The 60,948-nt window shown below is 38.7% G+C and overlaps 2 long non-coding RNA genes across 2 annotated transcripts; one reads left to right on the plus strand and one right to left on the minus strand.

Moving 5' to 3' along the window:
* Window positions 1-20,696: 20,696 nt before the first annotated feature.
* On the plus strand, window positions 20,697-60,070 carry LOC149192283 (uncharacterized). Its single transcript, XR_016254879.1, has 4 exons — window positions 20,697-20,921; window positions 21,049-21,140; window positions 59,563-59,656; window positions 59,895-60,070. It is a non-coding gene; the product is annotated as an uncharacterized LOC149192283 (long non-coding RNA).
* LOC149192284 (uncharacterized) lies at window positions 55,455-56,243 on the minus strand. Its single transcript, XR_016254878.1, has 2 exons — window positions 55,928-56,243; window positions 55,455-55,686 (listed from the first exon to the last, which is right to left on the minus strand). It is a non-coding gene; the product is annotated as an uncharacterized LOC149192284 (long non-coding RNA).
* Window positions 60,071-60,948: the final 878 nt, after the last annotated feature.

The following is a 60,948-nucleotide window of genomic DNA, read 5'->3' on the forward strand; positions in this document are numbered from 1 at the left end:
AATAGACTTGCATGCAGAGGTTGCTTCTCCCAAGGCAACATGCAAAGGTATCCATTGTTTCATGGATCTATTTTTAGCAATTGGAGGTTACATGTAAGGAAAAATTTAGAAACCTCCCTAAAATTGTTGCTTCCCCTAGATTTGTGGCATGCACATCATAATCTCGATGTTATCAAAACTCATCAACCAGACACTGGAGAGCTCATTCCTCACATAAACCTTGTAGCTCTGACATCCCACATCACATCTAGGAGCATTCGACACATTCAGCTTAGTTGTTTTGGGGTAAGCTCACTTCCCATGCCTTGTGCTGCATTTCTGTCACTCTTTGAGTTTTCGCTTTTATGAGTATTTTTTGCTTGATTTATTTGAACACCTGCTATCATTTACATATATTATAGCATGTCCTAGCTCTGTTTCAATTTTCGTTGCTATCTCACTATTGTTGCATGCATGAAACTATTTTGCACAGATGTTCACCCAACCGGTGAGTGACCTCACCCACATGCATGTTGATCTATTTTCTCAATCTTCCATTCATGTTTTGCATGCACTGCTTATCACTTCTTCTATCACTTAGTGTTTCCATGCATTTCATTGACTTAACTTTCTTTCAGTTGCCTATTGGCAAGTCAGGCAAACCTTGGCCCAGTCTCTACCTTCACCAAGGCTGCATTATGCAATTTGGAGAAGGAAGGCTCACCTTCCTCTCCATATTTGCGCATTCTGGCCCAGCACTAGCCTCCTGGACTGAATTACGTATTTATGGAGGTTAGTGGCTGTTTGGCCCAAAAAATTGAGCAAATATGCCCCTGGGCTAGTAGTCCTTCCCAACTGGGATTTCTCATTGTGCAATCCTAGTATCCAACTGCTCAAATGGATTGTGCATTGCATAGTTCTAACAGTCAGTAAGTCTCCCAGCAACCTAGATTGTGCCTTGTACAGTCTTGGTAGACGGTCTTTTGACCTCCCAGCCGAAATTACGCAACCTTCATGATCATTCACCTAGGTATGTTGCAAGTAAGTTCTCATGTTCATTTTGGTTTTTGACTGACGGGTTGCTTGCTATGAGTGTTTCCCTGTCTCCAGGTATCACAGGTGTTCATCTGCCTCTCAACAGTATAGGTACAATGGTTTTCAAGAGAGCAGAGACGAAGACACAGTTCAAAGCATGCTTGGGGATGCATTCGATCAAGTGTCCATGAGATTACCTACTCACCAAGACATAAAGTTGTTCATGGACAAGGACATCAAGCATAAGCATCACAGCAAGCAATATCATGAACAATAGCTGAAGGAAGCATACTGAATGCAACAAATGAATCGAACTAAGTGCATGCAAGAGGAAGGTTGTTAACAACATAGAGGTAGAGAAAAGTTGCAAGATCAAGCAAATCCACTGATAATGAGAGAAACTTTGGAGACTCAGGCTATGAAGTGAAGGCGCAACATGAAGATCGCTTGAAGGCAGAAGATGGAACAAAGAAGGAGTTGCATCTGCTGAAGCAACAAATCGGGAAGAACATAAAGTTGCACAAACATTCTAATGAGTTGCAGCAAGAACAAGAACATCAGTGGGCTCAACATGCACTCACAGTTGAAACTGTGTTAGTACAAGTTAAGGATCCATCCCAGCACCTGACACACAACAAAGATGGTGAGAAGGGTTGTTGATTGCATGCAAAGGATCCAGCAGCATGAATGTCGTTGAGCGCACGCATGCAATCCAACCCAGTCAATACACTCACCAAGGCAAAGACAAGAAGTAAGTCCAACTAGGGTTGAACATGCACTTCGGCAAGTTGATGCGCATGACCACCAACACACACTTGAAGATCAGCATGGAAATTATGCATCAGTGTGTTGCTGGCTCAACCATACCCACAAAGAACATGCACATGTTAGCAGACGAGTTGGATGAAGGGGTCGAACCAATGCACCAGTTGAAACAGAGGCAAGAGTTCGCTTCAACAATATGTCACCATGAGGTGCATGCACAACATCACAGACGAACAAGCTTGGCATCATCTCACCAACTTCACCATCACAAGCATGTCAAAGAGTTGGTCTCATCACAGCGAATCGAGTCTCAATGATGTCTCGCAAGGCTTGCTCAAGCCATGTTGTCTCACATGAGTACATGTGCATTGTAATGTTGAGTAATGTTAAGTGTAAGTCAAGTGTCAATAGTTGGATGTAATAGTCATAGAGTAGGAAGAGTCATGAGGGTAGTTGAACTATCACAAAGGGGAATGTCAAGGGTCACCCCACCCTTTGCTATAAATAGTCCCTCATAACTCATTGTATAGGATTTTGGTCAACCAAGCTTCTACTAAGACTATCTTGAAGAAGGCTTAAATGATATTGTAATGTGCCTTGGATTCTCCACTGCAAAAAGCTAGTACATCTCTTTGAAGGAGCAGGTAGATGTGGCTGTAACGTTCCACTGATGGGGCTAGCAAGTTTACATGGTGTATTGTATGATTGTGACTTACACTTCTTTAATAATAAGAGCCAACACATTTTCATGCATATGTTTTTATTGTAGTTATACAATTCTCGTTTCCTTAATGATATATGTTGTTTAACATACATACTTGTATATGAACTGATTCACATGCAATTATATGAATATTGTTGTTAATGTGTTCGTATGTTGTTAATGCTATCACAATTTGTGTCGATTGCTCTGTCAGACATCAGGCAGACCTTTCTCTAAACCTTTTTATAACAATCGTCAAACTCATCTCGGACTGATTCGTGAGTGTTGTTTGTGTTATCTTACCTTGTATGTTGTGACTACCACATCCATGTCGATTGCTCTGCTGGAAGTTGTGCATGTCCTTTGTGTTGTGTGTTCCTAGCTGAGTTGGGACTGATCCCTTTCAACCTGGAACTCACCTTCACCTTCCTCTCCTTTTGAAGTGTTGGAACCTCTCATACTCATTCCTTGACTCACTGCATCAGTCATGCCCTTGCTACTGACAGAGTTATCTTACTTGCCTCTGTGCGACGTTGTGGTCAAGGCATGACCTTACGACCCACTATGGAGACTCCTACACCAAATGGTCTGAGGTCTAATTGAGACTTCTTATCGGGGAGATCACCTTGACATGTTGGCAAGTCCAACACCATCAACATTTTTGGTGCTAGAAGGAGGGACTGATGACAAGTAGTGTCCTCTCATCTAGTTTTGAACCTTTTCATATCATCCATGGAGTCTTACATTCTTCTTCCCCTGAGGTGTTTTTAGAATCATGAAGATGTCTCCATCTCGAGGAAGCTTTTCAATATCTTATCCACTCACACGTATGATGGTGAAGGCGAAGTGGCTTGGCATGAGAACTTACATAACTTTCTTTCCATGATTTATGAGGAAGATGAGTTTACTGACGAATAGGCCAGTTTGCTGCTTGCATTCACACTTCGCGAGTCTCCATTTCATTGGGTGCTTAGCCTATCGGCTGACACTGTGAACTCATGTGAACACTTCTGTGATCTTATTGGAGACATGTTCTATCATTTTGATCCAGAATATCTTCACCAAAAACTGTTACAGCAATAGAGGGCTCCGCATGAATCCATTATTGATTTTTGGTAGCGCTTCCGGGACTTATAGTTTCAAGCTCTAAGGAGCCAAATGAAGTTAGCTTATCTTTGGGACCAGTTCGAGTACTATCTTAAGAATTATGCCCATCCCAAGAGGAAGCTTGATGTCAAGCCTTGCTCAACCTTCTTCATTGATGGAACTGCGAAATCCGATGTGGGAGCAGGAACTGTCTCAATGGATTGTTAGCCTCCCTCTCATTCAATAGTTCCACCATCGCTCAATGATGTTGATGATCATGTTCGCACATTTGTTCACTCTTCACACCCTCTCAACATCACTCCACACAATTTTCACACAGATTTGGTTGTGAGTCCTTCGAGTTCTCATATGCATTCTTTTTGCTGACCTTCGTCTTCACACCCAGGTGTTCCTCCGAATGATGTTGTCTTGTGTTCATCCATTCGAGACTCTTCCTTATTTTGAATGAGGAACAACCCACTAACAGAGTTGGTGTTGTACAACCAACATGCGCTGTCATTCATGAAGAGTATGAGTGGGAAATTGAGCATCAACACTTGGTGAAGGATGACTCCCTTCCATCTGAGCCCCCTCCGTTCTTTCCTAACATCATTGGTGAACCTTCCATCCATGATTTTTCATGTGTGTCTTCTTCTACGAATGCACCCATTGTTGATCTTTCGCAGGACACACCGTATGTTAGCCCATCATCCAACAACAGAGAGGACCAATCATTCATTGAAAATACACTTGATTTTTCATCTACTCTTTCTGGAAATGCAAAGGGTGAACATCCTTCCTTCTCATCTACCCCTCTGTGTGATTTGTCAAATTTTGAGGATATCGACCAAAATCCTGAATTTTCTGATCTTGGTTGTCGTGGTCTCTTCACCTCATCATCTGATCACAATGTTGATTCACTCGTTGTTAATCCGTCTAAGCCACTGGTCTATGAAGATCCATCTTTCAACGAAGTCAAAACCCCACAGACTGTCGAGGAACTTCAGCCCGAGCTGATGGTTATGTCAGGCCCTCGATGTCTTCAGGTTGGTTTCGCTTCTGATTAGGAAATTGTTCAAACACTCAAGGCTCCTCATCACTATCTATATGCACTCAAGATCAATCTAACACTAAGATCACACTTCCTCCACTTGAACTACACGATCCCATTGCTCATGCATTGGAGGAGTCTTATATTTCAAGCACTCGTGTGTGACACAAGTTATCTTTGTTTCTTTCATTTTCTTGCTTGTCATAGTCAAGAGTGTGCTTGTGCTTCAAAGTTGCACGTAGTGTCACACAACACCATGATAAGTCCATAGACTTCCCGTCATGCACATGCACTCACTTATGTCGCATGGGAACTTTGAAACATGAAGTGTGGTTGTCTTCATTATTATATCTTTCTAGCTTGTTGGTCCGCATGACTAGGTTACTCACGGACCAATTCTTCACCAACATGGGTCTACTGATGCGCTAGTGGCTGCATTGGAAGTATCACTTCATGTGATCAGGCCCATGCACTATTAGTGTAGGAGTAGGAGTAGTGTTTGATTTCAATTGTTTGCTTGCATGCTTGTTTGCTTACATGCTTTGTTTTCTTATTTTTTTGCTTGTTTGTTTGTTTACTTGTTTCACTTTCATTTTCACTTCTACTCTTGCTTTTCTTTATTGATTGTTAGTTCATTCACTTGTTTTGTTCATAGGTTAGTTTGATTGAAATCATGTGTGACTCATGAAACGAGCTAGGTAAAGTGTAAGAGGGTTTGTACAACTATCACTACTTGGTTATCTCTCATCTTGCCTTTATATGATGAACTTGTTACTCTTAGTCCATTATATGTCGAAGGAAAATACGTACTCTTCAAAGTGAACCTTGGTGTAAACACAACGCTTGCGCGCTAACAAGTGTCACCTTCTGTAGTCGATTGTTTTTGGATTAACCCTTGTCAGCTCAGTCAAGTAGAGTAAGGTGAGGGTGAAAACCTTAATAGGCACGTCAGAGATACATTAAACTACTTCTCTGCTGAAACAACCTCTTCTTCTCTAAATAAGTCGGGATCCCTCTTCCCCTCTGAAATGAATAAGTGCTAGTATGCATAGTGAAAATGAAAAATGAAAAAAAATGGAAAGTAAAAAAATTGAAATAAAAAATGAATAAGACGAAAGAAGAGAAAGGCTTCTTATGTAGGGAGGTGATGCAAGTAACTCTGTCGGGGTACTGACCAGGCTCACTGGCAACAGAGCCATGCTTGTGTTCCTATGTGACTCCATCGGGGTACTGTCCAGGCCTGCTAGTAGTGGAACAACACTAGAGATGAAACTTAGACTTTGACGATTATACTGCTTGTGTACTTATATACCCCTCAACCCCAATCAAAACAACTATTGCCTTGGCTTGGAATGTGTGTCAATCGACCAAGAGTGTGGCAGCTGCTACATCGTACAATCAAGCTAGTGTGAAGCCAAGATGAGCTGAGAGTTGAACAATACTTCCGGAGGTGTTAGACTTGCTTTTCACGAACAAGGTGTGAAGCCAAGATGAGCTAGAGTTCTACCAGTGTGTTGCCAAGTTCTAGGAGACCTCTCTCACAGATTGGTTGTCAATGTACTAAAGAATATTGTGTCAGATTACATGGTGTTCTGAAGAATATTGTGTGAGATAGGGATGCAAAGTTCACTTCCAAGTTTTGGAAGGAGTTATTTGCAGGTTTGAGCACTGAGTTGGCCTTCAGTACAATTTATCATCTGCAGACAAATGGACAAACAGAGAAGGTCAGCAGGATATTGGAGGACATGTTGAGGATGTATGCAATGCATCAACAAGAAAAGTGGGAAGAGTACCTTCCACTGGTAGAGTTTTCTTACAACAATGGTTATCCAGAACCTTTGAAGATGAGTCTGTTTGAGGCATTGTATGGGAGGAGTTGCAATACTCCTATCCGTTGGAGTGATTTAGTTAAGAGGGTGTTGATTGGACCAGACATGTTGGCGGACATAGAATAATAAATTGATCTAGGTGGATATTGGTGACGAACCACCTATTCCACTTGTACCCCCACCATTGTTTCTTTCAGTTTTTCAATTTCCTTAATTGTAGCATAGTTTACTATTTTTGGCAGTTTTCGTGTCCTGAACTTCCAGAGCCGTTTTAAGGCCCTAAACGATGTTTTTTGGGAAAACCACTGCTGGAAAAAAAGAGTTTTCAACTCAATATTCGCTATCAATAGTTGTATTCCTCGGAGAGATATTTCTAACAAGGTATCGTGTGCTTCAAACGGAGATCGTATGCCAAAGTTACAACCCCAGGAAGTTGATGTACCAACTTATCCCAACGAGGCCCATAGTTTGGCATTTCATCTCTTAGGGTGAGGTTTTTGGATGTTTAGCGTTTTCCATTACTTGTCAATAATAAATAGGCCTTCAAGCCTCATTGTAGCATAGTTTAGAGGCATGTAGTTGCCACATGTCTTCTTAGAGATAAGCTACCATCGCTCGAGCTAGTTTATTTCCATACTGTATGTAAGCATATTTCAGTTCTTTGATATTAATGAAATGAAATTTTATTTTTGCTACATTTCTATGTGTATGGTTATATCTGTTATTTATTGTGTCACCTTTGTAGTCATTCTCTTACATTCGTGTTAGGGTAGTTAGAGTAAATTGATCATAAATGCAAAGTTATTAGGTCTACAATTGATTTTTGGTCACATGGAATTGGTGATCCATGATATTTTATGAAATGAAGTAGAAAAATAGGATATGACCTCTTTGTATTGTGTAAAAAGTGAGCAAGTGTTGGGCTCACTTGGTCTTACCAAAGCAAATGGATTTCTTATTATTAAGGGAGCAATGTAACTACTAATCATTCAACATTTTTACCCTTTTAGCTAGAATCCAACAACAATTATTTTTGTGAAATTGTGGATTCTCCCATTTAAAATGTGTTTCTAAATGCATAAATGGATTCAAAACTCTCGAAAACTCTTGGCATACTCAGATTTTGCATATTATAGAGCTAGACTTACCATTGTAAGAAATATCTATGACTAGAAAAAGGTCAAAATTGTCTAATAGTTAAACTACACAATTGCTAAGGACTTAATATTGGAGTAGTCTTTAAGTGAAATCTGTAGTCTCTGCTGGATTTCTGGCTAGAATCTGGAGAAAATATTTTTGGCCAAATCTTGATTTGTGTTGTTTAAACTATTGAAATGACAAGTTTGAGAAATGAATTATTCACAATAGAAGTTCCCTAGGGGTTTTTAAGCATTTTAAATCCATATATGCAGTAAAAAAAATAGTTTAAACAACATAAATCAAGTCGAACTTTTTTTCACCAGATTCATGTTAGAAATTTGCCAGACATTAAGACTATTTGCTTAATATTTGTATGTAACCATGCCATACCATTACATGTGATTCATGGGTCAAGCATACCACATGCCAGAAAACCACCATGTGTTGTAGACTAAACAAGTTTGACTCTTGTCAAATTTACCTAAAGCATGTTAGTGTGAAGATAGGAATGACAAATACTTATTAAATGAATCATGTCTAAACTTGTTCAGAATTTAAATAATTTAATACTATAAATAATGTGATTGATATATATTTTACTGTTATATTTTAATTTTAAGGTCACGTAAAAACTAGAGAGTGAATTGGTCTATGAGACCTGTTGTGAAACAAGGTCCTACCTCCACCCAACTATTTGTTTCTAGTAATGTACACAAGTTCTATGAGACCTCCTTGTTTGTGAGACAAAGTCCTACTTCCATATAACTATTTGGCCACTAAGGTTTATAGAAATGTACTCAGGTTGGTAGCTAGAGTAGGGGACAAACTTGACCCCTTGTAATACTTTGCAAAAATGATCAATTCAATTAAAAGAAAAATCCTATGTATATACTCTACTACCTCTCAAAAATCAAAACTGTCAAATAATTAAACTGCGCAATTATTAAGGAGATAAAATATATCAATCATAATGCCATATCGTTACATGTAATTCAAGGATCAAGCACAAGCCAAAAAACATGTGAATGAAAAATACTTATTAAGTCAATCATCACTCAACTCGTTAAATTTAGAAATTAAATCATTTAATACTAATAAATATTGTTATTAACATATATTTTATTATTGTATTTTATTTTATTATTGTATTTTATTTTATTATTGTATTTTAATTTTAAGGTCACTCTCACAAAATTTGGTCAATGAGTTTTACTTGTTTGCAAGACAAGGACCTACCTCCACCCATTTATTTGGTCGCTAAAATTTAAGAGATGTACCCCATCAACCATTTTCATTGAATTTTTTTTTTTTCAAAGAGATGTATCCAACTTGGTAGCTAGAGTAGTAGCTAGAGTAATTGGGACTAAGTTACCAATTCAACATGGTGAGGAAATTTTTTTTAAAGAGATATGTACATACTCTATTCATTTTTTTTTTTGTCAATTTCAATAATATTAAAAATTATTTTTTATATTATAATCAAAATTAAATTGGATGAATTTTTTATATATATTATGTAAAATCTGTAAGAACTTTTATAAAAAAATCATAATTATTATGTTGATAGATATGTCTATTTTCAGATAGGGTATTTGAATATAAAATATTATTAGTAATAGTCACAAATCAAAGATTGAAACTTATCTCAAAAGTAGTTTTTGTTGTGTGTATTTTTAATTAAATTAATTAATTAAAAATGTGTCCCAAATATATGGTTATTTGAGTATATGGTTGTAGTAAGCCATAACATTGGTTCATGGTATTATAACGATGTTTATTTATAAATTAAAAATCATCGTGACAAAATAAAGTTGAATTTCAAAAAATTGATTTTAAATATATACATATTTAATTTATATATTAATTTTTTATAATTAATAATAATAATTTAAAATAAAATTTTAATTAAATTAAATTTTAAATATTTATATTCACTTTAACCCATTATTTAATTCATATAGTTATCCTTCCTAACTTTTTAAAATTTGTATGTAAACACTAAAATGCAAATTGGTTGACAAAAAGTTCGTCGTTTTATAGTTAAGGTTTTTGAAATTTTTACCGCAAAGTTTTAAAAAATTCCATTTTAACATTTATTTATATAGTTATTTTATTCTGTTAAGAGATTTCTTAATTTAATATCTAATATAATTATGATTATTTTTCAATTATATATATATATATTATCCAAGAAAAAATTTAACTTTCTATTAATAAAAACAAAAAGTTACATTTGTAGATGCATAATTTCATTCAAATATTGTCCCTAAGGACCATTGTATGCGTTTAAAGCACTCATTGTAGCCAAGCTACTCAAAAAAGAACCCTTAACTAGTTAAATTGGGTTTTTCCTTTTTACCTTTTTTCTTTTGAACTTTTTTCCAAACCCAGAGTTTGGAGAGGCCATAATGATGGCTAACTCTTCTCCTTCTGGAAATTTTGGCACTTCTTTATTTGAGTCTGAGCTCTCTGAGACGTGTGTTTTCTTTGTTCCACCTGCTCCTTGGCTTTCACTCTTTTCTCCATGATGATTATCAGGACTTTGGATCATCGTTTGGCTGGAAGAAAACACTGCATGTTCAGATGGTCCCTTTTGCATCTGTTCTCCCTCATTGTGGGAACCTTGTTGATTTTGAGCCTCTGGTTGTTGCTGACTCTCGACCTTTTCTTCCTCTTCATCATCCGAAAGAGGCGGATCTGGAAATTTCCAACCCTTTGGCTTTTGTGGTCTCTTATTTTTCCTTTTTTTTGCATGTGGACATGTATTTTGCAAGTGCCCTGTCTGTTGGCAAATCTGACATTTGAAAGCAGTGTTTTCAAAATCTAAGCTTTGTGTCCACTTGAAATCTTGGTGGATCATATGGATGCGATCTGGTAAACCTTTTCTTAGGTCTATCTCCACACATATATGAGAAAAAGTAAAAAAAAATCTTTCTCCATTCTTTCCTGATCCATCTTTAGAAATCTTCCCAATGAGTTTCCAATGCCTTCTAGGACTTGGTGATGCCAAAACGGGAGAGGGAGATTATGTAACCTTACCCATACCAACATCTTCATAACTACCATTGTTGTGGCATCAAAACCAGGGAACCATGGAGTGATAAAAAGACCTGCTCTTCCCCAAAACCATGGTCCTTCATTTAGGACATAATCCATATCTTTCTGAGTGTCAAATTGAATCACAAAAAATCCTTTTGCACACAGATAAATATCACAATTTTTAGCCCAGTTGAGATAAATCCATTGATGGAGATCCTCTGACTTGGGCCAAAATCCATTAAAATGACATATAATATCTCTAGCTTGAAGAACAGTGAAAAGACCACTTACCTCAGGTAGGTTAATTGGAAGATCTGGAGCTTTCTCCATCTTCTCAACTAGGTAAGGACCTAGAATTGTCGGAATTTGGGGGTTGTTGATCTACTGAGGCAGTTTTCCCTCTCACTACATATTTAAATGAAACTAGACCTTTGGCAGTTGATGATGATGGATTATTCATTCGAGGAGCTCCACCTCGTAACCTAAAATTTGTAATTGTGGAATTACGCTCGATGCCATAATCTCTCAGATTGAGGGCATCTTGAAGTGATTTGCCCTCAAAAAACAGGTTATGGATATTGGCCAAAATATCCAATCTTTTACACACCTTCATTTTCAAGTCTGATACCAAATACCCTGGATGAGCCTCTATAAGGTTTGAATTTCCATTTAAATCCCTTAAAAAAATTTGGAACTCCTTTTCACAGGCCTGATTTGAATCTTGATATTTACAGCTCAGATCTGGATGGGAAGTGGCCCATATCGTAGATTTGGGATGATGCTTGAATCCTCTAGTTGGATCCATGTCTGCGAGGGCATAAGAATGGGGATCTAGACACCTCCTATTCCATGCATCTTCTATGCTCAGGCCTGATCTTGCCTCTCTTGCTAACATACGACCTAGCAAAAGATCCAAAGTCGCAAGACTTGGATTCAAATGATGGCTTGATAACATCACAACCTTCCATGCAACTTCTCCATGGGAAGAATATTTTACGAATCTGTAGTTTGGTGATTGTTCCAATCCCTGATCAGAGGACTCATTGCGAGAAACGAAGTAGTAATTGCGAACGTCCATGGTGCCTCCACAGAGATAGAACCAGGAGGGTTCTGATGACTCTGTCAGACTGGTCATTATGCCTCACATAAGAATCACGTATATTGAAGAGCATCGTGGGTTGCAGCCTCGCCGTCAAGCCTGTTGTGAATGAGGGAATCTGTAACCCAGATTCCCCATTTTCCATTTTGCAATTTCGTTTAATGAAATATCTTATCCCTTACCTATTAAACAAATTGTTTAAAGTTGAAAAATTATTTAAAATTTATAAAAAATAACCCTATCCAAAATTATTCATAAATTTATAAAAAATAACCATATCGGCGTAGTGAAATTGGTTAATTCAAGAAATGTGAAATAGTTGAAACTCAAAAGACCCCTGTTTAAATACCCCTGTTGTGGCTCCAGCTTCAAGGAGGAGGACATATTGTAGCCCCCAAAAGTTTACTAGTCATTACGTGTCAGGGGAGTTGTCAGGTTCTTCCATGTCATGGCCCCACGCCAATGGTGACTTCTAACCACATGTGAGCACAATACGCCACCACCTAGTTTTTTTTTTCACCACTACTCAAGTTTACGAACTACGCCTATCACCAACACTTAGTCAATTTTTCGTGAAGTGTTCACTTCTTTCTTATCAATGCAACAAAATTATCAATCTTTCAAGTTCAATTATCTTCTCTACAATTTACTTCTTGAAATGCGTGATATCATCAAAATAACAATAAAAAGCAATGTACACATATTCATGAAGGGAGGAGAAACTCCCCAAATAAGTTTGCCCCAAATATAAACTCCTACAAATTATTTTACAAGTTTACAAAATTCACAAGTTACAACCGTGCAATAATTTAACCATTGGTTTACCAGTTTGTGTAGCCTGTCGTGTAGGCCTGCCTGACCCTTACCTGTATCGTGCAACCTTCTGAATGTGCGCTACACATTGTACAACATCGACCCTCCAATCTGTCGTGCAACCCGTGCAACACACACCCAACTTGTGCAGCGAACCTAGGTCGTGCAGTTCACCCATGTGCTCGGGTCATGTAGCTCACCCGTGTGCCTGGGTCATGCAATCTATCCGCGTGCTTGGGTTGTGCAACTCAACCCTATGTTGGGTCGTGCAACTGACACTCATTTAGCCTGACCTAGGCGGGTGCATGCCCTGCCGCGCCCTCACACGCCCAAACTTCATTTGCCTTTGTTTGCGTTCGCTCTACACCTTATGTGTTATGTGAACTGTAGTTGGATGCCTTGAAGGATGTCCCTTCATCCAATGCCCTTGTTTTCCCAAACAACACGTCCGCTTGAACCGTTCAGCCGACCCGATCTGTAACGACCTGCGTTCTACTGGTTGAAGTGCGACCGCGGGTGAGGCTTGAACGAGCGCGGTTGAGGCTTGATGAGCTACGGTTGGACGAAGTGCAAGCTCTCTCTTGAGTATGCGATAGTGTTATGCGCTTATATGGAGGGCGAGCGAGTGTTTATATGCGTGGTGGCATGGCGGTAAACATATGGAGGCCGACCTACATTGACAAAGGGGCCGACATGATATTTGATGGCGTGTGTACCATGGTGGACGAGTCGGCCGGGTGAGCCAACTCGCCCTGCCATGGGTATATGTTGGTGATGCATTGAGTCATTTGGACATCACTCATTCGCTCATCATCTTCGCTCTATAGGTGGAGGCGCAGGTTTAGTAATGCGCCCATTCTTGGGGAGGGCTCCACGGTGACAGCGCGGTTGTGGGTGAAGGTGAGGGCAGGAGCCCCCGGTGGTTGGGTGAAGGCATGCACGGGTGTGTGGCACCCGATTTATGCGAAGGTGCCTGACGGTGAAACGGAGGAGTGCCCGGTTTGTGCGACAACTTGGCACGGGTTCTTGGGTGACTCGAGTGAGCGCCCGCCTATCGTGCAAGTGTGCACGGTGACTCGGTGAAGTGTTGAGATTGTGGACAAAGGTGTGTCTCGGGTAGAGGTGCCCGTGTGTGGCAACTTGGAGGCGCGCCCAAGTTGGGAAAAACAACACGATCGTGCGACGAGGTGAACGAAGGGTTGGTGAGTCATGTGGCGACCGTGCGGAGGCGCCGACGAGCTAGGCAACTGAGTTTTTCGGAGATTGTAAATTTGGCTAAGTATGAAACTTGGGGTTTCCAAGTATACTTGTAAAGCTTGTAATTTGTAAAAGATGGTATAATATATTATTCGGGCAGACTCATTGTTCAGGGAGTTGCCCCTCCCTTTATACTATGCAATTGTGTTCTTCATTTATAATTGCTAATGATAATGAATGTGTATGGGTGTTCATTGGTATAAAGGATAACATAATAATACTTGGTTGCGAAACACAAACTAAGTAGGAGTAAGTGGTTAGGCGTAGTCCACAAATATAAGTATTAGTGAAAAGAAACTGTTCGGTGGTGCCGCACCTCGCTAAGAGCGGTTGAAAGACTATCGCCGGCTTGGGGGCATGACAAGTGGTATCAGAGCAGGGTTGCTCGTGACTAAGTGCAGATATTGAAGCTAATTCAGGGTTGAAGAAGCTTGACAGTTGGTGACAGTGAAGCAGGTACTTGCAGGTGAAGGAAGCTGTTTCACATACAAGTGGGACAAGAGCTGGTTCAGGTTGCAGGCATCTTGGTGAAGTTGTTGGATGGTCGAAACTAGATCGCAAAGAAGAAGGAAGCTGTTAGCAATGGCAGTTGAATCTCAGGCTGGGTCTAGTCATGGTATGAAGGATGCCACTATAGCACTTATGGAAAAAGTGTTGGAGAAGATGGAGGACTTGGAAGCTTCCTAGAATAAGAAGATGGATTTGATCGAGAGAGATCAAGAGGCCAACTCGAAGATGAGGGAAGAGCTCGAGGAACTCCGGATTCAACATGAGTACACTGATCTTATGTGTACACAACTTGAAGTAGGGGTCAAGGAGGTTGAAGAGGCAAGAGACCAAGGTCTTGCAGAGATCGTGGGCTTGTGAAAGTCTCTTGACGAAGCTAAAGATGACATCGCGGTGTTGAAGGAGGTCGTGAGGCATAACTCAGGTGGAGGAGTGCCTCATGTGAAAGTCAAGGAACCAGAATTTTACGATGGTACAAGGAGTGCAAATACTCTTGGCAACTTTCTATGGGACATGGAGCAATACTTGGAACGATTGGGTCTATCTGATGATGAGACAAAGGTCAAGGTAGCTGCTCAGTTCTTGACAAAGGATGCTAAGATGTGGTGGCGAAGGAGGATGGATCAGATTGCCAATGGCAGTGCTGGTGACATTACTTCATGGGATGAGATGAAGAAAGCTTTGCAGACCCATTTCAGTCCTCAGGATGAAACGTGGGAAGCAAGGATGAAAATTAAGTTCATAAAGCAGACCGAGAGCCTTCAGACATATCAGCAGGTGTTTGCAAGTGCGGTTCTAGAACTTCCTGACATGGCAGAGAGGGACAAGGTGTTCAATTTCATTATTGGGTTGAAGCCTTGGGCACGCAATGAAGTGAAGAGGCAGACGATTAGAACACTTGAGGAAGCTTCTGCTGTTGTGGACAGGTTGGTGGAGCATTATGATAAGACTTCTGATGATAGGAAGAAGAAGTCTGATAAGCCGAAAGAGAAGAAGAAGGATGATGCTTCAAAATCGGATGATAATTCGAAGACGAAGAAAGCCTTGAAGTGTTGGATATGTGCTGGACCACATACGGTGAAGAATTTTCCTTCTAGACCGAAAGTGGTTGCGATTTCACATTCTAATACGAAGAATGAAGAAGCTTCTGTGGGGATGATGCAGATACTTGGTGCTACTGCTGCTACAAAGGTGGTCTCTCGGAGGGATCCTGAGAGGAACTGGCTGGAGTATGTTCGGATGAAGGTTGGAGGTGCTGATATACTCACTATGGTGGATAGTGGGGCTTCTCACAACTTCATGGGAGAAGATACTGCGAGAAGAATTAGGCTAAAATTTGTACCGGTGAAGGCACAGATAAAGACAGTCAATTCTCCTCTTGATAATGTTCTTGGTGTAGCTGAAAAAGTGGACACAACACTTGGTGAGTGGACAGGGAAGGTCGACTTCACTATAGTGTGGATAGATGACTACGACGCTGTGCTGGGGATGGAATTCATGAAACAGTTTGATGCTATGATTGTTCCACATTTGAGGAAGTTGTACATTTACGATGGAAGGGAAGATGTACCCATTGGTGTACCAACCATTGGAGTGACAAGGCCTGATTGTAAGTTGGCAATGATGCAAATGGAGGATGAGAAGTGGATGGAAGACATGAGTAAGCGGTTGTCTATGGTTGAGACAAAGCTTACCGAGCAGTCATTGGTCATCAGGACACTTTCAGATAGTATCTTGGATTTGTCAAGAAGGCTAGAAGTGGTCGAGGATGATGATGATGATGATGAGGCATATGTGAGGCCGAATGTCCGGGAGGAGGACCGGGTCACTTATCTATAGAGGATGGAGATATAAGATCCTGACAGATGGATTGAGATGATTAGTGAGGTGAGCTTTCAGGCTCTAGTCCCTCCACATCTTCTTAGATGACATAGAAGATGGGGCTCATTGTTAGCTGCTCATGGCAGTGAGTCCTTAAAACAGGTTGAGCAGGTATGGAAGATGGTGCAGGGATGGCTTGGCATCAAGCATCATGACATGTTGCAGATGAGATGGAGTTTCCATGGACCTGAACATGGTGGAGAGATTCTTGGTGAGTCTGGGATGTGGTAGAATCCGAGATAGACTGGTGAAGGCATAAGGATGTTCACTCTCATGGCTTGAGCATGACAGTTGGATTAGCTACCCAACTAGTTCAAACATGGGGTCCAGAAGTGCACGGAGCGATGTTGACATCAGGCAGGCGGGGAGGACAGTTCACAAGATGAGGATGACACATGATGGAGATGGGAGTTATACATATGTTGCGGGGATGTTTGCAGTATGTGGAGGAGTTGACATCATGGACCGAGGATGAGCCAAACATTGATGATGATCTTGGTGGATGGCTACCAGGATGGTATGTTGTTTTCGACGACAACGATTTCAGGTGGAGGAGGATGTAACGACCTGCGTTCTATCGGTTGAAGTGCGATCGCGGGTGAGGCTTGAACGAGCGCAGTTGAGGCTTAACGAGCTGCGGTTGGACGAAGTGTGAGCTCTCTCTTGAGTATGCGATAGTGTTATGCGCATATATGGAGGGCGAGCGAGTGTTTATATGCATGGTGGCATGGCAGTAAACATATGGAGGCCGACCTACATTGACAAAGGGGCCGACATGATATTTGATGGTGTGTGTACCATGGTGGACGAGTTAGCCGGGTGAGCCAACTCGCCCTGCCATGGGTATATGTTGGTGATGCGTTGAGTCATTTGGACATCACTCATTCGCTCAACATCTTTTCTCTATGAGGTAGAGGCGCAGGTCCAGTGCGCAGATCTAAGGAGGAGGCGCAGGTTTAGTAATGCGCCCATTATTGGGCAGGGCTGCACGATGACAACACGGTTGTGGGTGAAGGTGCGGGCAGGAGGGCCCGGTGGTTGGGTGAGGGCATGCACAGGTGTGTGGCACCCGATTTGTGCGAAGGTACCCGATGGTGAAACGGAGGAGCACCGGGTTTGTGAAACGACTTGGCACGGGTTCTTGGGTGACTCAGGTGAGCACCCGCCCATCGTGCAAGTGTGCACGGTGACTTGGTGAAGTGTTGAGATTGTGGACAAATGTGTGTCTCGGGTAGAGGCGCCCGTGTGTGGTGACTTGGAGGCGCACCCAAGTTGGACAATACAACACGATCGTGCGACGAGGTGAACGAAGGGTTGGTGAGTCGTGCGGCGACCGTGCGGAGGTGCCGATAAGCTAGGCAACCGAGTTTGTCAGAGATTGTAAATTTGGCTAAGTATGAAACTTGGGGTTTCCAAGTATACTTGTAAAACTTGTAATTTGTAAAAGATGGTATAATATATTATTCTGGTAGACTCATTGTTAAGGGAGTTGCCCCTCCCTTTATACTGTGAAATTGTGTTCTTCATTTATAATTGATGATGATAATGAATGTGTATGGGTGTTCATTGGTATAAAGGATAACATAATAATACTTGGTTTCGAAACACAAACTAAGTAGGAGTAAGTGGTTAGGCATAGTCCATGAACATAAGTATTGGTGAAAATAAAGTGTTCGGTGGTGCCGCACCTCGCTAAGAGTGATTGAAAGACTACCGCCGGCTTGGGGGCGTGACATGATCCATCCAGCTCGTTCAGCTGACTCGATCCGTTCAACTCGTTCAGTCGACCCAACTCATTCAACTCGTTCAATTCTTTTTGTTCAACTGACCTAACCGTTCGGGTGGATGCCCTTCGACACCTTTGCACACCCTCACCCATCTCTTTGTGTGGATGCCCTCCGACACCTTCGCACGCCCTTGCCCAGTCACACTCATCGTCCACACTTTGGGCAGATGCTCGTCACTATGACCGCTACACCCGTCGGTTAAATGCGATCACTATGAGTGACTCGCCCATTGCACCCCTATTTGGTTAAATATGCCCGTAGGTGATTTCAGTTTTTTGACTTTCTTGAATGCTCACTAACTTGAAACCCTAACACTCTAGTTCACAAATAAAAAAAATCACATCCAAAAATAAGATAAACAATCACAATATATTGTGCTCGCTGAAATATGGTTGTCAAGCCCTAACACTCTAGTTCACAAATAAAAAAAATGACATCCAAAAATAAGATAAACAATCACAATATATTGTGCTCGCTGAAATATGGTTGTCATGGATAAGGCTTGGGTTGACACTCAAAAATGGAGGGGAGGAAAGTAGGAAAATTCCGTATTGAGATCATTGGTCGTGAAAGCCTATCCATCAATCAATCTCCTGCTGTCGATACAGATTGGCCTCCACACATCTCTATTTAAGGCACGCCTTCAAAGAGCGAGTTCCAGTTCAAGGATAATGTTGGCTCGACTTTGTCTAGGTTAAGTTTTGGATATTTTTGGTTGGAATTCAACCAATTTATTTTTGGGTCAAAATTTATTTCTTGTTGTTTAGAATTGATTTTTATGGTATATATAGATTTAATATAGTGAAAAAAAAATTAACTCAAATTATGGACTGCTTTCAAAATTCTTCAATTGGGATTGTGAAACATTTTCAACTCAAATATGTGATTTCAAAAATTTATTACCAAATTTTAAACAAATTAAACCAGAAAACATACCTAAAAACCTTAATAATAATAATAATAATAATGATAATAATAATAATAATTACATAACTCTTCAACCCGAGCAACCATAACATTGATTTAAAATTTTACAAGAAAATTTAAAACGACTACATTTCTTTCTGTATTCCACTGGTTGCCAGCATTCAGTATATATAATTAATAGATAAATATATAATAAATTTTCCATATTAAAAAAAAAATATATGCCAAATTTTACATAGATAAGCCGCCAGAGAATTGTTTTGGACGGATATACTAATTTGGAAATTGCAATATGTCAAGAAGAAGAATATTGTTATGGAAGTCGCATGGCTATGATCTCATAGGAAATCGATTATCAGACGAACAATTGATATGCAACCAACAATGCTTCTTTCTCTTATTAATTATACTCTGTATATGCACTCTGATCTGAATGCCTCCCAAGGCGTTCAATATTTTATCAACTAAAATGCAACTACAAAAACCTTCGGATTTTGCAATATATTAACTTGAAGTATCCACAGCTAATATTCAACCATGACAAGCCTACTTTACATTATATGAACTATCCACAGCTCCTATTCAAACATGTGAGGCCTACTTTACATTATATGAAGTATCCACAGCTACTATTCAACCATGTCAGTCCTACTTTACATTATATTTGATTCTATGAACGTCAAAAAAGTTATTATGGCTGGCTGTATTTGTACTGGTCAAAGATCGTTCATTTTTACCGATCAGCAATTGAAAATTTGAATTCCTATGGACCTGCATCTCTCTCACGGTGCCGTCTCTCACAGTGCCCTCTAGACCTATCACTGTTACCGAAACTGACAAATATTCTCACTTCCAATATTCTATTTCCTTTCTTTTTACCGTGTGTAGATATATATAATAATATTCTATCCGCCCTGGGAATCTACCTTTGCTGATAGAAGGAAAGCAAGTTGGGTGGTTACCGTGGCATAACCCCCTGCCAGACATTGCAGATTTAAATGCTTATCTCAGCATTATGTACACTTTTCTCTGGACGGTTATTTCTGGTGTGCTTTTTTACTTTTCCAAAAATCTAATCATGGGAGTATTTGAATGGTGGTTAGTGTCATAGTTACCACATTCTAAACTCTATAAAATTTTATACTATATATATATATATATATATATTTATATTTACTTATTTCTAAAGTTAATTTTTCTTTTTAAATTGCTATAAACTTTCTTTTCTTTTTTTTCTATTTTTTTTATTACAAAAGCTATGGATTTGCAACTAAGATTTCTAATTTCATAATTTTAATAATTTATTATAACGGTTATCTCTTTAAAACTTAAATTGGTTAGTTTATAATTTTTTCCAATATAGAAGTTATAGTTTGTTGTTTTTTTATATAAGAGTTATGAGTTTGGAACCAATTTACTATTTTATAATTTTTCTTAAGATAGAAGTTGTAATATACTCACCTACAGGATAATAATTTTTTTATTTTTTATTTTTTAATTTATGTTAATCCTTATACTATTACATACGTGCATACATAATCATACTAATTAACTTATTAATTCTCTGGGTACCATTTACTTCAATTTGGAAATATAAAAAGGGTAATGTTTCCTTTTTTGTTATCGGAAAAGTCTCCGGTGGATAGCTGATTTGATGACGGTTTCATTGCTGACGCTGCCAGCTCTTTACACTTGGCTTTGGAATTTATTGCTGCCAGTTTTGTCACGTGAAGTGGTGAGGTCAGGGTACACTCATACTTCGCACCCTCGAACTTCTCCCTTCATTGACGGCGTGGGTGTTTGGTTGCCCATCTGAGGGCTGTGCTGAAACGATATGCTCCTCCCTTGTTTATTCGGAGGCACGGAGTTTCCCAAAACATTTGATTCAGACCATGCATCAGCTCCGTCTTACCTTCGATGAATCCGTCTAGAACTCCTTCGCGCTGCATAGATGTCGTTGGTTCTTACACCCTGCCGAGCTCCGGACTGGAATTTGTCTTGGATATTACAGCTCTGCTTTCTGGTAAGAATGTTATCATGCAATTAATTTTAAGTTTATCGTTTTTCTTTTCCTCCCTTACAGGTTTTTCGTTTGGTTTTTGTTCCAATATTCTAATGGGTTTCCTGCTTGGCTTTGTTCTATGGTCGAGGATTATGGTGCCGACCTCCAGCAATCACCCGTGGATTCTGGTTGATGCTTTTCGGGCTTTCAAGTCCTACTGCTACTACAATTGACTAATGGGTAAGTCCCTAACAGTAACACTCCTGTTGATAGTCGATTTTCTGGTTCTGTTGATAATTTCCTCGTTCTATGGATGGAAGAAAAAGGGGTTTTTCGTTTTAATTTAGGGAATGGACCTACGGCCCAAGTCCTTATGGGTACTACTTTGTTCATTGTCACCGAGATATGGCGAAATCTATACGCCATTCAAGGTTGCCCTGCTCCCTCCAGGATTTAGGAAAATCTTGTCCTCGGAGTAGTTATTCCGAACTGAAGGCCTGGTTAACTTGGTGCCTTATATATGTTTGATATTCCTTCAGGATTACTCTTAAATTTCTACTTATATATATTTATTTAAGGAAACTGTACAGGTTATAAACCCTGGTGGAAACTCCTTTGGTTTGTTACAGTTTATTTGTTACTGAGCACAAATTTTTGTATATCTAATTTCCAGATTTATGTTAAGATCATTGTGGCCTGAATGTGTGTTAAATTTATATATACTCGCCAAACCCCACCGCATGGTGCAACTTCTATTGTAATGTATTTGTGCTTTACTCTTCAGGGTTCCAGGATTATGGTGACAATTCTGTGGTTGATTCAATGTAATTCTCTTTTAATGCACAGTTTTTGTATCACGGAATACTATTGTATTGGTTCTGCACATTTGTTTTCTTTAAGTATTTGTATAGGCAATCTCCCGCATGGGAGCTTGTTGTCTGCTTCGCAAATTTGTATTGCACGATGGCATTTGCCTTCGGGTCTAACCTTAAGATACGGCTAGCTTTCTGTGTGAATCACTTTCGCATTTTTTACTTAAGCTTAATACGCTCTTCAGAGCTTTGCTTATACTGTTATTTAGCTTCAGCATGAATATTCACCTTTGTATAGTTAGGTAGATGCAAGATTCGTTCTTTTGTTAAATATATACATATGGTTACGTGGTTTGCTTTGCTATCATTTATTAGTCTTGGTTGCATGCAAATAGGGAAAGAAAAGGGTTCTATTTATTTTTTTTTCTAGTTTAAACCCCTGCGAAAACTATTTTTACCACTTCAACGTTTTCTTTAGAACCTTTATAAATTCCACTCCGCTAACTGTGCTCTAAGGCTCTGAATTTACTCTTCAAACTTTACTACATTTCTTTGCGTATAACCATATTTAAGGAGAAAGTTCCTAAACAATCAAACTACTAACTATTGTGTGAATTTTGTCTACTACGAGGTCGGTCTTTTGCTTTTCAGAGTCTGTTATAAATCTTTGAATTTTTAGCTTTAATTTTTTTTATGAATAATAGTTCCTATAGACTCCCCTCACGGTTATCTCCTAATTCCAAAATGAGGAAAACTCTTCACAACCACTAACTCTTAATATAGTAAAGATAATTTTTAGGGAAACACCCATTTCACCCCTACTATTTACTGTAAAGGGAACCCTTTGCAACCTTCTTTAACAGAAATATGATACAATACAAAGTTCACTCAGCGATTATTTTCCAAGGAATTTTATACATACCTGGTATTTCTGGCTGATAAAGATTTTCCTGAAGGTCACCCAAACCTGGGTCTGCTGCCAATCAACCGCCTGACCATGAGATTCGTCTTTCGGGACCAGAATCTCCCCCCTTGCTCACTTACTAGACCACAGTCTTCCTCAAGTTGCTAGCATAGTGTGCAGGGCTATCTGATCATCACCAGACTTAGCCTTCTTTCTTTTTCCCTATTTTTGCTTGTCCCAACAATGCAGATTTTTCCTCTCCTTCCCCCCTTTTCTCTGGAAACCCTTCCAGTTAGGGGAGGTAGTTAGGGTTTCTCTCACAACAATTGTTTTTTTTCCAAGAGGACAACTTCCTCCTTGAAAAGTTACCATCCTTTAAAGAAAACACTTTTATCTCTCATAATGAAAACAAATATATTTAAATTTCAAGCAGATAATAATATCAGGTTCAGTTTATATTTACTATAGTAAACCAAATATTTACATTTTCTCCCAGGGCATTACATCATCGCCCCTAAGATTGGACATCGTCCCGATGTCTTTCAGCCATGAACAACCCTAGATAAGCTCTTTTCATAAGTTCTTCATCTTCCCAAGTGGCCTCATCAGGCCCAAAGTGCTGCCACTGCACTTTAACTTGGGTAATAGCCCGTTTCCGCAGCATTACTTCTCTCCAGTTGAGGATGTTCAGCGGTTCGACCAAGATTTCTCCTTCCGGTTCGACCTGAAACAAGCAACATCTTAAATCAATTTTTCCTTTATGGAACTCATTTAAATTGATATAATGGACTATTCCTTACCTGTATATCTTTCCAACTGATTACATGCTTAGGATCATAAACATATTTTTTTAATACAGAAACATGAAAAACGTTGTGGACCCGTATATGACTTGGTAGGGCAAGCTAGTATGCTATTGGCTTGATTCTGGCCAAGACCTGAAAAGGTCCACAGAATCTGGGTGCCAAGTTAGTGTACCCGCTCCATTGTAATGTGCTCTTTTTTGCTCGAATTCTCACTTACACATGATCACTGACTTGATACTCCTTAAACCTCCTTTTCTGATCAGCGAAGATCTTTTGCCTATCTTGAGCTGCCTTTAGATTAGAACGTACCTTTTTAACCAGTTCCTCCATTTCCTTAAGCATTTCAGGACCTAACATCAATCTATCTTCTGGTCCACCCCAGCTTGAGGGGGTGTGGCACTTCCGCCCGTACAATACTTCAAATGAGATCATCTCTAATGATGTATGATAGCCATTACTGTATGCGAACTCAACCAAGTGCGGGTAGTCCTCCCACTTGGTTGGTTGATGCATCACATATCCTCTTAACATTTCTTCCACCACCTAGTTCACCGGTTCAGTTTTCCCATCAGTTGAAGGGTGGTAAGCCGTACTGAAATTCAGTTGAGTCCCCAATTCTTCAAATAATGTTTTCCAAACGACCGATGTAAATTTTACATCACTGTCTGAGATTATTTTCTTTGGTAACCCATGCAGCTTAAATATATTTTGCATGAAAATATGGGCGATCTACACAGCTCTGTAAGTAGATTGTACCGGTATAAAATGTGCTAACTTACTTAGCTTGTCCACCACCACCATGATGGAGTCATTATTTTTCCTTGACTTAGGCAAACCCATTATAAAATCCATAGAGATGGTTTCCCACTTCCATTCCGGGATGGGTAATGGTTGTAGTGACCCCGCAGGTTGTTGGTGTTCTACTTTAATTTGTTGGCATTCCGGACATCGTGTTTCTTCATACCTAGCCAATAATATTCTTTTCGAAGTGCAGTGATCATTTTTGATATCCTGGGTGTCCAGCGTAATGACTCTTATAATACTCATCCATTATTAGATTTTTAATGTTGTTCTGATTAGGCACGTACAACCTTTTCTTCCAATACAACATTCCGGCAGCATCCAAAGCATAATCTGGTTGTTTTTCTTTGTTGGTTGGTTGTTGAACTTGCTATTTTATTTGCTGATAAACAGTATCTTGTTCTGCTGCCCTTTTAATCATTTCTCCGAAGGGGCTTTTCCCTTCACTGCAATCTCATATAAGCATTGCAATTTCCGACTCAAAGCATCTGCCACCCGATTCTCTCTCCCTTTTAAATACTTGATCTCAAAATCAAAACCACTCAAGAAATCCACCCACCATGCTTGCCTTGCATTTAAGGTGGGCTGGCTAAAATAATTGGTCAGACTGTGGTGATCCATCAACAATAGAAATTTTCTTCCCATAAGGTAGTGTTGCCATATTTTTAAGGTGTGAATGACGTCTGCCAACTCTAGATCATAAGCAAAATATTTCTGCTCATGCTCTTTTAATTTTCTTGATTTGTATGCTATCACTTTCCCTTCCTGCATTAACACACCTCCTACCCCTTCCTTACTTGCGTTCGTGCACACCACATAATCTTTGCTAGGATCGACTATGCTTAGAATGGGTTCCATGGTCAACAGATTTTTAAGTTGTTCAAAAATTTATGGACATTCAGGGGTCCACCTGAAAGTTCTTCCCTTTTTCTGTAAGGAAGTGATTGGATAAGCTACTCTTGAAAATCCTTCTACAAACCGTCTATAATAACCTGCTAGCCCCATGAAAGATCGGATGTTTGCCACATCTTTGGGTACCGGCCATTCCATTATGGTCCTTATCTTTTTGAGATCCACTGTGATTCCTTCTTTAGTGATTATATGCCCCAAATATTGTATTTTCTCTTTGAAGAATTCACATTTGCTGAACTTAACATATAATTGGTGTTCTCGGAGGGTTTGCAATACTAATCTGAGGTGCTCCTAATGCTCCTCCATAGTCCGAGAATAAATCAGTATATCATCAATAAAAATCAGCACAAACTTATCCAAATACTGATGAAATACATTGTTCATCAGACACATAAAGGTTGCGGGGGCGTTGGTCAACCCAAAGGGTAACACCACAAACTCATAATGGCCATATCTTGTTCTAAAAGTTGTCTTAGCTATGTCTTCCTCTTTAATCCTGATCTGGTGATACCCTGATCGCAAGTCAATCTTTGAGAAAACTGTTTCTCCTTTTACTTGGTCAAACAGTTCATCAATACGGGGTAGAGGATACTTATTTTTTATCGTCAATTTTTTCAACTGGCGATAATCCATACACATGCGAAGAGTCCCATCTTTCTTCTTAATGAACAACACCAGGGCTCCCCAGGGTGACATGCTAGGGCGAATGTAGCTTTTGTCTAACAATTCCTGCAATTTCATTTTTAACTTTGTCAATTCTGGTGTGCTCATTCTGTAGGGTGCTCGGGACACCAGGGTTGCTCCTGGCGCCAATTCGATGGTAAAATCTATGTCTCTTTTGGGTGGCAGTCCAGGAATCTCTTCCGGAAACACATCAACAAAATCTTGTATCACATGAATGTTTTCTAATGTGGTTGTTTTATCTTTTGAGTTGGCATAACCCACTTGGACGGCATAAATCTGACATCCTTTCCTAATGCATTTTGCTAACTGTGAGGCAGTTATGGGCCGAATCTACACTGGCCACTTAATTCCCTGCATCTCTTGCTTTATTCCAAACTTGTCTTTATAACAGATAGTCTTAGTTTTACAATTAATTATGGACCAGTGTTTTTCTAACCAGTCCATACCAATCAGTACATCATACGAACCAAGGGGAAGCACATTTAAATCTACCGTCACTGGCTGTCCTACTATCTTTAAGGGGTAGTTTTTAACCTTAGCAAGCACCTGTATCTTTGCCCTTGTTGCCAACTATACTAGCAAAGGGTCCTTAAATTTAACAGGTTACAATTTACAATTCTCCACAACCTTAGGACTAATATAACTTAACGTAGCTCCCAAGTCAATTAAAACAATTACAACAAGGTCTAAGAGTTTACCTTCGAATTCCACCGTGGTTTGCTGGTACTCCGCCTCACGATCTTCCAGAGCAGCATTTATCTTTGGTAGACTCCGTCCTACATCGCCAACTGTAGATGCTTCGTAGACTTGGGAAACCTGTTCGGTTCCTTTTCGTTGAGGACAATTTTTCACGTAATGGGGTCCACCACAGCCCCAACATTGCACTGGAGGCCTTGCTGTCCCTTCGTTGTCTATTTTCCCAGGTTGTTCAGTGGTTCTGGACTCAATGGGGGGTTTTAATCGGAGCAGATTCTTCTGCATGTTTCTGTTGTTTTTCCCCTTGGCGTATCCTTTGTTACCCCCACCTCGATTACCTTTAGTATTTCCAGTCAGCTTGCTGCTTTTCTTATCAACCCATTTCTTACCCAAGATTTTTCCCTTCTGCTTGCTTTGCTGGTAGCAAATTCGAGCTTTACGTATAGCATCGTCCATCTTCTTTGGTTTGTCAAATTCGATTATTTCCCTCATGCTCAAAGGTAGACTATTGACGAACCTCTGTACTTTAGCCTTTTCCTCTCGAATATAAGCCACATAATGGAGCAATGAAGTAAAACGAGTGATAAATTCATCCATAGTTTGTTGTCCCAACCACAGGTCATGGAATTCCCTTTCCTTCTCGTCATAGAAGCGCTTAGTCAGGTATCTTTCCTTAAAGTATCTTTGAAAATTTTCCCAAGTGATATTCTGTTCACTTACTCCTCTTACCATATTAACTTCTTCCCACCACAGGGAGGCATTTCCCTGTAATTGAAAGATGGTGAACCATGCCTTGAGGTTGTGATCATATTCATATAGCTGGAAATATTTGTTTATATTAATCAACCACGACTCGGCTGCTTCCTCCTATTCTCCGTCAAAGTGTGGCGATTTGATCTTATGGAATTCCCCTTTCAACTCTATCCATTGCCTTTTTGATGTCTCTTGTTCAGAAGCATTATAAGATCGTTCCTCCTCCCTTCCTTCTAACTCTTCAGGTTCTGTGTGGTGATTTTGATCTTCTGACATTCTTTGCTGCTCAGCACTGGGATTCGATGGCTGCTGATTCTGTTTGTCAGATAAGCTTTTTATAATCCTCTCTTGTTCCATAGTTAACCTTGTGTTATCCTCCCGCAATCGGGCCATTTCATTTTTCAACTCTTGTACTATCTCCAAAATTGCCAGATTTGTATTACGAGCCAACTCTCCAAGCTGTACCCATAATTCGGGGTTATTTTCAGGACAAGTTGTAGGTCCTTGACCCATCACAAACCTGCGTGATGCACTGTCTGCTCTTCTCATATTGTCAGTCTTTTGTTTTTCCTGTGCTTAACATAAGAAAAGTGACAGAAGAAGGGCTAACGCATTAACTGTTTTTCTTTAACTGCTCAATAGAGACGAAAATAAATTGTATGTACTTTATATGTCTATCAGTTTAAATTCCTAGAGGCCACAGTTTTTGTTACCGGGCTCTGATACCACTTGTAATATACCCACCTATAGGATAATATTTTTTTTTTAAATTTTATGTTAATCGTTATACTATTACATACGTGCATACATAATGATACTTGTTAACTTATTAATTCTCCGGGTACCATCTGCTTCAACCTGGAAATATAAAAAGGGTAATGTTTCCTTTTGCGTTATCAGAAAAGTCTCCAGTGGATAGCTGATTTGACGACATTTTCATTACTAGCGCTGCCAGCTCTTTACACTTGGCTTTCGAATTTATTGCCACCGGTTCTGTCACATGAAGGGGTGAGGTCAGGGTACACTCAGACTTTGCGCCCTAGAACTTCTCCCTTCATTGATGGCGTGGGTGTTTGGTTGCCCATCCAAGGGCTGTGCTGAAACGATATGCTCCTCCCTTGTTTATTCGGAGGCGCGGAGTTTCCCAAAACATTTGTTTCAAACCATGCATAAGCTCTGTCTTACCTTCGATGAATCCATCTAGAACTCCTTCGTGCCGCGTAGATGCCGCTAGTTCTTACACCCTGCCGAGCTCCAGACTAGAATTTGTCTTGGATATTACATCTATGCCTTCTGGTAAGAATGTTATCATGCAATTAATTTTAAGTTTATCATTTTTTTTCCTCCCTTACAGGTTTTTCGCTTGGTTTTTGTTCCAATATTCTAATGGGTTTCCTGCTTGGCTTTGTTCTATGGTCGAGGATTATGGTGCCGACCTCCAGCAATCGCCCGTGGATTCTGGTTGATTCTTTTTGGGCTTTCAAGTCTTACCGCTACTACAATTGACTAATGGGTAAGTCCCTAGCAGTAACACTCCTATTGATAGTCGATTTTCTTGTTTTATTGACAATTTTCGCATTCTACGAATGGAAGAAAAAGGGGTTTTTCCTTTTATTTTTGGGAATGGCCCTACGGCCCAAGTCCTTACGGCTACTACTTTTTTCATTGTCACAGAGATATGGCGAAATCTATACGCCATTCAAGGTTGCCCTACTACCTCCAGGATTCAAGAAAATCTTGTCCTCGGAGTAGTTATTCCGAACTGAAGGCCTGGTTAACTTGGCGCCTTATATATGTTTGATATGCCTTCTCTTAAATTTCTATGTATGTATATTTATTTAAGGAAACTGTACAGGTTATAAACTCTGGTGGAAACTCCTTTGGTTTGTTACAGTTTATTTGTTACTGAGCACAAATTTTTGTATATCTAATTTCCAGATTTATGTTAAGGTCTTTGTGGCCTGAATGTGTGTTAAATTTATATATACTCGCCAAACCCCACCACGTGGTGCGACTTCTATTGTAATGTATTTGTGCTTTACCCTTCAGGGTTCCAAGATTATAGTGACAATTCTGCGGTTGATTCAATGTATTTCTCTTTTTAATGCACAGCTTTTTTATCACGGAATACTAATGTATTGGTTCTTCACATTTGTTTTCTTTAAGTATTTGTATAGGAAATCTCCCGCATGGGAGCTTATTGTCTGCTTAGCAAATTTGTATTAAACGACGACATTCACCTTCGAATCTAGCCCTAGGATACGACTAGCTTTCTGTGTGAATCGCTTTTGCATTTTTTGCTTAAGCTCAATATGCTCTTCAAAGCTCTAGTTATATTGTTATTTAGCTTCAGCATGAATATTCACCTTCGTATGGTTAGGTAGATGCAAGATTCGTTCTTCTGTTAAATATATACATATGGTTACGTGGTTTGCTTTGCTATCATTTACTAGTCTTGGTTGCATGCAAATAGGGAAAGAAAAGGGTTCTGTTTATTTGATTTTCGTAGTTGAAAACCTTGCGAAAACTATTTTTACCACTTCAACATTTTCTTCAGAACTTTTATAAAAGTCGCTCCACTAACTGTGCTCTAAGGCTCTAAATTTACTCTTCATACTTTATTACATTTCTTTGCGTACACGCGTATTTAAGGAGAAAGCTCCTAAACAGTCAAACTTCTAAGTATTGTGTGAGTTTTATCTACTACGAGGTTGGTCTTTTTCTTTTCAGAGTCTGTTATAAATCTTTGAATTTTCTGCTTTAATTTTTTTGATGAATAATAGTTCCTATAGACTCCCCTCACGGTTATCTCCTAATTCCAGAATGAGGAAAACTCTTCACAACCACTAACTCTTACTATAGTAAAGATCGTTTTTAGGGAAACACCCATTTCACCCCTATTGTTTACTGTAAAGGGAACCCTCTGCACCCTTCTTTAACAGAAATATGATACAATACAAATTTCACTGAGCTATTATTTTCCAAGGAATTCTTTACATACCTAGTATTTTTGGCTGATAAAGATCTTCCTGAAGGTCACCCAAACCTGGGTCTACTGCCAATCAACCTCCTGACTATGAGATTCATCATTCAGGACCAGAATCTCCCCCCTTGCTCACTTGCTAGACCACAGTATTCTGCAAGTTGCTTGCACAGTGTGCAGGGCTATTTGATCGTCACCAGACTTAGCCTTATTTCCTTTTCCCTCTTTCTTCCTATCCCTACAGTGCAAATTTTTCCTCTCCTTCCCCCTGTTTCTCTGCAAACCCTTCCAGTTAGGGGAGGTAGTTAGGGTTGCTCTCACAACAACTGTTTTTTTTTCCAAGAGGACAACTTCCTTCTTGAAAAGTTACCATCCTTTAAAGAAAACACTTTTATCTCTAATAATGAAAACAAATATATTTAAATTTCAAATAGATAATAATATCAGGTTCAGTTTATATTTACCATAGTAAACCAAATATTTACATTTTTTCCCGAGGCATTACATCTTCCCCCCCTGAGATTAGACATCGTCTCGATGTCTTTCAGCCATGGACAGCCCTAGATAAGCTCTTTTCATAAGTTCTTCATCTTCCCAAGTGGCCTCATCAAGCCCAAAGTGTTGCCACTGCACTTTAACTTGGGCAATAGCAAGTTTCCACAGCATTACTTCTCTCTAGTCGAGAATGTTCAGCGGTTCGACCAAGATTTCTCCTTCCGGTTTGACCTGAAACAAGCAACATCTTAAATCAGTTTTTCCTTTATGGAACTCATTTAAATTGATCTAATGGGCTATTCCTTACCTGTATATCTTTCCAACTGATTACATGCTTAGGATCATAAACATATTTTTTTAATACAGAAACATGAAAAACGTTGTGGACCCGTATATGACTTGGTAGGGCGAGCTGGTATGCTACTAGCTTGATTCTGCCCAAGACCTGAAAAGGTCCACAGAATCAGGGTGCCAACTTAGTGTACCCGCTCCATTGTAATGTGCTCTTTTTTGCTCGAATTCTCGCTTACACATGATCACCGACTTGATACTCCTTAAACCTCATTTTCTTATTAGCGAAGTTCTTTTGCCTATCTTGAGTTGCCTTTAGATTAGAACATACCTTTTTAACCAGTTCCTCCATTTCCTTAAGCATCTCAGGACCTAAAATCAATCTGTCTTCTAGTCCACCCGAGCTTGAGGGGGTGCGGCACTTCCGCCCTTACAATGCTTCAAATGGGCTCATCTGCAATGATGTATGATAGCCATTATTGTATGTGAACTCAACCAAGTGTAGGTAGTCCTCCCACTTGGTTGGTTGCTGCATCACATATGCTCTTAACATGTCTTCCACCACCTAGTTCACCCATTCATTTTGCCCGTCAGCTTGAGGGTGATAAGCCGTACTGAAGTTCAACTAAGTCTCCAATTCTTCAAACAATGTTTTCCAAAAGACCGATGTAAATTTTACATCACAGTCTGAGATTATTGTCTTTGGTAACCCATGCAGCTTAAATATATTTTGGATGAAAATATGGGCGATCTGCACAGCTCTGTAAGTAGATTGTACCGGTATAAAATGTGCTGACTTACTTAGCTTGTCCACCACCACCATGATGGAGTCATTATTTTTCCTTAGGAAAACCCGTTATAAAATCCATAGAGATGGTTTCCCACTTCCATTCCGAGATGGGTAATGGTTATAGTAACCCCGCAGGGTGTTGGTGTTTTGCTTTAATTTGTTGGCATTCCAGACATCATGCCAAATAACCAGCCACATCTTTCTTCATACCTAGCCAATAATATTCTTTTCGAAGTGCAATGATCATTTTTTTATATCTTGGGTGTCCAGCGTAATGACTCTTATGATACACATCCATTATTAGATTTCTAATTTTGTTTTGATTGGGCATGTACAACCTTTTCTTGTAATACAACATTCCAGCAACATCCAAAGCATAATCTAGCTATTTTTCTTTGCTGGTTGTTTGCTGAACTTGCTGCTTTATTTGCTGATAAATAGTATCATGTTCTGCTGCCCTTTTAATAATTTCTCTGAAGGGGTTTTTCCCTTCACTGCAAGAAATCTCGTATAAGCATTGCAATTTCCGACTCAAAGCGTCTGCCACCCGATTCTCTTTCCCTTTTAAATTCTTGATCTCAAAATCAAAACTACTCAAGAAATCCACCCACCATGCGTGTCTTGCATTTAAGGTGGGCTAGCTAAAATAATTGGTCAGATTGTGGTGATCCGTCAACAATAGAAATTTTCTTCCCACAAGGTAGTGTCGCCACATTTTTAAGATGTGAATGACGGCTGCCAACTCTAGATCATAAGCATAATATTTATGCTCATGCTCTTTTAATTTTCTTGATTCATATGCTATCACTTTCCCTTCCTACATTAACACACCTCCTATCCCTTCCTTACTTGCGTCCGTGCACACCACATAATCTTTGCTAGGATTGGCTATGCTTAGAATGGGTGTCGTGATGAGTAGATATTTAAGTTGTTCGAAACCTTTTCGACATTCAGGGGTCCACCTGAAAGTTATTCCCTTTTTTGTAAGGAAGTGATTGGATAAGCTACTCTCGAAAATCCTTCTACAAACCGTCTGTAATACCCTGCTAGCCCCATGAAAGATCAGATGTCTGCCACATCTTTGGGTACCGGCCATTTAATTACGGTCCTTATCTTTTTGGGATCCACTGTGATTCCTTCTTTAGTGATTATATGCCCCAAATATTGTATTTTCTCTTTGAAGAATTCACATTTGCTGAACTTAGCATATAATTGGTGTTCTCAGAGGGTTTGTAATACTAATCTGAGGTGCTCTTGAGGCTCCTCCATAGTCCAAGAATAAATCAGTATATCATCAATAAAAATCAACAACAACTTATCCAAATACTGATAAAATACATTGTTCATCAGACACATAAAGGTTGTGGGGGCATTGGTCAACCCAAAGGGTAACACCACAAACTCATAATGGCCATATCTTGCTCTAAAAGTTGTCTTAGCTATGTCTTCCTTTTTAATCCTAATCGGGTGATACCTTGATCGCAAGTGAATCTTTGAGAAAACTGTTTCTCCTTTTACTTTGTCAAAAAGTTCATCAATATGGGGTAGATGATACTTATTTTTGATTGTCAATTTGTTCAGCTGGTGATAATCCATATACATGCGAAAACTCCTATCTTTCTTCTGAACGAACAACACCGAGGCTCCCCAGGGTGACACACTAGGGCGAATGTAGTTTTTTTCTAACAACTCCTGCAATTTCATTTTTAACTCTTTCAATTCTGGCGTGCTCATTCTGTAGGATGCTCGGGACACCGAGGCTGCTCCTGGCATCAATTCGATGGTAAAATCTATGTCTCTTTTGGGTGGCAGCCTAGGAATCTGTTTTGGAAACACATCAGCAAAATCTTGAATCACAGGAATGTTTTCCAATGTGGATGTTTTATCTTTTGAGTTGGCATAACCCACTTGGATGGTATAAATATGACATCCTTTCCTAATGCATTTTGCTAACTGTGAGGCAGTTATGGGCCAAATCTGCACTGGCCGCTTAATTCCCTGCATCTCTTGTTTTATTCCAAACTTGTCTTTATAACAGATACTCTTAGTTTTATAGTTAATTATGGACCAGTGTTTTTCTAACCAATCCATACTAATCAACACATCATACGAACCAAGGGGAAGCACATTTAAATCTGTCGTCGATGGTTGTCCTACTATCTTTAAGGGGCCGTTTTTGACCTTAGCAAGGACTCGTCTCTTTGCCCCTGTTGCCAAATATAATATCCAGGGTCCTTAAATTTAATAGGTTGAAATTTACAATGCTCCACAACCTTAAGACTAATATAACCTAACGTAGCTCCCAAATCAATTAAAACAGTTACAAAAAGGTCTTAGAATTTACCTTCGAATTCCACCATGGTCGGCTGATACTCCGCCTAACAATCTTCCAGAGCAGCATTTATCTTTGGTAGACTCCATCCTACATCGCCAACAGTAGATGCTTCGTAGGCTTGGGAAACCTATTCGGTTCCTTTTCGTTGAGAATAGTTTTTCACATAATGGGGTCCACCACAGCCCCAACATTGCACTGGAGGCCTTACTGTCCCTTCGTTGTCTATTTTCCCAAGTTGTTCAATGGTTCTAGACTCAATGAGGGGTTTTAATCAGAGCAGATTCTTATGCATGTTTCTGCTATTTTTCCCCTTGGCTTATCCTTTGTTACCCCCCCCTTGATTACCTTTAGTATTTCTAGCCAGCTTGCTGCTTTTCTTATCAACCCATTTCTTACCCAGGATTTCTCCCTTCAGCTTACTTTACTGGTAGAAAATTCGAGCTTTATGTATAGCCTCGTCCATCATCTTTAGGTTGTTAAATTCGATTCTTTCCCTCATGCTCAAAGGTAGACTACTGACGAACCTCTGTACTTTAGCCTTTTCCTTTTGAATATAAGCCACATAATGGAGCAATGAAGTAAAACGAGTGATAAATTCATCCATATTTTGATGTCCCAACCACAGGTCATGGAATTCCCTTACCTTCTCATCATAGAAGCGCTCACTCAGGTATCTTTCCTTAAAGTATCTTTGAAAATTTTCCCAAGTGATATTCTATTCACTTACTCCTCTTAGCATCTTAACTTCTTCACACCACAGGGTGACTTTTCCCTGTAATTGAAAGATGGCGAACTGTGCCTTGAGGTTGTAATCGTATCCATATAGCTGGAAATATTTTTTCATATTAATCAACCACACCTCAGCTGCTTCCTCCTATTCTCTGTCAAAATGTGGCGGTTTTATCTTATGGAATTCCCCTTGCAACTCTCTCCGTTGCCTTTTTGATGTCTATTGTTCGGAAGCATTATCAGATCGTTCCTCCTCCCTTCCTTCTGACTCTTTAGTTTCTGTGTGGTGATTCTGCTCTTCTGACATTCTTTGCTGCTCAGCACTGAGATTCGGTGGCTTCTGATTCTGCTTGTCAGATAGGCTTTTTATAATCCTCTCCTGTTCCATAGTTAACCTTGTGTTATCCTCCCGCAATCGGGCAATTCCATTTTTCAACTCTTGTACTGTCTCCAAAATTTCCAGATTTGTATTGCGAGCCTCCTCTCCAAGTTGTACCCATAATTCGGGGTTATTCTCAGGACCAGTTGCAGGTCCCTGACCCACCACAAACCTGCGTGACGCACTGTCTGCTCTTCTCATATTGTCAGTCTTCTGTTTTTCTTGTACTTAACATAAGAAAAGTGACAGAAGAAGAGTCAACACATTAACTGTTTTTCTTTAACTGCTCAATAGAGACGAAAATAAATTGTATGTACTTTATCTGTCTATCAGTTTCAATTCCTAGAGGCCACAGTTTTTGTTACTTGGCTCTGATACCACTTGTAATATACCCACCTACAGGATAATAATTATTTTTTTTTAATTTTATCTTAATCCTTATACTATTACATATGTGCATACATAATGATACTTGTTAACTTATTAATTTTCCGGGTACCATCTACTTCAACCTGGAAATATAAAAAGGGTAATGTTTCCTTTTGCGTTATCGGAAAAGTCTCCGGTGGATAGCTGATTTGACGATGGTTTCATTGTTGGCGCTGCCAGCTCTTTACACTTGGCTTTGTAATTTATTGCCGCCGGTTCTGTCATGTGAATGGGTGAGGTCAGGGTACACTCAAACTTCGCGCCCTCGAAATTCTCCCTTCATTGACGGCATGGGTGTTTGGTTTCCCATCTGAGGGTTGTGCTGAAACGATATGATCCTCCCTTGTTTATTCGGAGAAGCGGAGTTTCCTAAAACATTTGTTTCAGACCATGCATCAGCTCTGTCTTACCTTCGATGAATCCGTCCAGAACTCCTTCGTGCCGCGTAGATGCCGTTAGTTCTTACACCCTGCCGAGCTCCAGACTGGAATTTGTCTTGGATATTACATCTATGCCTTCTGTAACAATGTTATCATGCAATTAATTTTAAGTTTATCATTTTTTTCCTCCCTTATAGGTTTTTCGTTTGGTTTTTGTTCCAATATTCTAATTGGTTTCCTGCTTGGATTTGTTTTATGGTCGAGGATTATGGTGCCGACCTCCAGCAATCACCAGTGGATTCTGGTTGATGCTTTTTGGGCATTCAAGTCCTACCACTACTACAATTGACTAACAGGTAAGTCCCTAGCAGTAACACTCCTATTGATAGTCAATTTTCTGGTTTTGTTGACAATTTTCTTGTTCTACGGATGGAAAAAAAAGGGGTTTTTCCTCTTATTTTTGGGAATGGCCATACGGCCCAAGTCCTTACGGCTACTACTTTGTTCATTGTCCCAGAGATATGGCGAAATCTATACGCCATTCAAGGTTTCCCTGCTCCCTCCAGGATTCAGGAAAATCTTGTCCTCGGAGTAGTTATTTCGCTAAAGGCCTGGTTAACTTGGCGCCTTATATATGTTTGATATGCCTTCAGGCTTACTCTTAAATTGCTATGTATATATATATATATTTATTTAAGGAAACTGTACATGTTATAAACCCTGGTGGAAACTCCTTTGGTTTGTTATAGTTTATTTGTTACTGAGCACAAATTTTTGTATATCTAATTTCCAGATTTATGTTAAGGTCTTTGTGGTGTGAATGTGGGTTAAATTTATATATACTCGCCAAACCCCACTACATGGTGTGAATTCTATTGGAATGTATTTTTGCTTTACCCTTCAGGGTTCCAGGATTATAGTGACAATTCTGCGGTTGATTCAATATAATTCTCTTTTTAATGCACAGATTTTGTATCACGGAATACTATTGTATTGGTTCTGCACATTTGTTTTCTTTAAGTATTTGTATAGGCAATCTCCCACATGGGAGCTTGTTGTCTTCTTAACAGATTTGTATTGCACGACGGCATTCGCCTTCGAGTCTAGCCCTAGGATACAGCTAGCTTTCTGTGTGAATCGCTTTTTCATTTTTTGCTTAAGCTTAATACGCTCTTCAGAGCTCTGGTTATACTATTATTTAGCTTTGGCATGAATATTCACTTTCGTATAGTTAGGTAGATGCAATATTCGTTCTTCTGTTAAATATATACATATGGTTACGTGGTTTGCTTTGCTATCATTTACTAGTCTTGGTTGCATGCAAATAGGGAAAGAAAATGGCTGTGTTTATTTTATTTTTTGTAGTTGAAACCCTTGGGAAAACTATTTTTACCACTTCAGCATATTCTTCAGAACATTTATAAATGTCACTCCGCTAACTGTGCTCTAAGGCTCTGAATTTACTCTTCATACTTTACTACATTTCTTTGCGCACAGGCGTATTTAAGGAGAAAGATCCTAAACAGTCAAACTGCTAACTATTGTGTGAATTTTGTCTACTACGAGGTCGATCTTTTGCTTTTTAGAGTCTATTATAAATCTTTGAATTTTCTGTTTTAATTTTTTTTATGAATAATAGTTCCTGTAGACTCCCCTCACGGTTATCTCCTAATTCCAGAATGAGGAAAACTCTTCACAACCACTAACTCTTACTACAGTAAAGATAATTTTTAGGGAAACACCCATTTCACCCCTACTGTTTATTGTAAAGGGAACCCTCTGCACCCTTCTTTGACAGAAATATGATACAATAAAAAGTTCACTCAGCTATTATTCTCCAAGGAATTCTTTACATACCTCGTATTTCTGGCTGATAAATATCTTCCTAAAGGTCACCCAAACCTAGGTCTACTGCCAATCAATCGCCTGACCATGAGATTCTTCTTTCGGGACCAAAATCTCCCCCTTGCTCACTTGCTAGACCACAGTCTTCTGCAAGTTGCTTGCACAGTGTGCAGGGCTATCTAATCATCACCAGACTTAGCCTTCTTTCTTTTTCCCTCTTTCTGCCTATCCCTACAGCGCAGATTTTTCCTCTCCTTCCCCCCTTTTCTCTGGAAACCCTTCCAGTTAGGGGAGGTAGTTAGGGTTTCTCTCACAGCAACTGTTTTTTTTTCCAAGAGGACAACTTCCTCCTTGAAAAGTTACCATCCTTTAAAGAAAACACTTTTATCTCTCATAATGAAAACAAATATATTTAAATTTCAAACAGATAATAATATCAGGTTCAGTTTATATTTACCACAGTAAACCAAATATTTACATTTTTTCCCGAGGCATTACATCTTCCCCCCCTGAGATTGGATATCGCCCCGATGTCTTTCAGCCATGAACAGCCCTGGATAATCACTTTTCATAAGTTCTTGATCTTCCCAAGTGGCATCATCAGGCCCAAAGTGTTGCCACTACACTTTAACTAGGGTAATAGCCTATTTCCGTAGCATTACTTCTCTCCAGTGGAGGATGTTCAGCGGTTCGACCAAGATTTCTCCTTCCGATTCGACCTGAAACAAGCAACATCTTAAATCATTTTTTCCTTTACGGAACTCATTTAAATTGATCTACCGGGCTATTCCTTACCTGTATATCCTGCCAGCTGATTACATGCTTAGGATCATAAACATACTTTTTTTAATACGGAAACATGAAAAATGTTGTGGACCCGTATATGACTTGGCAAGGCAAGCTGGTATGCTACCGGCCCGATTCTGGCCAAGACCTGAAAAGGTCCACAGAATCAGGGTGCCAACTTAGTGCACCTGCTCCATTGTAATGTGCTCTTTTTTGCTCAAATTCTCACATACACATGATCACTGACTTGATACTCCTTAAACCTCCTTTTCCGGTCAGCAAAGTTCTTTTGCCTATCCTGAGCTGCCTTTAGATTAGAACGTATCTTTTTAACCAGTTCCTCCATTTCCTTAAGCATTTCAGGACCTAACATCAATCTGTCTTCTGGTCCACCCCAGCTTGAGGGGGTGTGGCACTTCCGCCCATACAATACTTCAAATGGGCTCATCTGCAATGATGTATGATAGCCATTATTGTATGCGAACTCAACCAAGTGCAAGTAGTCCTCCCACTTGGTTGGTTGTTGCATCACATATGCTCTTAACATGTCTTCCACCACCTAGTTCACCCGTTCAGTTTTCCCGTCATTTTAAGGGTGATAAGCCGTACTGAAGTTCAGCTGAGTCCCTAATTCTTCAAACAATGTTTTCCAAAAGACCGATGTAAATTTTACATCACGGCCTGAGATTATTGTCTTTGGTAACCCATGCAACTTAAATATATTTTGCATGAAAATATGGGCGACCTGCACAACTCTGTAAGTAGATTGTACCAGTATAAAATGTGCTAACTTACTTAGCTTTTCCACCACCACCATGATGGAGTCGTTATTTTTCCTTGACTTAGGCAAACCCGTTATAAAATCCATAGAGATGGTTTCCCACTTCCATTCCGTGATGGGTAATGGTTGTAGTAACCCCGCAGGGTGTTGGTGTTCTGCTTTAATTTTTTGGCATTCCAGACATCATACCAAATAACCAGCCACATCTTTCTTCATACCTAGCCAATAATATTCTTTTCAAAGTGCAGTGATCATTTTTTGATATCCTGGGTGCCCAGCGTAATGAATCTTATGATACTCATCCATTATCATATTTTTAATGCTGTTTTGATTGGGCATGTACAACATTTTCTTGTAATGCAGCATTCCCGCAGCATCCAAAGCATAATCTGGCTATTTTGCTTTGTTGTTTGGTTGTTGAACTTGCTGTTTTATTTGCTGATAAATAGTATCATGTTCTGATGCCCTTTTAATCATTTATCTGAAGAGGCTTTTCCCTTCACTGCAAGAAATCTCGTATAAGCATTGCAATTTCCGACTCAAAGCGTCTGCCACCTGATTCTATTTCCCTTTTAAATGCTTGATCTCAAAATCAAAACCACTCAAGAAATCCACCCACCGTGCTTGCCTTGCATTTAAAGTGGGATGGCTAAAATAATTGGTCAGACTGTGGTGATCCATCAACAATAGAAATTTTCTTCCCATAAGGTAGTGTCACTACATTTTTAAGGTGTGAATGACAACTACCAACTCTAGATCATAAGCATAATATTTCTGCTCATGCTCTTTTAATTTTCTTGATTCGTATGCTATCACTTTCCCTTCCAGAATTAACACACCTCCTACCCCTTCCTTACTTGCGTCCATGCACACCGAATAATCTTTGATAGGATCGGCTATGCTTAGAATGGGTGCCGTGGTGAGCAGATATTTAAGTTGTTCAAAACTTTTTTGACATTCAGGGGTCCACCTGAAAGTTCTTCCCTTTTTTTGTAAGAAAGTGATTGGATAAGCTACTCTCGAAAATCCTTCTACAAAATGTCTGTTAGCCTGCTAGCCCCATGAAAGATAAGATGTCTTCCACATCTTTGGGTACCGGCCATTCTGTTATGGTCCTTATCTTTTTGGGATCCATTGTGATTCCTTCTTTAGTGATTATATGCCCTAAATATTGTATTTTCTCTTTGAAGAATTCGCATTTGCTGAACTTAGCATATAATTGGTGTTCTCAGAGCGTTTGTAATACTAATCTGAGGTGCTCCTGATGCCCCTCCATAGTCCGAGAATAAATTAGTATATCATCAATAAAAATCAGCATAAACTTATTCAAATATTTATGAAATACACTGTTCATTAGACACATAAAGGTTGCAGGGGCGTTGGTCAACCCAAAGGGTAACACCACAAACTCATAATCGCCATATCTTGTTCTAAAAGTTGTCTTAGCTATGTCTTCCTCTTTAATCTCGTTCTGGTGATACCGTGATCGCAAGTCAATCTTTGAGAAAACTGTTGCTCCTTTTACTTGGTCAAACAGTTCATCAATACGGGGTAGAGGATACTTATTTTTGATCGTCAATTTGTTCAGCTAGCGATAATCCATACACATGTGAAGGGTCCCGTCTTTCTTCTTAACGAATAACACCGGGGATCCCCAAGGTGACACGCTGGGGCAAATGTAGTTTTTGTCTAACAACTTCTACAATTTCATTTTTAACTCTGTCAATTCTGGTGTGCTCATTCTGTAGGGTGCTCGGGACACCAGGGCTACTCCTGGCACCAATTCGATGGTAAAATCTATGTCTCTTTTGGGTGGCAGTCTACGAATCTCTTCCGGAAACACATCAGCAAAATCTTGTATCACAGGAATGTTTTCCAATGTGGTTGTTTTATCTTTTGAGTTGGCATAACCCACTTGGACGGCATAAATCTGACATCCTTTCCTAATGCATTTTGCTAACTGTGAGGCAGTTATGGGCCAAATCTGCACTGGCCGCTTAATTCCTGCATCTCTTGCTTTATTCCAAACTCATCTTTATAACAGATAGTCTTAGTTTTACAACTAATTATGGACAGGTGTTTTTCTAACCAGTCCATACCAATCAGCACATCATACGAACCAAGGGGAAGCACATTTAAATCTATCATCACTGACTGTCCTACTATCTTTAATGGGCGGTTTTTTACCTTAGCAAGTACTCGTCTCTTTGCCCCTGTTGCCAACTGTACTAGCCAAGGGTCCTTAAATTTAACAAGTTGTATATTACAATGCTCCACAACCTTAGGACTAATATAACTTAACATAGCTCCTGGCTCAATTAAAACAGTTACAGTAAGGTCTAAGAATTTACCTTCGAATTCCACCATGTTCAGTTGGTACTCCGCTTGACGATCTTCCAGAGCAGCATTTGTCTTTCATAGACTCCGTCCTACACCGCCAACTGTAGATGCTTCGTAGACTTGGGAAACCTGTTCAATTCCTTTTCCTTGAGGACAATTTTTCACATAGTGGGGTCCACCACAGCCCCAACATTGCACTGGAGGCCTTGTTGTCCCTTCGTTGTCTATTTTCCCAGGTTGTTCAGTGGTTCTGGACTCAATGGGGGCTTTTAGTCGGAGCGGATTCTTCTACATGTTTCTGCTGTTTTTCCCCTTGGCGTATCCTTTGTTTCCCCCACCTTGATTACCTTTAGTATTTCCAGCCAGCTTGTTGCTTTTCTTATCAACCCATTTCTTACCCAGGATTTCTCCCTTCTACTTGCTTTCCTGGTAGCAAATTCGAGCTTTACGTATAGCCTCGTCCATCCTCATTGCGTTGTCAAATTCGATTCTTTCCCTCATGCTCAAAGGTAGAATAGTGACGAACTTCTTTACTTTAGCCTTTTCCTCTCGAATGTAAGGCACATAACGGAGCAATGAAGTAAAACGAGTGATAAATTCATCCATAGTTCATTGTCCCAACCACAGGTCATGGAATTCCCTTGCCTTCTCGTCATAGAAGCGCTTAATCAGGTATCTTTCTTTAAAGTATCTTTGAATTTTTTCCCAAGTGATATTCTGTTCAATTACTCCTCTTACCATCTTAACTTCTTCCCACCACAGAGTGGCTTTTCCCTGTAATTGGAAGATGGCCAACCGTGCCTTGAGGTTATGATCGTATTCATATAGCTGGAAATATTTTTTCATATTAATCAACTACGCCTCGGTTGCTTCCTCCTATTCTCCGTCAAAGTGTGGCGGTTTGATCTTATGGAATTCCCCTTGCAACTCTATCCGTTGCCTTTTTGATGTCTGTTGTTCGGAAGCATTATCAGATCATTCCTCCTCCCTTCCTTCTGACTCTTCAGGTTCTGTGTGGTGATTCTGCTCTTCTGACATTCTTTGGTGCTCAGCACTGGGATTCGGTGGCTGCTGATTTTGTTTGTTAGATAGGCCTTTTATAATCCTCTCCTGTTCCATAGTTAACCTTGCGTTATCCTCCCGCAATTGGGCCATTTCATTTTTCAACTCTTGTATTGTCTCCAAAATTGCCAGATTTGTATTGCGAGCCTCCTCTCCAAGCTATACCCATAATTCGGGGTTATTCTCAGGACCAGTTGCAGGTCCCTGACCCACCACAAACCTGCATGATGCACTGTCTACTCTTCTCATATTGTCAGTCTTTTGTTTTTCCTTTACTTAACATAATAAAAGTGACAGAAGAAGGGTCAATGCATTAAATGTTTCTCTTTAACTGCTCAATAGAGAAAAAAATAAATTGTATGTACTTTATCTGTCTATCAGTTTCCATTCCTAGAGGCCACACTTTTTGTTACTTGGCTCTAATACCACTTGTAATATACCCACCTACAGAATAATAATTTTTTTTTTAATTTTATCTTAATCCTTATACTATTACACACGTGCATACATAATGATACTTGTTAACTTATTAATTCTCCGTGTACCATCTACTTCAACCTAGAAATATAAAAACGGTAATGTTTCCTTTTGCATTATCAGAAAAGTCTCCAGTGGATAGCTGATTTGACAACGATTTCATTGCTAGCGCTGCCGACTCTTTACACTCGGCTTTGGAATTTATTTCCGTCAGTTCTGTCATGTGAAAGGGTGAGGTTAGGGTACACTCAGACTTTGCGCCCTCGAACTTCTCCCTTCATTGATGGCGTGGGTGTTTGGTTGCCCATCCGAGGGCTGTGCTGAAACGATATGCTCCTCCCTTGTTTATTCGGAGGCACGGAGTTTCCCAAAACATTTGTCTTCAGACCATGCATCAGCTCCATCTTACCTTCGATGAATCTGTCCAGAACTCCTTTGTGCCACGTAGATTCCACTGGTTCTTACACCCTGCTGAGCTCCAAACTGGAATTTATCTTGCATATTACATCTCTGCCTTCTGGTAACAATGTTATCATGCAATTAATTTTAAGTTTATTATTCTTTTTTCCTCCCTTACAGGTTTTTCGTTTGGTTTTTGTTACAATATTCTAATGGGTTTCTTGCTTGGCTTTGTTCTATGGTCGAGGATTATGGTGCCGACCTCCAACAATCACCCATGGATTCTGGTTGATGATTTTCAGGCATTCAAGTCCTACCGCTACTACAATTGACTAACGGGTAAGTCCCTAGCAGTAACACTCTTATTGATAGTCGATTTTCTGGTTCCGTTGACAATTTTCTCGTTCTATGGATGGAAGAAAAAGGGGTTTTTCCTTTTATTTTTGGGAATTGCCATATGGCTCAAGTCCTTAGGGCTACTACTTTGTTCATTGTCACAGAGATATGGCGAAATCTATACGCCATTCAAGGTTGCCCTTCTCCCTCCAGGATTCAGGAAAATCTTGTCCTCGGAGTAGTTACCCTGAACTGAAGGCCTGGTTAACTTGGTGCCTTATATATGTTTGATATGCCTTCGGGCTTACTCTTAAATTGCTATGTATATATATTTATTTAAGGAAAATGTACAGGTTATAAACCCTGGTGGAAACTCCTTTAGTTTGTTACAGTTTATTTGTTACTGAGCACAAATTTTTGTATATCTAATTTCCAAATTTATGTTAAGGTATTTGTGGCCTGAATTTGGGTTAAATCTATATATACTTGCTAAACCCCGTCGCGTGGTGCGATTTCTATTGTAAGGTATTTGTGCTTTACCCTGCAGGGTTCTGGGATTATAGTGACAATTCTGTGGTTGATTCAGTGTAATTCTCTTTTTAATGCACAATTTTTGTATCACGGAATACTATTGTATTGGTCCTGCACATGTGTTTTCTTTAAGTATTTGTATAGGCAATCTCCCGCATGGGAGCTTGTTGTCTGCTTAGCAGATTTGTATTGCACGACGGCATTCGCCTTTGGGTCTATCCCTAGGATACGGCTAGCTTTCTGTGTGAATTGCTTTTGCATTTTTTGCTTAAGCTTAATACACTCTTCAGAGCTCTGGCTATACTGTTATTTAGCTTCAGCATGATTATTCACCTTCGTATAGTTAGGTAAATGCAAGATTCGTTCTTCTGTTAAATATATACATATGTTTACGTGGTTTGCTTTGCTATCATTTACTAGTATTGGTTGCATGTAAATAGGGAAAGAAAAGGGTTCTTTTTATTTTTTTTTGTAGTTGAAACCCTTGCGAAAACTATTTTTACCACTTCAGCATTTTCTTTAGAACCTTTATAAATGCTGCTCCGCTAACTGTGCTCTAAGGCTCTGAATTTACTCTTCAGACTTTACTACATTTCTTTGCGCACAGGCGTATTTCAGGAGAAAGCTCCTAAACAATCAAACTGCTAACTATTGTGTGAATTTTGTCAATTACGAGGTCGGTCTTTTACTTTTTAGAGTCTGTTGTAAATCTTTGAATTTTCTGCTTTAATTCTTTTTATGAGTAATAGTTCCTGTAGACTCCCCTCACGGTTATCTCCTAATTCCAGAATGTGGAAAACTCTTCACGACCACTAACTCTTACTATAGTAAAGGTCATTTTTAGGGAAACACCCATTTCACCCCTACTGTTTACTGTAAAGGGAACCCTCTGCACCCTTCTTTAACAGAAATATGATACAATACAAAGTTCACTCAGCTATTCTTTTCCAAGGAATTCTTTACATACCTGGTATTACTGGCTGTTAAAGATCTTCCTGAAGGTCACCCAAACCTGGGTCTGCTACCAATCAACTACCCGTCCATGAGATTCGTCTTTCGGGACCAGAATCTCCCCCCTTGCTCACTTGCTAGACCACAGTCTTCCGCAAGTTGCTTGCACAGTGTGCAAGGCTATCTGATCATCACCAAACTTAGCCTTCTTTCTTTTTCCCTCTTTCTGTCTATCCCTACAGTGCAGATTTTTCCTCTCCTTCCCCCGTTTTCTCTGGAAACCCTTCCAGTTAGGGGAGGTAATTAGGGTTGCTCTCACAGCGACTATTTTTTTTTCCAAGAGGACAACTTCCTCCTTGAAAAGTTACCATCCTTTAAAGAAAACACTTTTATCTCTCATAATGAAAACAAATATATTTAAATTTCAAACAGATAATAATATCAAGTTCAATTTATATTTACCACAGTAAACCAAATATTTACATTTTTTCGCAGGGCATTACAGAAGTTCTTTTTTTCTTTTTAATAGCAATTTGTCATTTATATAGAAATTACTAATTAGTTAGCCATTTAACTTTGAAATTTATCAATTTATAATTTTTTTCAATATAGAAATTAGTTTTTATTTTATTTTATATAATTTGCAACCAATTTACTATTTTATAATTTTTGTTAAGGTAAAAGTTATATTTTTTTTATTATTATTGCAATTTGCCATGATATAGAAATTTACTAACTCACCACTACGTTTAAAGCATCTCCATTGATTGCTTCAAAGGGTAAACTTAAAAATCAAATATAACACCCCGCATTGCATGAACATTTACTTTGGTTACCAAGTTTTACTTATTACTTTAGATTTTACTTTGTTTGACATAGAATGTTAAATAATTAAGGCTAGAAGCCAGAACATATTTTGTTACTTGATTAATGAATAATTACAAGTTAAAGTATTTTGACAAGAACTGAAAGAAACAATTGTTAACTTCTCGAGATAGTTAAAAATAGTTGCTCATCTCCTTCGTCAAAAGGGGAATGAAAGAAAGCCCTGGGGTTTGGAAGAAATTGGAGCAGAGTGAAAGGGAGAAAAAACCATGTTGCCAAGATTTCCTTGAGCTAGGTGAAATAAACTAGTGGGAAAACTGTTGTGTACACTTTGAAAGGTATGTGACTTGAGGCTGGACTGTGAGTCCTGATGCCCAAGATACCTGACTGCAACATACTTATTTTAGTGTCAAGAGAAGGAAGAGCTCAGAGGGAGAATCTTGATGTAATTGCTAGATCCGTGGCTGGGTGGTGATACCTTCGTAAAAAGGGAAATAAATTATGTATTTACAAGCAAGAGCAAATAAGTAAACAAAATCTGTGTTTGGTAAATGTTAAATAAAAAGGATTCCACAATGATGGATAGCTAGTTGAATATTGTTCGTTTTATGTATCTCAAATTATTAATAGTGAATGTCTATAGATTTATAACTGGTGTGAAAATAGAATAAACTTATACATGATAGCAAAGAATCAGCTAACTTCGGGGACTGTTTGCCAGTAGATTATTGACCATTTTATGTATCTTAAATTATTAATAGTGAACGTCTATAGATTTATCACTGGTGTGGAAATAGAATAAACTTATACATGATAGAAAATATCAGTTGTGTAGAATAATTAGGAAAATACTCCACCGCACATGATAGAAAATAATTAGCTGTGTAGAAGAATTATGAAAATACTCCACCGCACAGAAGAATGAAAGGTAATTTCTGTAAAAACATTTCTAAACCAAAAATTGTACATGATGAATTTGAGATACTCATTATGTTAACCAAGAATAGTATAAACTCTAAAACAAAGAAGCATTACTATACATGCATGAATCCTCTATAGGCCTTACGTCATTTAAATTATGTAGTCACCTATATATCACGATAGTATAATCTCTTTCTGTTAATTGAAAATGGAGAAGCAACGACTTCACATGTAGAAACAACCAATATCTAAATCATTAACTTAAAAAAAGGAAAATAATAAATATCAATTGCAAGGGCTCGTCATAACTCTCAGTCAATTCCCGAAGGAAGACCGTGAGTCACACTGTCCATATGTATTCGTCCTTTAAGCTACAAAATAGTAAAGCCATAAACAAGCTTGAAAGAATCCAGTAAGATAGAGGATAACCAGCTTCGATTTCAGAAGCCAAACCAAGTCAAAAGAGTTCAAATTATAAATGTTATATGTATATACAAACTTCAGATCTTTGGAATGAAAATAAAAAAAGCAAGGATGAAACCCTTGGTGAAGCCTGAATTACGCAGGTTCTTGCCACAGTACATACTTGTTTGGAATCATTCCATGGCTGGAAAACAAAACCCTTGCCCATTTGAAAATAACAAGAGATAGACTAATGTCGGCCTGAGCCTTGGCTTTATGGCATTCCTCTATCCATAGAAACCTAAAATAAATATGCGATAAGGCGAATACAAGCATAACCACTTTAACTCCGAAAATATATGTACTTGACAGTCCACCATGAGATTCGATAGTAAGACCAACCTGGAATAGAAGACGTAACCTGAAGTAAAGGAGACCCAATCAAACCCAGAAAACCATATGGGAAGGACGTTTGCCAACACATTACCTATAGATGCAAAATGCTGAAGTTAAACCTAATAGGAGGAAAACTGTTAACAATTATTACATGTAATGCACACAAGGCCCTCAAAGTTACCTGAGACGGAATAAATCCAGAATGTAGAAGACTACCTGTACCTGAAACCCCTGCAAAGTGAACCAGATGAGCAGAGGAATACATTTTGCAATTAGAATTGAAGACTGTCAAAGGGTATACCTATCAAGAAATAGGGAAATGTTGCGGTTACCTATTGGGTGAAGTTTAATGCCATGCTCCATCGGAACAAGGATGGCGGGTTGATACCTTCCTCGTTGCAACAAACTCTAAACCCATTTGCAAAGCCAAGGTTCGAGACCATGCATAACGCGAAATGTAACCTCAAGTGGCGAAACATCCAGAAGGTGGTCACGGCACTAAACCATGAGCGATGGGAGTCGTTGGATCGCCATACCCAAATCATAAGGTGTAGGTTTCGCGAGATGTTTCCAGATGCTAGATGCTTCTACTGTCGAGCCCATCCCATTGAATGCAAGAACAAAAAGTGTCAAGTGGGTACCATCAAATTTATCCACTCCATTAAAATGACATTACATTGAAAGAACATGCCAAGTGGGTTATTAATTCGAGGTTTATATGCTTCATATGTGAAGGGATTGAATCATTAAAAGCACCGTAGATTTTTTATTGGTATTCACATTTTTGCATATATTATATCTGATAAATCCCTAAGGTAAGAATAGTTGGTTAATTTTTTTCTTTATGTATGTGCCATGTGTTACAAATTCTATCAAAGCTCAAGCTTGCACACTGAGACTTTTGATATATATATATATATATTTTAATAAGCAACTAAGTAAGTGTGAATGTGAACACAAAGATCAACATCAAAAGAGTAGAAATGTAGAGGAGTCCCAAACCATTGAACCAGCCATAAGCAACTTATGTAGAGGTCAACCTGGACATATGGATACAACTAGGAGAAGAATATCGATAAGCCAATGTTGCCCTACTCGAAAATGTTCAACAGTTACATGTTGAGATGAGAAACTTGAGGATGGATAATGAACGATTGCATCAAGAACAAGAGAGAATCTTTGAAAGTCTATCCGACGGACAGAATCAACGAGGACCAGATCCCAATGTAGAGGATAGGGAGAAAACCCCAATGTCCATCATGGAGAAGATAATGCAGAGTCAACAAATGGGCATGGGGAAGATGAAGAGGGGCGTTCGAATAATGTTTTTGAGCAGCAGAAGACAAAAAGACAGAAATTGGAATTACAAGGAGAATTCAAAGAGATAAAACTGTCACTCTTTGAAGGAGTGTCTGAAGAAGAAGCTGAAGCATGGCTAATTTTCATGAGTTAATACTTTCATATTTATGACTATACTTATAAACTTGAAGAACGGTTGACAGTTTATCAACTAAGGGGTAAGACTACCCTTTGGTGGGAGGAAATCAAAACTGTGAGAAAAATTGACGAAGAGTGGGTTAAGTGGAAAGAGTTCTAAAAGCATTTCAATTTAACTAAGCATTATTATGATGAAAAAGAAAAGGAGTTCCATGATTTAAGGTTGGGAACCTTGACCATGGATGAATATGTGAAACGATTTACTTCCCTATTATGATATGTACCATATATGTAGGAAGAAAAGGCCAAGATTCAATGATTTATTAGTAGTCTACCCAACTTTATGAAGGAAAAGCTAGAATTTGATTACTTGAGAAAAATGGATGATGCGGTGTGAAAAGCATGTATCTGTTATCAGCGAATGAAACAAAAGAGTGAGGGGTCTAAAGGAGCATTGGGCAGGAGGGGGAGAAATTTACCCCAAAGCAGAAAAACAAAGACTACTAATGGAAGGAATATATAGCAAAGACCCTTCAGTAAATTTCTAGCAAGGAACCAGTCAAAGGTTCCAACCTACATTGAGATAGACAGTCGGAGGGAGTTAATAAACCTGCTAATGATCAGCATCCAAAATAGCCTTTGCAATGCTAGGGATGTGGAAAATCCCATTACTACAAAAATTGCCGGCACTGGACTACAACATAACAACTTTTGAATATGCAAGAAAGTTCCACAGTTGGGTAAGTGGCAAGGAGTATGTCCAGAATTAGTGCTTCTTTGGATGATCATCAAGTAGAGTAGCAAACCACCATGATTGAGTGTGAAGGTATGATCGCTAATCAACCTGTCTCTGTTTTGTTTGATTCGGGTGCTAACCTAAGCTATGTTAGTCCTAAAGTGATAGATAAATGTTAGTTGCAAAGCAAGTTGTTTAAAAAACCTTGGTTAGTTCAATTAGCCACAGGGGCAAAGAGAAGGGTAACTGCAAAAATTGAACAATGTCCTGTAACAATTTCAAGACAAGCAATCTATGTCGATCTTAATGTAATCCCTTTGGGTTCATATGATGTACTAATAGGTATGGATTGGTTGGAAAGATGTTGGTCCTTAGTTTATTGTAAGGGGAAATCTCTAAGTTATCTCACTGAGTCGGGGCAGAGAAAGGAAATACAAGGAATCAAGAAAAATATTAAGTTACGTCCTATTACTGCTAGTCAACTGGGAAAATGCATTAGGAAGGGTTGTCAGATTTATGCTGTCCAAGTAGGATACACAAATTCCAAGAGTAAAATGACTTCCTTGGAAAATATTCCTGTCATTCAGGATTTCATTGATGTGTTTCCTAAATCCATTCCTGGATTGCCACCTAAGCGTGATATTGATTTCACAATTGAATTGATCCCTAGTGCAACTCCTGTTTCTAGAGCTCCTTACCGCATGAGCATCCTTGAGTTAACAGAACTCAAAATGCAGCTTCAAGAACTTCTGGATAAAGGTTACATTCACCCCAGTGTGTCTCCTTGGGGAGTCCCCGTACTATTCGTATACAAAAATGACAAAATATTGAGTCTATGCATTGATTATCGTCAGCTGAATAAACTGGCTATAAAAAATAAATACCCTTTACCACGTGTTGACGATTTATCTTATCAAGTGTAGGGAGCTAGTGTTTTCTTAAAACTTGATCTAAGGTCTGGTTACCACCAGATAAGGATAAAGGAAGAAGCTATTTGTAAAACTACATTTCAAACTCGTTATGGTCATTACGAGTTCATGGTATTTCCATTCATCCTTACAAATGCCCCAACTATTTTTACGAGTCTGATGGACGGTTTTTTTCAACCATATTTAGAAAAGTTTGGATTGGTTTTTATTGACAACATACTGATTTATTCTAAGAATCAAGAGGAGCATGAAAACCATTTGTGGATAGTGTTGCAGATTCTACGAGACAATTAGTTATACGCTATGTATAGAAAGTATGACTTTTTCAAAAGCCAAATACAGTATCTAGGTCACGTTATATTAGCAGAGGGAATAGTGGTGGATCCGAAAAAGATTAAAACCATTATGGATTGGACCACCCCAAAGAATGTTGCTAATATTAGATCATTCTTGGGCTTAGCCTGTTACTACCATCGGTTCATTGCAGGATTTTCAAAAATCATTTTTCCTATGACCTCATTACAAAAAAGGGGATGCACTTTCCATTGGACAACTGAATGTCAACAAAGTTTTGAACGATTAAAACAATTACTTACTACTGCACCCATACTAAAAGTAGCATACCCAAAAAGATATTTCGTGGTTTGCACAGATGCAAGTAAGGAAGGTGTTGGTGGAGTATTGACGCAAGAAGGGAAGGTTATAGCTTATTAATCACGTAAATTGAAAGAATATGAGCAACGATATTCTGCATACGATCTTGAATTGATAGCAGTAGTGCATGCGCTTAAAATGTGGTGACACTACCTATTGGGAAAAAAAAAATTGTTATATTTCTTTAACCAATCCAGCTTAAATGCTCGACAAGCCAGATGGACAACATTTTTGAGAGAATTTGATTTTGAAATGAAGCACCTTAAGAGGAAGGAAAATCAAATAGCTGATGCATTAAGCAGAAAATTACATTGTATCTATGAAGTTCAATTCAGTCAGGTAAGATCTAACCTTCTTGATATCATTAAGGAAGCATCTCTTAACGATCCAGAATATGCCTTCCTTTGGCAACAAGCATTGGAAGCTCAAGAGAAGGGGGAATAATTTGATTATGATATAAATCTAGACAAAATGTTAACCTTCAGAAATCGAATATATGTCCCTAATCACAATTCTGTCAAACAATTGATATTGGATGAATTTCATAGGAAACCTTATGCTTCCCACCCAGGATACCAGAAACTATTTTTTGCCATCAAAAAAAATTATTTCTAGTCGGGTTTAAGGAAAGATGTCACCGAGTACCTATCCAAATGTTTGGAGTGCCAGCTGATGAAGGCAGAGAATCAGCACCCAACTAGCCTATTGCAACTGTTGCCCATTCCTGAGTGGAAATGGGAGACAATCACTCTAGATTTCATCACCAGTTTACCTTGCACTATGAAACAACATGATTCAATTATGGTGGTGGTGGACAAGGTAAGCAAAACCAATCATTTCATACCCGTAAAATCTACTTACAAAACTGTGTAAATCGCAAAACATATTTGTGAGGGAAATTTTCCGACTACACGTAATACCCAAGGTGGAAATTTTTGACAGAGATGTAAATTTTACATCTACATTTTGGAAAACCCTCTTCTTTGGGTTAGGCATCCAGATTCAATTTAGTACCACTTACCATCCACAAACAAATGTCCAAATGGAGCGAGTAAATCAAATTTCGGAGGATATGTTAAGAATGTTTGTGATGTAACAACCACATAAATGGGAAGACTACCTCCACCTAGTGGAGTTTTCTTATAATAACGGATTCCACAAATCACTGTGCATCAACCCTTTTGAGGTGTTGTATGGAAGAAAGTACAGGGTGCCCATAGATTGAAATAGTCTTGTTAAGAGACTAACATTGGGTCCTCACATGTTAGCCGAAATGGAGGAGGCAATTAAAAAGGTCCGTCAGAATTTAAAAGTTGCCCAGGATAGACAAAAGGTTTATGCAGATAAAAAAATATCATATAAGGAATTCCAGTTGGGGGATCATGTGTACCTGAGAGTAAAGCCTCGAAAAAGTACTTTACAATGGAAGGGTTGTGCTAAGCTATCACCTTGGTATTGTGGACCATTTCAAGCCTTGGAACGGATTGGACTTGTAGCATACAAATTTGCATTACCAGGCCATATCCGGGTCCACAATGTTTTTCATGTCTCCTTGTTAAAAAAAATATGTGTACAATCCTCAACATATAATTAACTGGGAAAATATACAGGTAATAAACTAATAGAATAAATAATATATAATTTGTTGTTTTGAAAGGTTTCTGACAGCAAATTATAAAATGTGCAGGTTGAACCAGAAGGAGAGTTTCTGGCAGAACCTCTTCGTATTCTCGATCAGAGAAAAACCACCTTATGTAAATGAGCCATTATCCAGGTTAAAGTGCAGTGGAAGAACTTTGGCCCGAAAGAGGCTACTTGGGAAGAAGAGGAATTTATGCAGAAAACTTATCTGGCACTCTTTTCTTAATAAGAAAAAACACCAGGGACGATGTTCCTCGCAAGGGGGGGAAGATGTAACACCCCACACTGCATGAAAATTTAATTTGGTTACCAAGTTTCACTTATTACTTTAGCTTTTACTTTGTTTGACATATAATGTTAAAGAATTAAGGCTGAGAAGCCAGAACATATTTTATTACTTGATTAATGAATAATTAAGAGTTAAAGTATTTTGACAAGAACTGAAACAAATAGTTGTTAACCTCCTGAGATTGTTAAAAATAGTTGCTCATCTTCTTGCTCAAAAGGAGAATGAAAGAAATGCCTCGGGGGTTGGAAGAAATTGGAGCAAAATGAAAGGGAGCAAAAACCACGCTGCCCAGATTTCCTTGAGCTGGGTGAAATAAACCAGTGGGAAAAATGTTGAATACAGTCTGAAAGGTATGTGACTTGAGGCTGGACTGTGGGTCCTGATGCCCAAGATACCTGACTGCAACAGACTTATTTTACTGTCAGGAGAAGGAAGAGCTCAGAGGGAGAGTCTGGATGTAATTGCCAGATCCGTGGTTGGGTGGTGAGACCTTCCTAAAAAGGGAAAGAACTTATGTATTTACAAGCAGAGAACAGATAAGTAAACAAACTCTATGTTTAGTAAATGTTAAATAAAAAGGATTCCACAATGATGGATAACTAACTTTGTTTTCTAGTTGAATATTGCTCGTTTTATGTATCAGAGCTCGGAGGGAGAGTCTGGATGTAATTGCCAGATCCGTGGTTGGGTGGTGAGACCTTCCTAAAAATGGAAAGAACTTATGTATTTACAACCAGAGAACAGATAAGTAAACAAACTCCATGTTTAGTAAATGTTAAATAAAAAGGATTCCACAATGATGGATAACTAACTTCAGGGACTGTTTTCTAGTTGAATATTGCTCGTTTTATGTATCTTAAATTATTAATATCGAATGTCTACAGATTTATCACTGGTGTGAAAATAGAATAAAATTATACATGACAGCAAAGAATCAACTGTGTAGAAGAATTAGGAAAATACTCCACGACACAGAAGAATGAAAGGTAATTTCTGTAAAAAAAATTCTAAACCAAAAACTATACATGATGCATTTGAGATACTCATTATGTTAACCAAGAATAGCATAAACGCTAAAACATAGAAGTGTTATTATACATGCATGAATCCTTTGTAGGCCTTACGCCATTTAAATTATGTAATCACCTATATATCACGATAATATAATCTCTTTTTGTTAATCGCAAATGGAGAAGCAACGACTTCACATGTAGAAACAACCAATATCTAAATCATTAAATTAAAAATAATAATAATAATAAATATTAATTGCAAGGGCTCATCATAACTCTCAGTCGGTTCCAAAAGGAAGACCGTGAGTCACACATTCCATATGTATTCGTCCTTTAAGCTACAGAACAATAAAGCCATAAACAAACTTGGAAGAATCCAGTAAGATAGAGGATAACCAACTTCGATTTCAAAGGCCAAACCAAGTCAAAAGAGTTCAAATTATAAATGTTATATGTATATACAAACTTCAGACCTTTGGAATGAAAATAAACAAAACAAGTATCAAACCCTTAGCGAATCCTGAATTACATAGGTTCTTACCACAATACATACTTGTTTGGAATCATTCCACGACCGAATAACAAAACCCTTGCCCATTTAAAATAACAACAACTAGTCTAATGTCGGCCTGAGTCTCGACTTAATGGCATTCCTCTATCAAGAGAAACATAAATTAAATATGCGATAAGCCGAATACAAGCATAGCCACTTTAACTCCCAAAATATACGAACTTGACAGTCCACCATGAGGTTCGATAATAAAACTAACCTTGAATAGAAGATGGCAATCTAGAGTAAGGGAGACCCAATCGAACCGAGAAAACCATATGGGAAGGGCCTTTGCCAACACATTACCTGTAAATGAAAAATGTCGGAGTTAAACCTAATAGCAGGAAAACTGTTGACAATTATTATACATAATACACGCAAGGCCTTCAATGTTACGTGAGACAGAGTAAATCTAGAATGTAGAAGACTACCTGTACTTGAAACACCTGCACAGTGAACCAGATGAGCAGAGGGATACATTTTGCAATTAGAATCGAAGTCTGTCAAAGGGTATACCTATCAAGAAATAGGGAAATGTTGTGGTTACCTGTTGGGTGAAGTTTAACGCCATGCTCCATCGGAACAAGGATGGCACGCTGATACCTTCTTCTCTACAACAAACTCTTAGCCCATTTGCAGAGTCGAGGTTCGAGACCATGCACAACGCGAAATGAAACCGCAAGCGGCGAAACACCGAGAAAGCGGTCACGACACTAAACCTTGAGCGATGGGAACTATTGGATTGCCATACCCAAATCTTAAGGGGAGGTTTCACCAGATGTTTCCATATGCCAGACCCTTTTGCTGTCGAGTGCATCCCATTGAATGCAAGAACAACAAGTGTCAGGTGGGTACCATCGAGTTTATCCACTCCATTAAAATGACATTGCATTGAAAGAGTATGCCAAGTGGGTTATTAATATGCTTTGAATGTGAAGAGATTGAATCGTTAAAAGCACCATAGATTTTTCATTAGTATTCGCATTTTTGGTAAGTAAAGTTGGTTAATTTTTGTTTTTTTATTTTTTATTTTTTATTTTTTACTATGTGTTAGATCAAATTTGAATCAAAGTTGAGTCACATAGGTTTAAGCAATGATGTGTTATGGATATGTATGGGAGTTATTTATATTATTTAATGTCAATGGTAATAATTTTTGCATTTGAATTATTTTTAATTAAATTAAATATTTAACAATATTTTTAAGTTCTTTATTTTTAAGGATTAGCAATTTGTTTTCGATTATACTAGATTGTGTTCTGAGCAATTTGAGAATAATAATAAAATAAAAAAAATCAAATAGAAATTGAAATAATCAAATTTCTAACCAAATTTATCATTTTATATCCCAATTTAACATTTTATAGCCCAATTTTATAGGATGGAAAGGGTGGCTTTTTATTTTCTCAGCATGACATCTCTGTTGCAGCCACAAATTTTTTTCAGAATCAATACAGGCGTCAACAGAGTGACATTTCTGATATTTTATGGGCCGTGGACCTCATGCCTGAAAAGTTCAATGAACATGCGAATGATAATTTCTTCAGACCCATAAAGGAGGAAGAGCTGCAAGCGGCAATCAAATCTTTCAAAAAGGACAAAAGTCCCGAGCCTGATGGCTGGACTATTGAATTTTTCTCCCATTTCTATGACATCTTCAAGGATGACCTGCTAAGGATGGTGGAGGCTTCTCGTATATCTGGAAATATAAACAGCGCCATCACCGCTACTTTTATAGCTCTTATACCAAAAAAAGTCCGGTCAGAATCCTTCCATGACTACAGGCCGATTGCATTATGCAATATCCTATTCAAAATTATCTCCAAAATCATTGCAGGAAGGATGAAGGATGTATTAAACACATTCATCTCCGGTGATCAACATGCCTTCCTTAAAGACAGGAATATTTTGGATGCAGTGGCTATGACCCAGGAATGTTTATATTCTATCATATCAAAAAACATTGATGCTGCCATATTAAAGATTGATCTGAAAAAAGCTTATTATTGTGTCGATTGGGGTTTTCTCTGAATTTTGCTGGCTAAGATAGGACTAAGACCACAATGCATCAACTGGATAATGGTTTGTGTCGAAAATGTAAAATATGCAGTTATAATCAATGGGATTCCATCATCTTTTTTTCAAGCTGAGAGAGGTCTTCAGCAAGGCTGCCCTTTATCTCCATTACTATTTATTCTGGTGATGGACACCCTCAGTAATCAGATCAAGAAAGCTGTGTCTGACCATAGATGCATGCCGATCAAAATTTGCAAAGATATCTCCTTATCCCACAACTTATTCATTGATGATGTTCTTATCTTTGCTATGCTCTGCAGAGTTTCTTGGAGATGCTTATTTGATATCCTTGCTCAATTCCAAGCGGCGTCGGGACTGGTAATAAATAAGGAAAAATCCACATTGTATCATAATGAATCTAATATGGATAATGTTTATTGGATTTCGGAATTATTTGGCATAAATCAGTCTTCGATCAGTGAGGGTTTCAAATATCTCGGCTTCTCTTTGAAAGCCAAAGGGAACGGCAAACAGGACTGGAGATGGTTAATTGATCGATTCTACAAAAAAATCTCCGGATGGGAATCGAGATTTTTATCTCTGGCAGGAAGACTCATCCTGGTTCAAGCTGTATTATCCCAATTATCGGTGTATTGGGCTCATTTGTATCATCTTCCGGCTTCAATTATAAAAAAAATGTGTTCTTTAGAAGGGAAGTTCTTATGGGGTGGAAGATCTTACCAGTCCAAAATTCATCTGGTTAAGATGGACGCCATTACTAAGATGAAGAAAGCAGGTGGATGGGGCCTCATCAACATGAGAATTTTTGGAAAGGCCCTCCTTTGCAAATCACTACACCGGGGCATTTTTGGGACTGGTCCATGGAGCGGGATCATTAATAAAAAATATTTAAAAGGACGCAGCCTGATTTACTGGTATCGAAGGTCTTCTTTAGGCATCAAATTGGGATCAGCCATATGGAACAGTTTCCGGAAAATTTTGCCCTTCTTTCTGGAAAATCTTCGATGGAGGTTTTTTTCGGGATCTTCTATTTTCATTGGTATTGATCCAATTGTTAATGGGTTGGATTTGCTGCTCCCCCGTTGTCTTATATCTTTTTTCCAATCAAAAGGGATCTTCACATGGGACAGGCTGATTAAATCATGGGCATCTTCATCTCCTGTCTGGATGGATGAGGAGGATTTATCTCTGCCTCCTTCCATGGGACCTGTATGGTCATCGGTGATTCAGATCTTTTCTAGCAAAGGAGTCCATCATTTTGGTATCAAAGACGAGTTGGTATGGTCCCTTTCGAAGTCATCTCAGCCTATTAGGGTCAAGGATATTTACAATGCTATGACAAAATGCATCCTAGCTGGCGCTGATCCACTCTTTCCTCTTTCTCTATGGAAGGTGACATGCCCTCTCAAAATGGTATTATTTTCCTGGCTAGTCTTCTCCAACAGGAACCTCTCTTGGGAGGTTCTTCAAAAGAAGGGGTGGAATGGACCGAGCAGATGCTCTATGTGCTCCTCCGATCTCGAGTCCAATGTCCACATGTTTTTCCAGTGCACCTCAACTCTCCAAATCTGGTATGCTTTATCATTATCTTTTTGTTCCCTCACCAAATTTTTGCTTCTGTACAGGAAGGTTACAAATGGTGGAGTGATCAATGTCCATCTTTGCGCTCCCTGTTTGTAATGGTTGTTTGGCTTTTATGGAAATGGAGGAACGACCGGATTTTCCAAGACTCCAGGTCTCCCTTGGAATCTATTCTGCTGAGGGTTTCGGAACTATCAAATTGTCCTGATGTGTAGGGCTGATGATCATCCATGCATAGGCAAGTTCTGTCAATGGTTTTATTTCAAAGATCTGACTGAATCTACATACTGTCTTTTATCTGGCTTAGGAATTTTTTTAGAGAGAGATGGCTTGGATCATTTTATCTGTACAGAACAATTAGAACTGTATCTCCTGGACAGCCACTTCTTTTATAAGGCAATTTGTATTTTGTATGCAACTGTTTTATTATATTTTCTTAATATAATCTATCTGGTTTTTTCTTCTGAAAAAAATTTATCATCCTATTAAAAAAATTACCCATTTTTATGATCCAAGCATTAAAACTAATTGATACCTGCATTATTTCAATTTTCAAATTTCCAGGAAGGCTCGTGCGTTGTTTTTAGTGTTCACGAAGGCGCAGTTGCGCAGGTGCAAACTTGTATTCTCCCAACCGCAGGACTATTGTTTATTGCAGGTAATTAATCACCAGGACTATTGTTTCTTGCAGGTAATAAATCACCTCTGCCAAATAATCTTTACATATTTCCGACTAAATAATATTAGTCATTAACTACCACTGTCAGTTTAATTAACTAGCGTATGTCATGAACCGTCATGTGTTCATGACACATGTGGAGGATAGACGCTTAATATGCTGAATCCTGTAGATATTCATATAATTTATCTTTACTTATTCTCCTTTCTGTGTTCAGGGCCGAGGCACTAACCACAGTGGCCGCTGTAATAGTTTAGTGTCGGAGGACAAGCTGGTGGAAAGCTTTGACCAAAATTATGAACAGTACCAAATTGAAATCCAACGAATTATTCGCGCTACTGAACGAACAGTGGCCGCTGGAATAGTTAGTGAACGAATTTACGTACGTATTTTTTTTGGCCGAATTTGAACGAATTTACGTACGTATTTTTTTTGGGCCGAATTTGATAACTATGGTTAATTTTATTAAAATCAAAATTGTGTATACATAAAGTCTTTATGAAAATATTTGAATCTTGATTAGTATTATTAAAATCAAAATTTACTCAACACTCAAAATCTTGAAACTCTCAAAATTGAAACTTTACCGTTGTAAATAAAAATTTCAAAAATTTCCCTTAATTTCTATGATTTTTCAAGTAAACACTAACCTCCTTAAACTTCAGGGTTTATCTAAAAAACTATCCTTGTCACAATTTCATCCTTCTTGGCCAAAATTTCATGCAAGGGTTTATCTCTAAAACTATCCTTAGTCCCAATTTCATCCTTCTTGGCCAAAATTTCATGCAAGGGTTTATCTAAAAAACTATCCTTGGTCCCAATTTCATCCTTCTTGGCCAAAATTTCATGCAAGGCTCCATCATTCCAGCTTAAAAGGCTTAGCCATCCCGGATACCATCACAATTTATATATTTATAATCATTTTAGGAAATGGAAGTTTTTACAAAATATCTCCTCATGCTTTAATTTATTAATTAAGAATGTAAATATTATGTATCATGCAGTAAATCAATTGTTGATGTTACTTGTTTTTCATGCTGTAAGTTAATCATTACTCACATTGATTTACTGATGATCTACCTGCTTTTCATTTATAGTCAATTGCATATTTCATTTTCACAAAATATTTGTAACACAGTTTCAGGTAAATCGCAAATGTCAATGTATACACCATGCCAATCTGGAATTTAATAAATCAGCCAATAACATAGAAGAGCTGAGCGTCGCATTCAAATCCAACATTATCTCGCAGCCCTTATAAAAGGTATACA

This window comes from Pinus tabuliformis, chromosome 2_2, assembly GCF_031772625.1.
Source record: "Pinus tabuliformis cultivar Carrire ecotype Pingquan chromosome 2_2, CPIR1, whole genome shotgun sequence".
NCBI lineage: Eukaryota > Viridiplantae > Streptophyta > Pinopsida > Pinales > Pinaceae > Pinus > Pinus tabuliformis.